Below are 72,089 nucleotides of genomic sequence, written 5' to 3' on the forward strand. Positions count from 1 at the left end.
TGAGTTGGGGGTGGGGAGGAAGGGCGTCAGCCTGGCTTGAACTATTTGGACTAGGAATGAGGAAAATCCAGAGGATTAGCAGAGAAAGGGGAAATGGATTCTGGACAGGCTAAAATGATACATCCACATCATCACAAAGAACAGAAACAAGGAGCATGGGTGATGAACTTGCCTCGGGTTTCTGGGGCAGCTCCGTTGGAGGCACCCTAGAGGCCTGGAAAACTAGGTTTGCCGTCTTTGTACAGGTCCAAATTTGAAGAAAATGGAGCTCTAAGGTTTCTAAAGTAAGCTTTTGTCAGATCATAGATTTCCCTAAGTGTGGCCCTTGACCATCTCATTCAGCATAGCTGGGGGGTACTTGATGACACTGTAGCTTCCTGGGCACGCCCAGACACACGGAACAACTATCTTTTGAGGGAGGTCCCTGGAATCTGCATCTTAAAGAAGTAGCCTAAATGATCGGGTACACTAAGATTTGATAGACTGCCCTGGCATCTTCCGAGGAAGTCTGCATTAGTTTAGCTTGAAGACTGTGGTTGGTGCGGCCACTATGGGAAACAGTACGGAGGTGCCTCAAAATTTTAAAAATAAATACACCACGTAATCCAATAATTCCACTGCTAGGCATTTACCCAAAGAAAATGAAAACATTAATTTGAAAAGATATATGCACTTCTCTGTTTATTGCCCCATTATTTCTAATAGCCAAGATACGGAAGCAGCCCATGTGTCTGTGGATAAACGAATTAATTTAAAAAATGCACACACACACACACACACACACACACACACACAAAATGTAATAATACTCAGCCATAATAAAGGATGAGACCTTGCCATCTGCAACAACACAGATGGACCCAGAGGGTCCATCTTATGCTAAGTGAAATAAGTCAGACAGAGGCTGTCCGCCATTCCATATGATTTCACTTATACGTGGAATCTAAAAAACACAACAAATGAATAAACAAACAAACAAAAAAGCACAATCAGATCTACACATACAGAAAGCAAACTGATGGTTGCCAGAAGGGAGAAGGAGGGATGGGCGAAACGGGTGAAGGGGAGTGGGAGATCCAGCCTTCTAGTTATGGAATGAATGAGTCAGGGGAATAACAGGCACAGCATAGGGAAGGTAATAATATTGTAATGGTGTTGCATGATAACAGATGGCAGCTACACTTGTGGTAAGCAGAGCATGTTGTATGGAGTTGTGGAATCCCTATGTTATACACCTGACACTGATGTAACATTGCATGTCATATATATTGAAATTAAATAAATAATACCAGTCAGGGAGTGGGGCTTGAAGACTGTCTAGCAAGAGAGCTGAGATAGGAACATAGTATGTGATACAAAATTAGGAGCTCAAAATACTATAGTAGAGGAGATAATTGAGGGAAAAGGAATTACTATACGCGTGTGCAGTTATTAAATGCCAAGCCTGGAGCAAGGCATCTTGCATCATTTTTTTCAACACTGCCTAGGAAGTAGATACTATTCTTCCCATTCATTGCACAGAGAATAAAATCAAGGTTCGAAGAGGTCATCTGGTCACACCAAATGCACTCCGATTCTATTCAACATTGTACTGTGGGTTCCTAGCCAGAGCAATTAGATAAGAAAAACAAATAAAAGGCATCTGGATTGGAAAGGAAGAAGTAAAACTCTCTTGGCAAATGACATGTTCCTGTATGTAGAAACTCCTAAAGATCCGAAAGTCTATTAGAATAAGCAAGTTTAGCAAGAATGTAGGATTTGACTCAACATACAAAATTCAAAAAGAATGAATTACTTGTATATAAATTTGATAAAAGAAGTGTAAGACTTGTACAATGAAAATTGCAAAACCTCGTTAAAAGGAATTATAATGTTAAATAAATGGAATGACAGCCCATGTTTATGGACTGGAAGACGATATTATTAAGACATTAATATTTCCCCAAATGATCTGTAGATTGAATGAAATCCCTGTCAGAATCCTAGGTGCCTTTTTTTACTGAGGTGGGCAAGCTGTTCCTAAAGTTTATATTGAAATCCAAGGGACACAGACTAGCCGAAACAATCTTGAAAAGAAGAACAAAGGTGGAGGGCTTATACTTTCTAATTTCAAAACTTACTACAAAGTTACAATATTCAAAACAATGTGGCAACTTGCATTAGGATACAGATCAATAGGATAGAATTGAGAGTACAGAAATAAATATGAGTTTATTTATTTATGTTGAGTTGATTTTCAACAAGGGTACCAGACCATCCAAAGGAGAAAGAATAGTATCTTCAATAAATGGTGCTGGGACAATTGAATATCCACATGCAAAAAGAATGAGGCAGGACCCATACCTTACACCACTCACAAATATTCATTCAAAATGAATCAAAGACCTAAATGTAAGAGCTAAAACTATAAAACTATTAGAAGGAAACATAAGTATAAATTTCTGTGACCTTGGATTAGGCCATGATTTCATAGATATGACACCAAAAGAACAAGCAACCCAAAAAATGAGATAAATTGGATTTCTTCAAAATTAAAAAAATTTGTTTTTCAAAGGACACCCAAGAAAGTGAAAAGATAACCTACAGAGTGGAGAAAAATATTTGTAAATCAAATATTTGAGAAGGGACCTGATTTTAGAATATATAAAGAACTCTTACAACTCAACAATGAAAAAAAAACTCATTAAAAAAATTGGCAAAGCATTTGAATAGACATTTCTCCAAAGGTGATATACGAATGGGCAAAAAACACAAGAAAATATGTTCAACATCGTTAATCAACAGGGAAATACAAATCAAAACTACTAGGAGATACCATTTTACACACACTAAGACTGCTATATAAAAGACAAGAACAAGTGTTGGTGAGGATGTGGGGAGGTTGGAAGGCTCACACACTGCTGGTGGGAACGAAAATGGCACAACGGCTATGAAAAACAGTTTGGCAATTCCTCATAAGTTAAACATAGAGTTACCATATGACCTAGCAATTCCACTTCTAGGTGTGTACTCAACAAAGTTGATAGTATACACACACACGAAAACCTGCACATGAATGTTCATAGCGGCGTTATTCTTGAGAGCTAAAACGCAGAAACACCCAGATGTCCACAAACTGATGAATGGATGACAAAATGTAGTGTATCACACAATGGAATATTATTTGGCCATAAAATGGAGTAAAGTTATGATACATGCTACAATACAGATGAAACTTGAAAACATGTTCAGAGAAAGAAGCCAGCCAAAAAGGGCTACCTATTGAATCATTCCATCTGTCTGAAATGTCCAGAATTGGCAAATCCATAGAGTTCAGAAGTGAGTGGTTTCCAGGAGCTGGGGGGACTGGGGAATGGGAACTACCAATGGGTATGGAGGTATGGAGGGTATTTTTTGCTTTTTTGTATTTTTTTAGGTCTTGAATATGTTCTGGAATTAGATAATGGGGTTGATCATACAACTTTGTGAATCTACTAAAAGCCATGGAAGTATAAAACAAAATTGGGATAAGGATATCTATTCTGCCTTCACAAAATCATCTTATATAAATGAATATGTTCTGCAAATTCTAAAAAAAAAAAAAAAAGAAAGAAATAAAAAAAAGAAAACCCTTTCCACAGAAGCCAGGTGAATCCAGTTCTTGTAATTTTGCTTTCGAAACCTTATCTCTTCAAAACTTGTGAGTTAATGGGAGTAGAATATCTTTGTCCAATGCCATTAACCACTGGTCTAGAGCCAAGGGTGATCCTGACTCTTGTGGGGAGGACAACTTGCTAACCTGTAACCACAAACCAACCAGGAAGTACATATTTTTATGATCTGCTCCTTACCTAGGTGTGGTATGCCATGGTATTCAGTGGCGCTCTACTAACAATCTGACTATGTGCAATTATTCTTACAAACAGGTAAACTTGAAGGGAAGGAGACTGATCACATAAAAGAGTTTTACATGGTTGGATCTTCACACATAAAGAAGTGTTCAATCAAAATATGTGGTTGTAAAGGATGTCAAATCCTAGAACCATTTAGACATCATTTGAATACAAAGAAGTAATTAAGTGGTCCAATAAGCACATTCAAGATTATTCTGATATGGCAATTTTGAGGGTATGGTCAAAGTATCACAAGTCAAGACATGAACACATTATCAGTCAGATTGTTACATGATCTTGGCCTTTACCTTCTGTTTATCATTGTAACTTGGTACACGTTTGTGAAGCATGGTCTATCATGACTCTCCTCCTAGGGAAGCAGGGGTAAGTCCTTGGATTAGAGTCTCTACCAGAAATAAAGGGGAATTGAAGAGACAATAAAACTTAAAAATGTATCATTGTAAGTAAATGTACACCAGATGTGACGTGATCCTTATTTTGCACATAAAGGATAACTTTACTCCAATAGACCACGTGGAATTTCTTCATTTCTCCTTCTGCTGCTACCCTCCTGGTTCCGACCACTCCATCCCTTACCTGGACCACAGCCGTGTCCTCGTAACCTATCTCCCGTCCACCATTCTTGCTCCCTATACTCCATGCTTCACACCCCAGTATGTAAATCTGAGCGTGTCGCTCCACTTGACACCCTTCAATGATCTTTTCATCGCTCGTTGAATAAAACACAAAAGCTGACTATGGCCACAGGATCATGCTTCCCTCACTTCCTCTCCCCAAAATGTTCCCACATTGGGACCAGCACCAAACTCATGAACGAAGTCACAGGAGTCAGACCCACAAAGATCAAAACATCAGCTTTATTCCTAAAAACGCTGGATTGGAAAACAGATGTGCACCTATAATCAGACCTTCTTGGGAGACAAAATTTCCTTGCAGAAATACAAGGACTGAGGTATAGGGGTTTCATCTCCACTTACTTCAGGGCCCTATCTGTCTTATTTCTTGATAATGCTAGAAACCAGCAAATACTTTGTCTAATACTAAACTGGCATGTTTATGGCATTGTTACCATGTTAACACAATTCTTAAAACACCTGTAGAGACACTGAGCTTTCTCTCCCCTTTGATTTATCACTTTTCTGATTTACAGGACATTGACTGTAGTGTCACTCACACTTAGTCCTTTTCTCAGGAACACATTTAGAAAACTATGAGAAATCTGATAACTGAACCAGATTGTAATCTAGCACTGTCCCACCTCTGCCCGAACCACGCAAACAAACCAGTGAGTCGTTTCCATGTAATCCTGAGCTGAGGGCAGGGTTTTGTGAAATAACACGTATTGAATGTTAGTATCAAAATTATCTGTAGACCCCAAATAGATACAATCTCATTGAACTTTTAACCATTCCCACCTAAAGCCAAGCCATGAGCTTGTGGAAAGTAGAAAACATGGTCTAGACCGCCAAACATGTAATGAAACCAAACATGACCTGCAAGGCAGCTGAATTAAAAGGTAATTTATCGTGTAAAACTCTCTGGTTTTGGAACACATCATGCCCTTCAGGAAAAAACCAAAACAATAAAGTGTGGTCCCAGAGTTGCTTTTTTGGGTGAAGCTCCCCAGACTGCTTGGAAAGCAAGTAGACGACCGCTATGTTATTACAGAATTACATTGTAGCAACTGCTTTGCCCTATCAGTTCCTTCCGTATTGCTATCCCCACGATGGCGATGGGAGTCTCTAGGGCAGGTAGGGATATTCTTTCGATGGGGAGGAGATGGAGACACCCAAGTGAGATGATCTACCTGAAATTCCGTGGTCTATAGCAGGAGATGCCGGAGGAGACTTTGCCTGATAGTGACCCAGAAGTCCCAGGCTTGGCTGCGAGCGTTGTTCATTCTGGACCCTCTCACTCACATTTGCGAGTGCAGGGGGGCCAGACCCCACTGTATCAGTTACAACTCCGTCTATTCCAACTGACAGAAACCAAACGGACCCAGAATGAGGACTTTGACAATTCTAGCGGTAGGTCTGGCATGGAAACTTGATGAAGGAGGTCCAGTGATGTCACCAGGACCTAGTTTCTCTTTAATCTTCGGTTCTACAAGCTCTGCTTCACCTTATTTTCAGGCAAGCCTCTTTACTATGGTAGCAGTTTGGTGGCTGCAGTTCCAAACCTAAATTCCTATCACTTCAAATCCAGGGAAAAAGGGCAAATATTTTCCTTCTTCAGGAGCCCTAGTCCAGGTCTTATTGTGTCCTGTTGGTTGTGGTTGAGAAGACCAGTCATTATGGTCACATATGGGACCCGGCCAAGGTCACATGCTCCACCACTTTGGCTAGACGGGGACATTGAGAAATAGGATCTTGTAGAAGGAACCTTCAGGGACCACTAAGCTTCTTTAGGATGGCAGGCTGTGATTTTATTATCCCTCTAAGATTTCCTATCGGCTATACTTCACTATGCAGAAAAGAGGGATGAATGCTGGGTAAAAAATTAAAATAAAATAAAAAATCCACCACCCGTTTTTGTAGTCTGTGCATGTTTAAAATTATCAATTGTTAAGAGAATCTTTGCTTCAGATTTGGCTTCTAGAGCCATGTCAGCAGCTCCAGCTGTGAAAGAATAAGCTGGAAAAGCCTGGAGAGGCTGTGTTCAGCATCTAAGCACCAAGTTCAACAACCTTTATCATCACTTAATAAGCCAGTAGCCCAAGAGACCCAGTATGCCCTGGCGTGTGTGCAGGATACAAATTTCATGATCTGGAACCAAGATGCTTCTTTCATATCTAGAGAAGAAAGAAGGGCTGTGTTTCAGGCCTATAACCATTAGTGCAATTAAATTGCTTTATTATATGACCCAATGACAAGGAGCAAATTAGCATCAGCCCCTGATCCCCAAGAAGAAACATATTATTCTGGAAAAGTAAGAAAGTTCAAAGGAATACAATAGCATGTAGGAGCCCAAAAGTAATAATAATGCTTTTCATGTTACAGGTTTTCAATGTATCCATATTATTAAACTTAGTAATAGGTTGATTATTTAAATGAGAAGAATTTAGTTTTATCAGTCACGATAGGCTAAAGGAAAGGAAGTGTCCTAACAAGGGAAAGATGATGTGTATGCCAGAATTTTGTAATCCTTAATTTTTAATTCATCTAACATTCCAGGATTGTTTACATTTCACACTTAGGTCAGTTGAAGCAGGAGGCATTTTGTGAAATTCCTTAAGCCACTGATAAAGCAGAAGCTTATAAAAAACCCTCGTTCCCTAGGGGCCAGAATTCAGAAGGCAGCACCATCCTGCTTCTGCTTTAAAAATGTCCCTTGTCCTCTGTCTCTCGTCCTGTTATCAATGCTAAAGGACAGGTTCAAATTTTTGTAATGGACGTTGAGGTTTGTGTGATACTAGTTCACAGCTGCAAGCAACTGAGGTTTGTGCTGCATGATTGAGTCTCACAGAATTTCTGGTAATGATGCAGAAAGAGGCTTGGAAACTGAGCAGGAGCAAGGGAGGGGGGGTAGCAGCATGGACCACAATGAAAAACCAGCCACAAACCCAGTCTGGTTGAGGACCCTCTTGCCATTGCCACTGAATACTCTAATGCCACTGGATTATAGTTGGATAAAACAGGATGCCTAGTTAAGTTTGAATTTTAAGTACACAATGCATGAGTTTTTAAAAGTATAAGTATATCCCATTCAGTATTTGAGATATACTTATACTGAAAAAATTATACTAAATATTATTTGTTTTTTATCTGAAATTCAAAGTTAACTGTACTTTCATTTGCTGAACCTGGCAACCCTCCACTAGATGTACCTGTTGTTGCCACCGCTGTCCCTGGAACCAGCTACCATGACGTTCAAACAGATTTTTCAGGCCATTTCTGGCTCTCGGCATCATGGGTTCCAAAAAGAACCTCACTGAAGCAGTTACGTGTGATCGGTGGAGTCTCTCGTCCGTGCCCCTGCTCTGGCTGTGAGAAAGGTCAGAGAGCTGATGGTGTCTCCATTGTTCTTGGAAAGTGGCCTCTGTCTTCCACTAAATCTTAAATTCCTCAGACCCGGGGTGGGGCAGTAGTGAGGTTCAGATATCGGGGAAGAAAAAAGATCAATGCCTACTCTGTTTTCTTTTAACATAAATTCTTCCTCTTTCTCATTGTCTAACAGCCAGTGAGCTGGGGGCCAGGCAGGATAATGTAATTCTCTTTGCCAGTGACTGGTTCAAGAACCCAGATCTAAGCCAGTTAGCATATGGCATCCTCCTGGCCATGAGGACTGTTGCCGGATTGGCCACATGATCCAGCCTGGACCAAGGAGTTGAGAGGAAAGCATCAGAAGATTCTAGGGAAAGTTACCTTATTCCTGAGAATTACATTAAAAAATGATCTCCTCTTCCTCCGGTTATTGTTTTGGGTACTCAAAAGGCCTGGAAATCCTGCGCCATCTTGCTTCCAGCCTGAGATAAAGAACAGAGAGAAAACAAAGGCAGAAAGCATCATGGTACTCACAGAGAAATAGAGCTGCAACCACTGGATTAAGTCCCCTGACGCCTGTCCTACATCTGGACATTCAGTTCTGTGCACCAATACATTTTTGTTTGGCTTAAGCAACATCAAGTTGGGTGTTCTCGTACTTATAGCCAAAAACAACCCAACTGAAAAAGGAGGATTCATGAATATGCGAGCCAGTGTTGGAGCTTGTCATTTGTTGAATTCTCAAAGCTCAGCATAATGTGTTTTGATTGAACTAGAGATTATTGCTATTATGAAATTGTGAGGCAAAGATTAGTATTTAAATTAATGCAATACAAACAACTAGAGAACAGCTTCATTAAGCCGGGGAGAGAGGCGGTGTATGATTAGTGCCAGATTTTTGCATGAATGCCCTCAGGATGAGCCAGCCTCTCTGGGAGCACCCTCTGAGGAGAGAAACATTTAAATTCCTGGAAGGGCCGGCAGTACAAACATAAGCAAGATTTTGGAAAACATTTCCCACCCTCTTTCTTTCTTCGTGAGGTAGATGGCTGCTTCTTTGGCCTGCCTAGCAACCCTCCCCCCTTCTTTGGGTGATAACACCCGGCTTTTCCTTGGGGTACCCTCTCTCCTCCATTTCTTGTTGTCCTGTTGGGACCACCCATCCTGCTCCTACCACGAGGCCCAAGGATGGGCATGTGACTTCAGACCAAACTCTCTCAAAGAAGGTAGCTCTCTAGGGAGTGATGCAAGAGGGAGACTCACTGAACTCATTCCTAAAGGGAATTCCTCATGGGTCCCTGCTCTTGACATCCCTGGAAATGCCTGATTCCAGTCCTTTCTGAGACTTGGTTCTGGAGGCCTCCCCAGTGGCTTTGTATCAGGTAATCAGAGGGAATTTCTCTTGCATGCTGCCAAAAGCTTTAGCTGACATGCTCCACTGAAACAATCCTTGAACACACCACACCTTTATATAGGGGCTACCTTCTTAATTTTTGTGAGGCACATATATAAATATTTTTATAACAACTCCCATCATATGCCCAAATTATCATACAATCAATTATTGCCAAAAATTTTCTTGGGACCTAACATATAGGGAATGACAGTTAATTTAAAGGATTTATTTGAAAAACACTTATCTAGCACTTATCATGTCCAAGGCATTGCTTATTTGCTTAATCCTCATAAACTAGTAATGTAAATAGTATCGTTATCCCCATTTTACAGATTTTGAAACTGGAGCACAGAAAGGTGAAGTAACGTGCTCAAGGTCACACAGCTAGTGAATGGCCGAGTTGCAACCTGACCCATGACAGCCTGACTCCAGGTCATGCTCTGATGCACTGTGTAAGACCTGGCATCATCAGAAGGCTGAGACGAACTTTAACATTGACTTCTAATGCATGAGATTAAGCCCGTGTAAAAGCATCTTGATGATAGAATGTCCTCTAGTCCAGAAGCAAGAAAGATAAACAGTTGGCTGAGGCCCCGGGGGTTCCAACTTTCAATTTTTGAACCGAGTGAAAACTGCTTAGGATTTCCAGGGGCAAAATCCTCATCTAATTAGTTAGCAAGCACGAGCTAAGTCCGAACACCTGCTGCTGTTTTTCTTTCACTATTGCCAGGTGCTCCACGAGCAGCCTCGGATCAGTAAGTAATTACAATGGAGGCTGAATAGAATTAATTATGTAACTTTCACTTATTAGGTTTATTTCCATTAAAATTGCCCCATAAATCTGGGATATTTTAAAGGCTGCCATAGAAAAGGGGAGAGCAGAGGACTAAAGCCTTTTTTACATTTGACTCAGCTCTGAGTCATATCCTGCACAGCGTGAATTCTCGTATCACCACAGTTAACTCTAGTTATATCCATGGAGTTATTCGCCCATTCAATCCACTAAACATATTAAGTTCCTGCTAAGTGCCAAGCGCCATCCTGGGTTCTGGGATTATGGCAGGGAACAAGCAGACGAAAATCCTGGCCATTATGGCCCTTACTTACAGTTTTTGTGCGGGAACTGTAATTCCACTGCCACAAAATTGAAAAAGCCTGCATTTCTCCCAGCTCTTGATGGTTTCCATTGCTACAATGAATGAAAGGATGGGTTGCCTGAAGGCTGTGCTGAGTCTGTGAGTCTGTGCGAGGTTAGGTGGCCCGGTACTTCCCAAGGTGCCCAAGGGAAGAACACCGTGGCACAGACTGCCTGGCAGAGGCCATAATATCACAATTCATTATTGCGTGCCCAGGATTTCGTACAAATATGCCATGCGCTTCATACAGTCTAACACACTTACTTCTCAACCCAAGATCTAAAAGCAGTTTCACTGCATCTCCTCAGACTGCTGCCTCGGGCCTTGTCCTTTCTTCTCTCGACCCCGTTCCCAAAGGCATATCTTTCCCCGCACCCCACACCTTGGGCATGAACTTCTTACCTGAAGCCCATAAAGAGTAACTGGTGTGAAAATGAAAAGCCAAGAACTAATGGCTTGGTCTCAACGTACCCAACAGTCTATTATTTCAGGGGAGTTCATTTCAGAAGGAAAATGGGTCAAGCTTGGAAAAAAAAAACTCACATGGATCCTACCAGTACAGCAAGAGGTTGGGACAGCGTGAAACACACACCAGGAGAGGACGGTCAGCTGGTGGCGTGGCGGCGGTTCCATGGCTGCAAGGAGCTAACTCTTCACGATGAATGTATCTGGCGAGGCAGTTCCAGCCATCAGTCCGGAGGCCGATGCCTAGAACTCCCCGCAGGGGTTGTCGCTGACAATGGAAGCCCAGAAGCAGCTGCTCTTCAGGAGCCTGAGGAAGAAATGGGCTGTGAAGGTGACCTTGCTGAATGGCTGGACCCAGGTTTGTCTCACTGTACCTACCACATGTGGCGACAGCAACTACTAACGGAGATGAGGCTGAAAACCTAAGTCCTAAGCCAAAACCAGAGGATGGAGCACTTGTGGAAGTGCTTTCTTGATCAAGGAATGACCTGCTGAAGAGACCTGACACTCTGGTGGCTGAAGAACGTCCAACAGTGGACGCCAGCCCCTATTCCTGGGCTCTGGCGCCAAACCGTGCAAATGTGAAGCTGTTTGAGGCACCTTTCCTGGAATTTGAAGGCCAAAGGACAGAGGCCATGTGTTTTTGTAAATGAGACCACCAGGCCTCCTTCACTAAGACTTTGTGTTCTGCGTAGTTTCATGTAGATTTGAAACGAACTTTTCCATAAAATAAAAGTAACCCAGGATGCAATCAATCAACAATTTGCTGATGTACCTGTTTTCACATCATAATTTCTCTGGAATTGAGGGTGTCTTAGAAGCCATGGCCTCTCCTAGGTGTGGTCCGCAGGGTACAGTAGTGATGTGAACTTGGGCATGGCTGTTTGTTTTCAGCATTTCAGTTGAATTACAAGCATTGCTACTGCATGTGTTGAGTTATTTGTTATTTTTAACAGTTTCCTGGTTCTTGCTTGAAACCTTCTGTTGACACCTGCTGCTAAGATTATCTTACAGAATGGGCTGGTTTTGTTTGGAAAAAGCCTCAGTGATAAGAAAACATTGAGTTCTAGCTTGATTGGTAGGTTTTTCTTTAATAGTATATGAGGTGTCTTACAATCAAGGGCAACTTGGAGTCAATAAAATACAAAATTATTATGCTCACTTTATAGATGAGAAAGCTGAGACACAATCATGTGAATTAAGTTGCCTCAAACCCCACAGCTAGTAAGTGGCAGAGCCAGGATTTTATCCTGAACTGTGCAGTTGATTTAAGGTCTAAACACTCAGTTAACCATTGTACTATACTATTCCTTGGTACTTATGCAGCTGATCAAGGAAGGCTATTGTGACCTGACTTTCTCAATTGGCCAACCAAGTCATTGGGTGCCCCATATACTGGGGACAGGTCCAGCAGTGAGCAAGGACTTGGAGCTACCCTCACGGAGTGCATAACTTAATAAGGGTATAGGTCTTAATTACATAACAGGAACAAATGGAAAGTTGCAACATGTGGCAACAGAAAGGAGAACCATACAGTGCTATTCAATTGTAAAATGAGGGCATCCCTTTTTTTCTTTTTTTTTTTTTAAAGATTTTATTTATTAGAGAGAGAGAGACCATGCACGTGAGTGAGCATGAGTGGGGGGTAGGGGCAGAGGGACAATCAGACTCCATGCTGGGTTCAGAGCCTGACTCAGGCTTGACCCAATGACTCTGAGATCAAGACTTGAGCCAAAATCAAGAGTCAGTTGCTCAACTGACTGAGCCACCCAAGCACCCCAAGGGACCCCCTTTTCAATCTGTGAAATCAGAGAGGGCTTCCTGGAAGAAGACTCCTTTGAGTAAAGGTAAATAGGCAAAGAGGTGGGAGGGAAGAGCATCCCAACAAGAGGAAACCACATGTAATAAAGGGCCTTGTGGTGGGAAAGAGGTTAGCACCTTCTCAAACTGCAAAGAAGCCAGAGTGGCTATAGCGAGTGTGTGGACACGCACACACAGATGGGGGCCAGAGTATTCTGAGATGAGGGTAGAGAAGTAGGTTGGGGTAAGATCACACAGAGCCCCGTAGCCATGATAAGGATTCTAGTCCTCATCCTGAAAGCAGTGATGCTCTCCCAGATTGTTCCCTAGCTCTATTTCAGTAAATCTGAAATTGTCCCAAAGTCTGATTCATTCTCTATGGCTGAGAATAATTTTTCTGGAAGCCCTTGATAAGCAGCTATCCTGTATAACATACAATTATTTCCCTTACTATTTAAAACAGTTCTCATCACTTGCATATGATGAAACTTAGCCATAAATAAGAGAAATTTAAAACTGAATTTAGATATGGTACTATAATTGTCTCAGTCTGTTTGGGCTGCTATCACAAAATTCCCTAGATGGGGTGGCTTGTAAACAACAGAAATTTATTGCTCACAGTTCTGGATGCTGGAAGTTGGAGATCAGAGCACAGGCATGGCTGGGTGAAGGCCCTCTTTTGGGTTGCAGACTTCTATTCTCACATGGTGGAAGGAGCTAGGAGCTCTGTGAGGCCCCTTTTATGAGGGCTTTACACTCAGGACCTAGTCACTTCCTGAAGGACCCACCATTGGTAATGGTATTTCAAAACATGAATTTGGAAGGGAACACCAACACTTGGACCATAGCAATGGTTCTCCAGACTTGTAAACTAGTATGTATAGAAAGATAGTTGAAACAAAGTTTGTTTGCCTATGTGTGAACACGTGGCATAGAGAGATGTATGCAATGTACTGAGATCATATATATTAAACATACCATATTTAATTCACTCAAAGATGCCCATTTTTTTCATTGAAATTATGACGTGTCTTACAACTAAATACACATCTTGTGTATCACATCTGAATTGTCAGCATCTAGTCTTTCTTGGTGATATATAACATAATTGTGTTACGGTTGGTAGTGTCTCAGATACAATAAAGTAGAATGTCTAAGAGTCAAGTTCATAGAAGCAGAGCCAAAGACAGGTATTGGGGTTTACATCATTCACCGAGAAGTGCTCTTTCAAAAAAGCCTGTAAAGGCGGGAGTGAAGCAGGAGGGGGAAGGAACAGAGCTAAGCAGGGTCTCAAGTCAAGACTAGCCTTTGACTGATCCAAAGGAAGTAGGTTCTGAAGCATATAGCCCATCACGGTTTTACTCTCTTGGGGCAAGTGGTCTTTTGTGCCACCCAATTAGCTAGTCATTGACTATGGGCTGCTTTTAGAGAGGTCATAAGCTCTTGGGCAAGGGGCTCCCATCAGCCAAGGGTAATCCTCAGAAGAAGGAAGGCAGCTGGAAGACATTATCAGCCAACAGTCACAACAACTGAAGGTTGGGGACCTCCACTTGGGGGAGGGGATCTGAGGGGCACACCACCACCCACTAGAGGAATCCCGCTCAGCTTCAAGATTCATAGTGCCCACAAAGTAGAAGCCAGCTCCTCTCAAGAATCATCATTATCTTGTCATGGTGTGATTCGCAATGTCCTCAATAATATCCTCAGAGTAGACTCATCACCAAGTATCCTAGAGCTGTTTCTTCCAGGTCTCCTGAGGACAAGGCAATGAGGTGCTGTCAGAAGTCCCAACTGCCACAGGCATAGATAGAGCCACTCTGATCTGCATGTGGCCAGACTGGCTCCCAAAGGAATTCCCAGACTCTTCACATCCCAGGAGGGGCAGGAGGTGGGTGGGCGGTGGTTAACCCAGAGATGAAAGCATAAAGCAAGTGGGACTGTGTGTTCTGTCCCCTGCCCCACCTTTCTAGAGTCTTGTTCTCGCTCCTAGCATCCATTTCTCTACCCACATCACCACCACTCTCTGTCTGCCTGATCTCTAACTTTGAACTGTTCTCAGAATGTTTCTTTCTTTCCTTTTTCCCCCAAGGAACTTACTTTAAAAAAAAAGTGTTACTTAGGAATTTTATGTGCTACCACCTGGGTATATTTGCATTTTAAAGACCACTGGCAGAGGATACTGTTTACCGTAAGGAAATGAATAACTATTGGTGTAATTCAAGGCATCTGGAGTCCTTTAAATTATTCAACACGGACAAGCTCCCCATACAAACTACCAACCTGGGGTGAGTGAGTTAAGGAAACAGCAGAGAAAAGTTGGAAAGATCTAACTCTGCTCTTTCATTTTGGCACATAGACCATTCCATGCCGCTAGCCTTAGGTAATTCTTTCTCTCCCTGTATCTTGACTTTTTTTGCACAAAAGAGTGGCCAGATGGATGGCATTCCCAGGTGCAATCAAGGGCATATGCAAGGATGGGATAATTCCAGTATATTAATTTTCCCCAACAACAGTAGCAGCAATGACACAATCAACAATCACTGAATGTTTTCTAGGTGTCAGGTCCCTTTTGGTCCCCAAGCCTTGTAAAAGAGTGGTCAGTGGACTTTCTGGTTAATTAGAGCTAAACCTTCATCTTTGGATCCTTTTCACCTGAATCAGTTTGAGTACACATTTGAGCCTACCTAGAAATGAACATGAAAATGATGAGAAAAAAAAATACTTTGACCAATGTAGTCTTTCCTAGATTGAGACTTAGCATGGGGAAGATTCTGGCTCAATTAAAAAGATGTAATAAGGCAGAGAGGGATGGGGTCCTTAGGATACAGAACTGTAAGGGAGCTTAGAGTTCCAACTTTCTCATTGGGCAGATGAAAAAATTACATAGCAGGTAAATTGTCTAAAGCCGCAGAGCTCCAAGAAGACTTGGTGGTGGTGGTGGGGGGAGTCAGGAAGATGACATGGTTATAAAAGCAGGTGCCAATAAGGACTTTGCTACATTTAAGTCAAAGTATTTTAATAAGTAGAAGTTTGAGAAGTTTGAGAATGGCTGCAGTTAAATTAAGCTAGGAACAAATAAGAACGAAGACTAGGGAATGGCTTCTATCTGATGTGTATTCATTTGCTGAGAGGACATTAGCAATCATTCCAAATGCTTTTCCTGAGCAAGTGGTGACAAGGGCAACCACCACCTCATGGAGAGATGTGCCCCACGGTGGGTGCCTGTGATTAGGGCACATAGCCAATAGAACATCTTGGTGAAAAATGTGGGAAGAACAGTATTTATGCCAAAACTGCTCTTTAATATTTTAAGAAGGAAGTGGCTAGTGTTTCTTATCTGCCCAGATTTAGTCTATCAATGATTTATGAAAGATAGTGTGCAGTCTACCAGTCACCTCCAAAGGCTAATTTTTGGTCTTATCTAACCAAGGGTGGTTAAATGTCATCAGCTTTATAAAAGGCATTGAAGTACTGAACATTTCCAATACCTCAATCTCTTTGGAAGTCTAGAAGACGACTACTCTTTATTGTACATTTTACTAGAGCCCCTTGGAGGATAAAAAAAGAAGTCAAAAGGGGCGCTTGGGTGGCTCAGTCGTTAAGCGTCTGCCTTTGGCTCAGGGCGTGATCCCAGAGTCCTGGGATCGAGCCCCACATCGGGCTCCTTCGCTACTAGCCTGCTTCCTTCTCTCCCACTCCCCCTGCTTGTGTTCCCTCTCTCGCTGGCTGTCTCTATCTCTGTCAAATAAATAAATAAAATCTTTAAAAAAAGTCAAAAATTAAAAATAAATAAAGCATGTGTTCACATGTTCGAAGAGATTTTGATCTGGTTGAAATAGAAGGAAAAGCATAATTTTCCTTACCACCACCGTTAACATGCTTGAATACTACTCTGGATAGGTACCATACAAAACACTTCAGTACATTATTCCACTTAATACCCGCATTGACCTTTAGGATATTCCATTATAACCCCATTTACCGATGAGAAAACTGAGCCCCAGAGAGGCTTCCAGCTTCTCAGTGGCTGAGTCATAACTGCAAACCCAAGTCTGTCTGACTTTAGAGCTTGTGATCCTTCCATCACTGCACACTGCCCTCCTAGGAAAGCTTTCTTGCAAAGCATGGTGATTAATTGCTAACCTGATTAATAGACACAGAACTGGCCCCAACATAGAGTAGAGTGGTTCTTGGCTGCTGCTACTATTTATTCTGCCCAGTTTTGGATTCAGTACACTAACTTCTCACCCTCATAATGTGATTTGTGTGGGAGCTGATTATAGACTTATAAAGTATATAGAAGCTGTGCAGTGTGTGACTTGTTATTATATGTGTTAAAGACAAGATAGAGAATGACGCAGACACCTTTTGCTCCTTCTGACAGGTCTAGTTTATAGATTATGAATTAAATGTGAGCACATTGTCTTTCCTCCTTCCAAACCTGCACTTCTACATAGAAATAGAAATGTATTCCCGATCTTAACTGAAATCCTAGGGTTTCCTGTGTGTGTCTGGGTAGCAGTCATCCATCCAATAGTTACCAAGCCTCTACTAAGTGCCTGGTGATGTCCTCAGTACTGAACGCACAAGGACGGAAGACCACAGCCTTTGTCCTTAGGAAGCGGAGTCTCATTGGAGACAGACATAGAGTTGCCAAATTTAGCAAATAAAAAATACAGGCTACCCTGTTAAATATCGCATGAAACATAATTACACTAAAAATTGTTCTGTTTATCTGGATAATTTAACTAGGTGCCATGTGTTTTTAGCTGGTAACCCTAGGCAGACATAAAAATCCACCACATGTAACAGAAAGATGGCAGTTCTAATGGTTGTGTACACACAGCTCTGTAGGCACCCAAGAGAAGGACACCCAAGGGAGCCCTCACATGACTGTGCGGGCCAACTTAAAGGAATGGAGCCTTTGCAGGGTGATCTTGAATAAGATTTGACAGGCAAAGATGAGGGGAAGGAAATTCCAGATACAGGAAGAGCACAGAGTTTGACATAATGCCTGGAGTGTGTGTGGTCAATGGGAGAAGGGCAGAGATGAACGTGAGGGGCAGAGATGAACGAAAGGGGCAGGTCACGAAGGGCTTTGGCAGAAAGGTGAATGATTGAGACCTCATTCTGCCATCAGTAGGAAACCACCCAACCAAATACTTTTTCTTAGTTTTTCATACAATCAGACTTTGACTAAGAAGTGTTTTATTACAAAATGTGGGCCATGGACAAATGTTACTGTGAAAGGTAATTTAAGGCAATCATTTCTGATGATTTGGCATAGTTTGGGGAATGCAGCATTAAGTAACTTGACTCGTGTGGGGTAAATGTTAATCTGCCTTTTTTTTTCAGTTTAAAGCTTTTATTTTTATGTGTACATCTAAAAAATTTAAGTAGACGTTATTTTTTAGAAGAGTTTGGGGTATAAGAGACATTGAGCAGAAAGTACAGAGTTCCCATATATCCCCTCTTGGTTCCTTTTTATTGTCTTTCAATCACTTCTTGTTATACAAGATGAAAATCTTCATTTGGTGTTATTCTACCCTGTTTTTTTGTTGTTGTTGTTGTTTTTTTTTTAAGTAACCTCTACCCCCAACATGGGGCTCAAACTCATGACACTGAAATCACTTGCTCTATTGACTGAGCCAACCAGATGCCCGGTGCTGTCCTATATTTAACACCTTTCTAGTAGTTGTTCTTTGTATTGGAAGAGAGGGTGGGAGACAAGTGGGAAAGGGAGAGAAAGGGAGGGAGGGGGAAGAGAGCATTCAGGCTTTGACTCAGCCACAAAAATCAGTTGTTTTCAATGTTTTTGTTTATGAAGGTTTTCTTCCACTTCTGAGAACAATATTCATCTTCCACTTAAGGTTGGTGATAAAAAGTTTTGTTGCAAAATACGTTTATTCCTGTATAAGAAGTAAATAGATAAAGTAGATAATAAAAGTGACATGTGAATGACTAAAGCTTGGAAAATTCAGGGCTAAGGCTGAAGTTGCCTTCTCACATGGTGGGTTCCCACTAAGCCTTTTCAGCATTATGGGGTTTTCTGGGGAAAAGCTCCATCTTTTTGGGAGAATGAAAAAGGATTGCCTGGGAAAGCAGTGGCTTTACAGGAATCCAGTATATTGCTCAAACTCTTTCCCCGGCTGCTCTTCTCTGACCTTTCATTCCCATCTGGTCACATGTTCCTTTTCTTAAAAGCCCTGACTATGAGGAACAGTCAAATGAATGCTTCCTTTTAAGAGGATACCAACATGAAAACCCTAAATATTTGCCTTTAAAAACTCGATGAAAAAAAAAAGACTCAAGATTTTTAAAAATACTGAGTACCCATGCCACATCTGCAACTTTGTGGTGATTTTCAGGAACATTCGGGGAGAGAAGACTATTTATAAATTTATGGAAAAATTCTCTGAAACCCGTTTTCTGGATCAGGGTACAGGGGCCTGCATGATATCCATAAAGGGACTGGCCAAGGCAGTGGATTTTACTTGCTTTGAGAGAATCGTTTATTCATTCATCTTCCGTTTCATTTTCTCTAGCACACCTGGGTTCCCATCTGGGCTCGGCCAGTTATTAGCAGTGTGACCCTGAGCAAAGAACTTCATCTCCCTGCACTTCCTGTCTGTAAACTGAGAACAGTAATACTGTGAGAATGAAATGAAATAGCGTGTGGACTTCTCGAGCCCCACTGTTTATCAAGAGTTGCAACCCGGGTTCACCATGTCCTCTTTGATTCTACTGCCTCACGGATGATTGCGATCAGTGCTCCGAAGCGCTCTAACAGTCGTGCTCCGTACGAGTGTAGACCAGAACAATCTGGATTCCTCTCACGATCCTCCACCCAGCTTTGAATTCAGGGTGTGGGTTATGTGTACTGTGAGAATGTGCATTGTTAACAAACTCCCAGGGGATGCTGCTGGCCCCAGACCCCAGTGCTAGGTCATCCCCAACAAAGACGAAACCCTCAGGCAATGGCTTTCAGCTGTGAGTCACCAGAACCTACCTGGAGAAGCATACTGTACATTGTGACCCTCGTATAAACATACATATAATTGAACAAGTTTCATGAAATGATAGCTGTCATTGTGACCGTAAGTGCACTCTGATATTTCTTGTTTTAAGGGAATGCTGAGCCATAACTTGCATTTTATGAACCGTAATTGGGTCGTGCCTCAGTTAGAAAATACTGTTAGAGCTTGATAAACAAATGCTGCATTGGTAAAACAGTGCAACTCAGCATTAAACCACAAGGCAAAAATCAAGTCTCATTCTCTTTTCCTATCAAAATAGAAATCTGGTCTCATTCTCTTTTCCTATCAAAATAGAAAGGACATTACAAAGCTTGGACTCTTTCTATTCCTAGGCAAGAGAAATCACCCTGGGAGCTTGGCTGCGGAAAGCGGGACGGAGAAGATCACAGTCCGGTGAATTCTCTTGAACGCTGACGTGTGTCCTGTTTGTTAAGATGGGTGGCAGGCCTGAAGGAACAATAAAGGAAATGAAACATCTCTGCTCCAACATGTACAGAGACACAACACAATGCAGAAGCCCGAGGGGGCTGTCATGATGCCACCCACATCTGGGCATGGAACTCATTCCCCACCCTGTCCTCCCCTCTTCACACATTTTTCAGGCTGCTCTTTCCAGAGGCCTGTGATGAGTGTGAGATGGCTTTGGTGTCCAGGTGGCCCTTGACTTTCATTCATCGAACTTGCCCATATTACCCATTCATGCAGAGAAGTGGACGCTTCCATTGTCACCAGCTGTGTAATGATTTCCCAGCCATCTTCCCCACAGCGCCCTGTGCTCTGGGGATGGGCAAAGGCCTTAGTCAAGATCATAGGCATTTTCACCCACTCATACTAGTGTCAGTGCTGGTCTGGTCCCAGGGGCCTCAACCTGGCCAACAGCTTCCTCCCCATCTCCTCTGTCCTTCCAGCAGCCCGGCCCTCCAGAGCCAGCTAGCTCCAGGCTCCAGTCCTCACACCTCTGTCTCAGCCTCACTCAGAGATCCCGGGGCTTGGGAGAGTGGCATGTCTGGGAATGGCAGAGGAGTGGCAGGGTCAGGCCCCCTGGGCTCTTGTTTTGGTGCAGGGAGGAACACCTCTGCTCTGTCCTGCCTGATGTACTAAGCACATCTGGGCCCAAAGATTTAAAGATTAGGGGCCCCAGAACCTTCCATCCTTGCCCCTGTAGTAAGGGCAGGCTTGATTTGGGTTCCAGGCAGAGACAAGCAGTTGGACCCTATGGATACAGTATGCAGCCTCCTCATCACATGAAAGTTCCCTCTGTCCCCCACCCGCCCCCAACCCCGGTGGTGGGGGTTTGGGCTAGAAACAAGCAAAGCATCGCTGACCATACTGAAGATCTTTATGAAAAAAGGGACAAAAACTTTTTTGGAACCAAAATGCTCTTGTACTCATCACATCTCCGTCTGTTTGACTTTGAGACCTACAATTTTCATAACACTTTTCCAGTCACCACTGCACTGGGAGGCTGCATTCCAGAACGGCGACCAGGCAATCAAGAAGGATGAGCTACAGCAATGGAAAGATGATTCAGATGAAAGCAGAGAAGCAGAGGGCAGCAGCACACAGAAAAACCCTGGGTTCCCCCTCTCTCTATTCTTCCTGTTTCTGGTCGCACATGAAGGCTGGCTGGCTCTGTGTCTTGGGATTCTATGAACCAGGTGTCACTCTGTGTGCCTCTAACAGTGCTTGCCACAGAGTAGGTGACCAATTAAGATTTCCTGAATGATAAAAAGCTGCCCCTTTTCTCTTATGCTAGCATCTGTTGGCTTCTGGTACTCCACGTTTCAATGAGTCCTAAGATGCTGTCAAAATCTTAGTCATTAATAGCTAGGGAAAGCTGGCTCCACTCTGTGACTTCAGATCCCCAGCCTTCATCTGATGGCAGTCCCACGTGGGAATAGTTAGTGTGAGAAGAAGCTGTCTTCTCTCAGCCCTGAATGTCTGAGCTGTCTCAGTTAACAACAACAACATTATAGGTAGTAAGAGGGCTTTCCAGCTTTTGTGTGTGCGTTTGGATTTTTTTTTTTAATTTATAAAAGAATTTTAGAAAGGCACTGGGAGAGAGAAATATGACACCATTCTAATACAAACTGATGCATCAGAGAAGAATTTTGTGCCACAAACAATGGCTCAATTAGCACTGGCTTCTATGTACTGGGAGTACACCAGGGAAATACGGCCTTTGTGTGTTTCTTGGTCACTGTGAAGAATTCCATCTTTGGCAATTTCTGGAAAACCTTCTTAATGGCATGGTATTACTTAGCTATGCAGGGCCTCTGTTGTGGAGGTCATAAAAACATTGCCCAAGAAATGTGCACAAAAAGTGGAAAAAAGGCTAAGTCAGAGAATGGGAGCGATACATTCTCTGATACTACAAGAGTTTTAGGCAATTTTGCAGTGAGATTGCAAAAAGGTGGAATCAACCTGTAAAGCACGAGGAGAAAGACCAATGAAGGGAGCGTTACAATATTGGCTGCAAATAAAAACAAACACATGAGCTGCGGCCTTTTAAAATGTTGCAAATGTATTTTATCTTGGAGATCAGCTTACATTAGTTCTCGAATCTTCGCTTCCAGTTTTTGAGCATCAGCTCCACAAAATTCAAAAATCTGTTCACAAATACATAAGGGGAAATATGGATTGGTTCAAATATTGGCAAAGATGTTAAAGCTTTGAGGAGTTCTGTTCCTGTTAAATTATCCTCTACTCATTTCCATTGTCCGAAATATACTTAAAATATAAATACACATTTAACACATTAAACTCACAATGTTTCAATTATTTGGCACCTTTTCAAGATTGTTTATGCAAACGTTTTGCCAGATTTATATAAGTCCCCGTAATAGTCTTGTACACTGAGATCTAAAACATATAACGTGTTAGAAATGAGAAAACTCACTCACTGAGATCTTTCAGAGCCTTTATACATTGGTCTTAAAGACTTGTTAATTCCTACACATGATTTCCTAAAACCAAATGAGACGTGATTTCCCATGCCCTGACTTTTGCACAAGTAACAGTATTATAACCAAATGATTCTAAGCAGCACATGTTCTTTTCAAATTGTCACATCTCTGACTGGCATATTTTATTTGGAACACTTTCCAGTGGTATGTCACATAATGGTGCATGTCAATGGGCATCTTATATTTGATGAAATACAGAAGTTTAAGACTTTTACCATGCATTATCACTTTAGTACCAATTGTATGGTGTGATTGTAGAGAAGGCAGAATGTGGGTAAACTGAGGATGGGATTAGCTGAAGATTTGAGTTTCCAGTGAGGGAGGTTTTGGCAGCCAGAAATGGTGTTAGGACTTTGGGACAGGGGTTGGAAAGTTCTAGAACAACTTCAATGCTCAGTGTATAGCAGAGAAGAAACTATCCTTGCTTCTAATGATTCTGCTTCCCCAGGCAGCAGCAGTCTATCTGGGTGCTGCCTGCGGGAATTGTGGTTCATTCCATTTCTTGAAAGTATACCCCAGACGGGTGACTCCATCTTGATCCCATTTCACTTACCGGCTCGCCCATGAATCCACTTCTATAACAGCAAATTGCTCTTTTGAGTCTTGAGAATAGGGTTACCTAAGTGTGGGTGCAGAATTTCATGATTTGTCTGGGTTGCCTGGTTTGTACCCATTTCCTCTATAAACAGTTCTTGTGGCATTGGTTGCTGGGGAGGAAGGTGTCAGAAAGGATCTACAAAGTGTTTCATTTCTAAGAGTCAGGTGGCAGCTGGATGGTGTCTATAGGCATGAAGGGCATTTCATTATCCTCTGAGCCCAGGGCAGGTATGAAGACAAGAACCCCTGGCGAGAACACAGGCAGGGCTTGACTACCTGAATGACCAGATTTGGCCAACAGTTTTCCAAAGTGATTTTATTATTATTCCACCTGCAGAGGATGAATGTTCTGGGTGCTCTATAAGTTCCATATCCTTGACAAGACTTGGTATTGCCCATTCTTTTTTGTGTTAGCCATTCTGGTGGCTTTAGGGGACATTCAATTTGTCACTGAATTCCATGGATTTTGCCTCAACTTTCCCTTGAGCTTAAGCCACAGCTTATAACTTGTCTGTCTCCAGTTTTATGTCCCTTAGTTCCCTTCCCCCTTGAAGATCAAATACACAAATCTAGTCTTTGGAAAATTCTTCAATGTTTCTCCACCACCATAAAATCCAAGGTCCTTACAGGGATTCCTTGATTTTGTCCTGTCTACCTCATTGTCATTCTCCACCTGAGACTCGACTTCTAGCAACATATTACAATTGGATTACTTACTTATTTAATTTAATCAATACTTAGTATTTAAGTATTAAATGAGCCAGACATTGTAAACATGCCAGACAAAAGTCCCCTCTGGAGTTCATAGCCTAGTGATAATTTTATACTATCTTATTGTTATCAAAAATTTCCCGATACGTACCCACGCTATTTTGTTAACTCCCACTTCCTCCCTTCTTTCTCACCTGATAGTCATAACCACTCTTCAAGATTTAACTCACGAAGCCTCTGTGATCTCATAGAACCGGGGCATTCCACTACTCAAGAGTTGATTTTGTTATGTCTTCTTCTGCAGTTGACCAAAGATGGGGACTCTGACTCATTTTTTCCCTCCATACTTTCAGTACTTAGCTAGGAACCTTATACCGAGTAGGTGCTCTGTTCCTGGTTTTAGGCCTGAAGTGAGAGGAGCTAAGCTGATTTCTGGTCACTTGAAGTACAGGTCCAGGACTCTGGGTAGTGTTACGTTGCAGAGACCAGGTGTTATCTGTTTAATTCTTTTTCCAGTTTGCCAAAAGCCAATGTTATGCGTCTCCCTGTCTGCTAGACAGGGAGGGGCTTTGTACACGGGATCTTCATATTTGTAGTTAATCGATGAGGAGCAGCTTAGTGATAAGAGCTTATGTAATAAGTTGCTTTCTTTTGAAGAGAGATATACGCAAGGAAACTGGCATATAATTTCTGCTCCAAATGTTTTCTCATTTTAACCTGAATGTTTCGCTCTGTCTCTCAAAGGCATGTTCCGCTATGAGGGATTAGGAAGCAATGTTTACTTCTCTCTCTGCAATGCCTTCTGTTTATAAGCACTGCTGACACCCCAGTAATGACTGCTAATGAAAATGATGAGCTCCAGTTTGCGGAGCCCAAAGGGGTATGGGGGGCTCTCCACACATTACAGAACCACCTATGTCCAACAGACACTTAAAAAATCTTTCATCATGGGGGCGCCTGGGTGGCTCAGTCGTTAAGCAACTGCCTTCAGCTCAGGGCGTGATCCCAGCGTTCTGGGATCGAGCCCCACATCAGGCTTCTCTGATGGGAGCCTGCTTCTTCCTCTCCCACTCCCTCTGCTTGTGTTCCCTCTCTCGCTGGCTGTCTCTCTCTCTTTCAAAGAAATAAATAAAACATTTATAAAAAAAATCTTTCATCATGAACTTTTTTTTTTTAAAGATTTTATTTTTAAGTAATCTCCACACCCAACATGGGGCTCGAACTCACAACCCCAAGACCAGGAGTCACACGCTCCACCGACTGAGCCAGCCAGGCTCCCCTCATTATGAACATTTTCAAATACACACACGAAAAGAGAATAATAAAGTGATTTCCTACCCCCAATTTACCCATCGCCCAGGTCCAACTAGAGGCTTTTTTTTTTTTTAATGCCAAAGACATTCAATTACCTGAAAAAAAGTATATCGCTGTTACCAAGAAAATGCAAAAGGTCCAGAGACAGGGGTCCCTTCCTAACAAATGGACTTGTGAGAGTATCAGTTCAGGGGTCTAATGATGCGTCCATAGAATAATTATAATAAAATACCTGGGCCGTGACAGGCAATCTGGTTAAGTGAATAGTGAAATTAGGTTTGGACCAGCTGAATGAAAGCTTGCCAATTTTCCAGACTTCTTTACTGAGTTAAAAACAACAAAATCCTCAAAGCAACAATAACAACGCCAACAAAAGAGCCCAAACAGCCAATCAACACAAGACGCTTTTTTGGGAGAAGACTGTAGCAATGTTTATACTACAATATAATACTATAGGCTGGAATAGTGTGGTGTTCCTTTTCTTCTTTACAAAGGGTTTGCTAAGGCATTAAATCTTATTAATGAAATGGGAGGAATATGTCTAACAAGAGAACGTGGAAAAGTACCTCCCCCTCCAGCTGAGGGCTGGACAGTGTTCGTTACTTTTTGATCCCATCTTGGCTTCTTTCTCTCATTCAACCAGACCCATGCCTTGCCTGTAACTATCTGCATCACAGTGCAGGTGTTTGCACACTTCCCCCTGGACTTTCACAACATGCTGCAGGGCAGGCCTTGCAAATGCAAGCAGCTCGACTGTGGTTTTTGGAGTTTAACAAAATCAAACCAAGAAGGCAGGGCCTCTTAGAAATAGTCTGTTTCGAATAGCTTGAATTTACATGCATTTGGATTCAAGAAAAAAGCGTATGAAAGAAATCTATTATCTCTTTTTTTCTAAGCTACACTGGCCTTCTTCTCAATTTGTTCCAATAGTGAGATTTCAGTAAAGCCCTAATTTGCTTTCATTTTCTTATAGCTGGCTTAGAAACTCTGGCTCCGTACCTGTTTCTTAAGCACTAGTGGCAATAAATAATGACTTAAGTACTTCTCTCCTTCTATGTTAGGGGTTGACAAACTTTTTTCTGGAAAGGGCCCGATACCTGTGAGAGTATCACTTTGCAAGCGATATGCTGTGTGTTGAAACCACTCAGACCTGCTACAGTAATGTGATAGCAGCCAAAGACAATATTTAAACAAATGGACGTGACTGTGTTCCAGTGAAACTTTATTTACAAAAACTGGTGGAGGGTCACATTTGACCCGGGAGCCACAGTTTGCCAATCCTTAGTCTACTGCCATCAGTTGAAGGTGTTGGACAGACACGTGAAGCTGCCTAAGAGCTCATCACTCAGTACAATGTGGTTTTCTGTTGAAGGGGAAAAGGAGCATGAGTCTAACGTTGTGGGAATTTATCCTAAGCCACACTGAGAACGAGGAAAAGTGGTTTTGGACTCTGGCTGGAGGAGATGTCATTCTGCCCCTTACTAGAAGTATGGGATGAAGATGTGCTCATGGGGATAATAACGGTTTCAGAGCCATTCCCTTCAATGACCTATACTCCTGCTCTCATGTTCCCATTGGAAAATCTGCTCAACTGTCCAATACTGGGAAACCCCTTCACTGACTTCTGCCCAGGTCGAGGTGAGCATACCAGACAAAGGAATGAGTTCATGATTATTGTCTCCCTTTTTGGGGGCGTTCTGCCCAAGAGACAGGTCTGTTCTCCACCCAAAGTCTTTCTTTTTTCTGGAAAACCCATCTGAAGCAGGCCTCAGGTAGGTCTGGAAGGCTATCACCACCCTGTGTCCTCACTTCTGGAGCATGGCAGTTGTGAAAAGCAGCAATATCTCCTTCACCTAGGTGGGTAAGTTTTTCCTCTGCAGCCCAAGATTCTCCCTTAGGTGGGTCATCTCGAAGTCTAGACTTCAAGGGAACAGTAGGAAGTCTGTTGACATGAGTCCAAGCCATGTTCTGTAATTAGCACAATTTAGGGCTACAGCTACTTACGGTATAGGTGATATTCTGATTTTCCATATGACTCTGCGTGAGAGGAATTAACACAGCACGTCTGGTTCCTTACTTCTTTTCTTTTTCTTTTTCTTTTTTTAAAAAGATTTTATTTATTTATTCGACAGAGATAGAGACAGCCAGCGAGAGAGGGAACACAAGCAGGGGGAGTGGGAGAGGAAGAAGCAGGCTCATAATGGAGGAGCCTGATGTGGGGCTCAATCCCATAACGCCGGGATCACGCCCTAAGCCGAAGGCAGATGCTAAACCGCTGTGCCACCCAGGCGCCCCTGGTTCCTTATTTCTTGCTTCTTTCCAAGGGAACTGTGATTGATCCTTCATCAACCCCCAGAGAATGTGTCTCCTCCCCCACCAAAGTGTTCTTTGTATTAATGATTGATGGTTTTGTTATATATACCTGGAGTGATGGGCCAAGCCACACTGGCTTGCTTGGCATAAGCATCACTATTGGTGATGTGCACCTGGTTTTACTGTTGGGGTCCTAGTCTCCATTGTCATAAGCTTGTTGTGTAGCAATGGTTGCCTAGCAAGGGACGGCTGTGTGACCAGCCCCCACATAAAGGCCTCATATCCTGAGCATCGAAAGAGCATCCCGAGGCTCAGGGATGTCCTCAGATGTCCTTGAAGTTCACTCCTAGAGAGAGAGTCAGAGCACTCCTATCTGTCTCCAGCCAAGGAAGAACATCGAAGCTTGTGCTGGACCTTTCTGGACTCTACCAATGCCTATCTTTTTCCTGATGCTTTTGCTCTGTATTTTCTGTTGTAATAAATCTTAGCTATAAGTATAACCTGCTAAGTCTTTCTAGCCAGACACTGAATGAAGTAATCCTATATTTCAATGATTTAAAATTTAGAGGGCAGGGCTAGGAGGAGGATGTAAAATTTAAGGGGTTCCCAAAACTCAGTAATCAAGATAAATAATATTTCAATAAATATTTTAAAAGTTAAACATTAATGCTAAAAAATCCATCATGAACAAAATATCAAAAATTCAAGAAAAGACAGTATTCCACCGGATATTTGCAATCTCCTGCCCTACTTGCCTCACCCTAATCCCTGCCCTGGAGAAAACAGGAATACAAGTAATTACTGCCTTTGAATTGCTAACTCCTAGAGCAGTATCTTTAGCAATGGTGCTAAATGGTGCTAAATGCTTGCTGCCCATCTCTCTCTCTCTTTCCCTCCATCTCACTTAATTCTTGACCCTTCCAGTCAATTAATCTCTGCCGATGTATCAGCTGCTTATGGGGCTGACATGTAATTCCTTTTTGGACCTAAACACTATGGGAGAGTGATTTTCCCTCAGGTAGAACCCCTCTGTGTCTAACACCATCCTTAACAGTTTGAATATCCCTGGGTAGGTAACTCTTGAATGCTAAAATGGCTTAGTTTAAGTGGATATTATAGTTATTCAAAGAGTTTTAGAGGTCTCTCCTAACCACTGTTTCCCAATTTCTATTTATTCATAGATTTTCAGGAAGATAGGTGCACAGACAGATTCTGGGGCTCCAGCAATAACCTTATTTTATAATATGTACCAAGTCCCCTGCTAAAGCACTTTATATCCATTATCACAAGTTTTTATGACAACAGTTCAAAGATACATGATACAGACCCTATTTCATAGAGAAGGAACTGAACTCCAGGTGGGTGGTGAGGTCACCCACTAATAAAAGGCGGACCTGGGGTTCAACCTGCAACTGTCTGACTCCAGAGACAGCAAAAACTAGCCACAGACATTCTTTTGGGTGGTGGGTGGGTCAAGCACTGTTTTCTATGAACTTGAACAGTGAGCATTTGGGAGGGTGATTCTCCTATTGTCTCATTTATTGTCCCTGCCTGGCTCTTGAAGACACCAATCCTGTCCTCTCTTGAGCACTCCTTGGTGCTGCCCCTTGGGGATTCCTTTCATCTCTATACCTACTGGAAGGAGGGAGCTTGTTGGAAATGACTTCTATGACCTCAGCAGGAGCCCCACTGTTCACAAGCAACGGGGCAGGAACTTCCTCCCACTGGATGTGAACATAGGAGCTCTCCGTTCTTCTGAATTATTCATTTGTAAATAACTCACTTATTAGCATCTATGCACCTATATCCCATTGCTCTTATGAGTAAAGTGCTTTGAGAAGCCAATTACTCTCATATCAAAGAATGAAAGATGGAACCAATTTCTGACGTTGGCCCATGTTTAAGCAGTTGGCCAAGAGTTGCTAAATCTCTGTTACTCTTCCTTTCTGCTATTCCACTGACATGTCATCTTTGGTCTGGAATCAATGCTATTAACCCAGGGGATCTACTGATGGGCTTCAGAGGCTCAATGAATAGTACTATATGCACACTGCAGTTTATGTATTTTTCTACTTATAATAGAATACAGTATAATTTCCAATTAAAAAAATCAGCCAAGGTTTTGGATAGCCCATCTGAAAGACACCGCAGTTTTGTTTTGTTTTTTTTTAAACCACAGTTGATCTTACTGGAACAGGATGTGATGTCCCAGGTGAAAACACTAAAGGAATGCAGCAGAAAGAAACACTACCACCTTATTTATTACCTAGAATTTGCTTTCATTGTCTTTTGCCCCAAAACTATGAAATAATTACAACTGTTGTTTATAGTGCATCCCTGCTAGGTGGCCATCCAAATCTGCATGAAAACTTCCAGCACTATGTAATGCCCATTATCTACCATGACCCTGAGTCTTTGTTATATAGCTTTATCTGTTTCAGTTTTTTTAAAGTTTTATTTGTTTATATTTTTTATATTTTGAAAACATTTGAGATGAGCTAGAATCAAAGGCAAGATAAAGTAACAAAACCATTCAAGTATGACTCAGTATGGAGATGGCAATTAGGGAATGCCAGGAAACTACAGATGAGGGAGGCTATTGTATTTGAGTAAAGGAAGTAATCTTGAGATTGTTGGCAGCAATGGAAAAAGAGAAACCCAAGGGATTCCCTAAGCCTTTTGATCTAATGCAAGGGAGTAGATCATATTTTTAAGGGCGGGAAATATTCTCCTAACTCTGTTTTATGAGGAATTATCACAAGGCTTTTTATATAATGTACATTTTAAAAGGCATAATGGATATGGTTCTTTGCCAGATGTTTTACCAGAAATGTGAGAACATTTCTTATAACATCCCTTAATAGAAATTGGATTCTAGGTTGTTTTCTTTTTTTAAATACTAGATAAATACTACTTAACTGCTTTCCTAAGTCAATTTTCAGTTGTGTTGTCCCAGATAAAAGAGAGATGGAAGAGGTCTCAAAGAAGTGAATTCAATTTTCTTCTACCCAAAGGAGAACAATGAATGTCACTGGCAGGTTTCCTAGTCAATTCTATTGAGAGAGGAGGGGAATTCATATAGACTGGTCCTTTTGTACAGTTATGCCAATTTTCTGTGGTTCCAGTGATTTTCCTGTGCAGACCACTGCAAGGTAGAACCTGGGGGGCATTTCAGAGGTCTCAGGTTTTGTTTGTAGCTCTGGATGCAATGGTAGAGGTGGGAACCCTCCAGAAGCCCTATACGGATGCTCAGATACCAAATGTTGGGGATTGTGTGAAAGAGGTAAAGAGATTTGTAATACCGTCTCTTTAGGATCTCTTGCCCCCATTTTTTTTGTTGTTGTCTTTTGCACAGAATATTAATATTCTTTGTCAAATGGAAGCCAGCCTTGCAAATCTTCTCCGCAGGTTTTCAAATTATATCTAAATTGATCCAAATATAACTCTTCCTGGGGATATGATTACACATAAAAAGTTTAGAAGTAGACTTATTTGTGTATTATGACATAAGTGATCTCAAGTTGTTGTTTTTTAAATAACTTCATAAGCAGGATGACAATTTGGTAATATTCAATGAGACACTCAATTCTCAGGGACATTTCTCGGACATGGGTAGCCATGTTATAATCAGAGGCTGGCTGGCTGACTCTGGAATAGGGAGGTGGACCAGCTTAATGATAATGTCATCAATTCAGTTAATTTTATTTTCCATTAGATAACTGGCATCAAATTCAAATTTGAGATCCTTCATGATGCCTAGATTACAGGCATTTTGTTCCATCCATTCCAAAGGGATCTATACCCTGTAAAAGCCCGTTCAGAAATAATTGAATGTAAGAGGTCACTCCAGCCCCAACTGAGAGTTCTTCCACCTCCATATAGAACTGAGACCAAGCAGGGGCAAGCCTTTCCTCAGAAGCATAGCTATGGATTTGCTCAAGAGCCTAGACACATCGTGGGTGAGCACCCAAAGTTTGGTTTCAGAAAATGGAGAACAAACTTGAGTTGCAGCAGAACTTAAGCAAGACTATCTGCAGAAGAGATGAAAACAGAAAGCTGTTCTGAGCTGACGAGAAACCCTCCCTGAGTCAGACTGGTCTGAGGACAGAATGAGGAAGGGGAGGCAGAGCTGGCAGTGGGATGTGGGGCAAAGACAGCAGCTTTCATTTACTCTTTCATTTGTTCACCTGCTCATGAATCAAACGCGAAATGAGTATTTTCTACCCAGGGGGATTCTTCTAGACACTGACAGGAACTCCTCCAAGTGCTTGGAATAGTATGAGAAAAATACACGGAGTTAAGGTCTGAGTCACACAGAAATGGGCTTGGAAAAGTAGACTGGGTCAAAATTGTGGAGAAATTTGAATGCCAGACTTGAATACAAGGGTTTGGTCTTGAATTTGCAGACAATGGAGGGGAAGGGGGATCCAATTTTAAATAAGGGAATGACATACATGGAGCTGTGCCAGGATCTATTTAGAAAAGAGAACAGAGTGGTGGTGTGAACTTGGGGGTGAGGAGGGCTATCACACTTGTTTACATTAAAGGTAGCTACAGCTGGAATTACACGTAGGGATGAAATTACTAAAGGAGAAGAAGTAGAATGGGAAAAAGAACCTTGGGAATCACTTATATTTTAGGATAGTAGGAGGCAAGCCAGAGGAGAGCTAGGGGGAAGGATCAGGGATAGATGCCAAAAGAGGAGGAAGTTTCTAGAATATAGAACCTAATTAGTTATTGGTGGTTTTGTGTAATCAAGGAATACAAGGATTGAGAAATGGCTATTTTGAATGAGGTGCTGGAAGATCCTTGGTGACTTTTAAAAGAGCAGATGAAGGAATAAGTGGAAAACGAGAATTGAAGGCAGTAGGTATAGTCTACTTTCTCAAGAGTTAGGTCATGAAATGAAGGAGAGTAGTCTGAGAGAGCATTAAATTTGTCATTAGAAACTTTTTGGTTGTAAGTAACAGCAAAAGCAACCCCAGGTTCACATAACTAAAGAATCTGCAGGGGTAGTTCAGGCTTCGGGCATGGATAGATTCAGGGTTCAATCAATGCCACTGGTATTTCCTGGTTTGACTTTGCTTTTTTGCTGTATGGCGGCTTCTTTTTCAGGATCCCTGTGGTGGCAAGCTACTTGTAGCACCATCAGCCTCATATCTTCCCAAGTTCAAATCCAGTGAAATCAAAAGAGAAGGCGCTTTTACCTAGTTGCTTAAGCCAGGTCTTAGAATTAGCTCTGGTTGGGCTTGGATTGGCTTGAGTGGAGTCAAGGGTCCATTCTTGATGGGGATGGAGTTCTCTCATAGGTCCAGGCCTAGAGATGGAGCCCTAAGGAAGTACATGAACCAAGAATGGGAAAGGGCATGGTTCCCTGGAGGAAAATCAAAGAACTCTTGATAGAGAGTGAAGAATGGCAAATGGTAGCAAAAGTGAGTGTGCAAACACCAGGTCAGAAAGAAGATAGCTGATTGATCGAGGACTGGAGCACAAGGGAGGGAATGCAATCAAGGTATGATGGATGAAATCCATTTCAAAAGAAGGAAGCATTCTCATTTCTGAGATGGAAGAGAAGAAGATAAAAAAAATGACACATAAACAATTTGGTATGTGGGGGGCGGGGAGTTGAGGATGCATATGCTCGACAGTTTCAGGTAGTATTAATTCTTTTTGAAGAATTATTTATATCTATTGCGCCAATTATGTTACAGCAAATACCCAACAAATAGACGCTGAAAATGAAATACTATAGCTAGCTTATCAACTGCTTTCATTTTTTATGTTGTAGACACAATCTTCACAAAGCTTAAGCCTGAATATTTTTGCTTTACATATGTTCTTCCTAACACTTTTAATTGCACACTATTTCATATGGTAGATGTATCACAAATCACTTAGCAGTTCTACTAGAAAAGACATTTAGCTTGCTTTCGTATTTTATTAGAAGTAATGCTGCAATTACTATACGCTTAGCTGCTTATTTTTCCTTGAGGTATTTCTGTAGCAAAAGTTTCCAAAAATGGGTAATTGTGTGAGAAGGAATAAACAGTTTGTTCCTCTTAGGTATGTTGCAAAGGCACTTTTCATAAGGTATGTACAATTTTCAGTGCTCCCAGCCATATGTGGAATTCCTAGTTTCATCACACACAACGTATTTTAAACATTTTATTTCATTAATATTTTCCTGATAACAACTACATAATGGGCTCAGCACTTAATGTGTGTCAGGATGGGTCTACAGACTTGAGTCATGTTAATTCATTTAATTCTCCCAACACCTTGTGGGGGGAAAACTTATGACCTTCGTTTTTACAGATAAGGAAACTAAGATCAAAGAGGTTTTTAAGCAAAGGGCTGGGAAGTGGTAGAACAGGTATTTGAACCACGAAACCCTCATCCAGGGCCTCATGCTCAACTCCTAGGCTCACAGCCTTGTGATTGGTTTTGATTAATATTTCCCCAACTGTTGCTCACAATTTGTATACATTTGTGTGAGAATTTCATCATGTCCTTTTCTGTAAGATTCTTTTTTGATGGTTCTGCCCCATCAAAAGGGATAACACAGGTTCAGTAGTGAGATATTTCTTATGGATTTGGATATCTCAGACGGTCGGAGTGAGGAGGTTTATTATAATTCATGCATTTTTTTGTACTCCTTGCCAATATGGAAAGTTCAGAAACTAAGAATTCCATTGCTAAATATTAAAAATAAATGCAGTTGTTTCATCCATCCTGGATACCCCAGGCCTTTTTTTAGATTCTGATGAGTCTATAATTCAACTCTGCCAGTTACCATAGAAACATACCTTATGGGCCTGCTTGAACATCTGAAATGTGGGGACTGCTTTGATATGATAAGTTTGGGCCAACTCCTGCGAAAGGAAAGAAATGGCATGAAGTCACAATTTTGGTGTCATCTCTCTACAACGAGCCTGGAAAGGCCACTTCTTAGGAGGCAGGTCTGTCTGAAAGCCCAGGGACAGCTAAGACTTGATGGATTCTCTTGCTAAGCAATGTCAAAGCTTCCAGGAATGTTACAATAGAAAATGGTGGCTCTCTCAATTCCTGAGCTTTCTCCGCCCAGAGCCCTAGGAGAAGGCTGAAAGATGGAGGCCAAAATAGAACAGATGTGGAAGAACTAAAAGAGCTCTATTTAAAAGAACTTGTGAAAGATGGCAGAGGGACCCCAGTGGAACCCCATATGGAGACAGGACATTGCAAACATAAGGAAGAGTAAAGGTATCTCTATAACGCACACTTAGACAGGGGCTGATAATACTGGTCTTGCATTTTCAGTAAGGTTTTCATGCCTCTTTCTTTTAAGCCCTACTTCCTCCTTCACTGCCCGTGTTTATGAAAGATGAAGCGAAAGACAAGAAAATATGTCAGAATTCCAATTGTTTTAATCGATTACAATCTGTTTTCAAATGCCAGTTTTTGTTTATTTTGTTCAAGAGTTGAAAGAAAATTAGCCACCCACAGGGTCAACAGAACTGGACTTTTCTCTCTAATATATGGGGTGAATCTCTCCCCTGCCACCTATAACACACACACACACACATGCACGCACAAACACATTAAATTATAATTTTCATGACCACAGCAATGACAACTAATAAATAAGTTACTGTTAAAGAAAATTGTGGATTTTGTTTCACCTTAAAAGGGAAAGAGCTACAATAAAAAAAGGCAGACAATAATATGTATTGGTGAGGATGTGGAGAAATCAGAACCCTCACACACTGCTGGTGGAAATGTAAAATGGCACAGCTGCGTTAGAAAACATTTTGCCAGCTTCTCAAAAAGTTAAACATAGAGTTACAGTATAACTCAACAATTCTACCCCTAGATAAGTACTCGAGAGAAATGAAAATACATACATACAAGTTTATACCAGCATTACTCATAAAAGTCAAAAGGTGCAAACAACCCAAATGTCCACCAACAGCTGAATGGCTAAATAAAAGGTGGTGTAGCCATACAATGGAATATTATTCAGCAATAAAAGGAATAAAATATTGATACGTGCTCTAACATGGACGAACCTTGAAAACTCATGCTAAGTAAACGTCACAAATGACCACCTATTTGATGATTCCATTTATATGAAACGTTCAGAATAGGTAAATCTATAGACAGAATGTAGACTTCTGGTTGCCCAGAGTTGGGATAGAAGGAACTGGGGGTGACCGCTAGAACTCCAAAAGTGGGTTTTGTTTGTTTGTTTTTGGGAGTGGTGAAATGTTCTAAAATTGATGATAATGATGGTTGCACAACTCTGTGAATATAAAAAAGGACAAAGAGATAATGTTCTTAGGTGTATTTCTGAATGAATCNTTGTTTGTTTGTTTTTGGGAGTGGTGAAATGTTCTAAAATTGATGATAATGATGGTTGCACAACTCTGTGAATATAAAAAAGGACAAAGAGATAATGTTCTTAGGTGTATTTCTGAATGCACAATATAGGATTCAGCTTAAAGGGCAATTAAACACTGTCACACTTTGATGAAGCTTGAAGGAAATGGAGAAATGGAACTTCTATTAGCTTCTGGGCACTATGTCATATATCTTATGTATTTTATCTCATTTTATATTCTGTTAAATATTATTTGCCCTGCTTTACAGATGAAGAAACGGAAGTTCATAGGTGATAAGAAGTCACAAAACTATTAAAGAAAAGGATGGGTGGATAACAGATTTTTTGTTATTCTAAACCTCAGATTCAATCCAATATGTGCAAAGATCACTTGTTACTACTTATTTCTGGGTTATAAATGGACAAATGTTAGGAAGAATAATTTTCAGATACTTTGTGCATATTAATAAGGCACATTTTGACTGAGGACATGAGGCTGATTATTTTGGGAGCTTGAGGAAAGAAGGCTCGAGGGAGGCAAATGAGGGAAGGATTTCTTGGAATTCCTTGTGATGTTTAAAAAAACCCACAAAAAGCATAAGATACAGCAAGAGAGAAGCAAGGTATATTAAAATGTCTGTAATGCATTGAGTTAGGTTTTAGAAATTGATTAATAATTTAGTACAAGGGTGAAAACCACTTTTCACCGTGAGCCCAAAATCACCCAACTGGTGTTGTCTGCATAGGGCAATTCTGCTCAGTGGGATTCTGGGGCAGAGCTCAGAGCAAGCGGAGAAAAATGTTGGGAAGTCTGCCATAGTATGGGAGGGGAGGGGGCAGCAAGAGAGTCACGTCCCTGCTCACATACTTTAAAATTAACATAAAACATACAAGAACATTATGAGGAAGTTTACTATCAATTATCAGAAAAAAATCATGAAGTTATCCTTGCCGTAAAATTGATTATATAATCAGTGAGGCAGGGCTATCAATGACACTGCATTCGGATTTTATGCATCCCCACGGAAGGATTTAAGATTCTTACCTGAGAATCATCCACATCCACATTCGCAAACATTACATTTCGGTACTGCAGAGACATTGCCTTCAAAATAAAGGAATAAAAATTCCCTATTAGCTTAGCATTCATTCTAAATCACACACTGGAATTACACACTTGGCTCTTGGCAACAACGAACGATGAACTAAAAGGTCGTTCAAGAGAGCTAAGCATCACTGTCGCATTTCACTGCTGCCTGCAACTTGAAGCACCAAAGTCAAATATGAGATGATACCAAGGTCAAGCAAAGATCAGTGCCAGAACCAGACTCTAAAGAACCAGACTGAACATCAGAGTTTCAAAGCTGGGAAAGGACAGGAAGCAAAGAAACCAGGACATGTGTGGGTGGTGGGTCCAGATTTACTCTGCAGGATGAAGGGACAGATAGTAGCTTTGTCCTGGAGTGGCCGGAGGTGGGGGACTGCCTTCAATGGTCTTTAAAATATACATATCTGAACCAAATACCCAAACTCTGCTTTGACTTTCACCTCTTTCCAGGCTTTTTGAGAGGCTCTTATGGCTGAGATGATAGAAAATATGTGTGCTGACCCTTGGCCCAATTGCTTTTTGCTTCCATTGACGTCTTCCATGCTCTACGACGTTTTGAAACTGTACTTTCCAGGATCCTTTGCCAGCTGTCTTCCCTGTAGGTTCTGCTAACGGGAAGCATTTGCAGGAAAACAGAAGGTGGGAGGAGGAAAGAAGCAGCCCTCTTCTGCTTCTGTTTTGTTCTGAAAGCATCTATGGCAGCAGTGGTGACAAAGATGTTGGTAATGGGGCTGGTAGTAGTAGGTGCAGCAGCAGCCTGTAAATGTCAGCTCTTGGGGGTTTTGCAGACAGCTGCATTCATACTTTAAGGACACTTAATAGCATCTTGATTTGTGGGCGTTAACATCATATCTCAGGCATTTCCAGTGACCTATTTCAAATGGGATCTCTTTCTGATGGTAGGAGGTGTCCAGAGACAGTGGAGACAGAAACAGATGGGGCTGGCACTGGGAGCTGCTCCCACGGAGAGGCAGGGAGAGGCATGACATGGGGCCATTAGGGGAATACGTGCAGAGTTCTATCGCAGGGATTCTCTCCAGTTGTTTGTCTGTGGATTGCGACCAAAGTGGGAGTTTTTTCTTCAGTGGCCCATCAAGGTTGTGAAAATGGGGGAAAACTCTTAGATAATAAACCCCCAAACCCCTGGGACTTCAGAGTATTTTTCAGACAGAACAAAAGCTGATTTTGGTTGACAGCATCTCTATGCCTGGCAGGAAAATGGTATCGCCCATGAGCTCTAGGGCAATTGACTTGTACTTTTTGAGTTTGAAGATATGTGGATATTCTCCAGTAGGAGTTAGCTGGCTAACTTCCATCCTACCTTCCTGCAGAGCCTGGAAAGGAAAAGAGGTAGAGATTCCTTGAACTCCCTTGCAGCTAGCGTTCTGGATGCAAATTGGTTTTACCCATGAGATACATGCAGGAAGGACATGAAAGGCAGAAATGAGACAGCAGCTACTTTCTTCTTGTCTTTGGATGGTCCTGCTGGAAAACAGGACTGTGGGTAACAGAAGTGGTTGTGCTGGAGGCAGCAGCAGCAGCCGGACTCAGGCTCTGGGGTCCAGACATCAGTGTCCTGGATGTGCAGAGGCACGTGTAACAGCAGGAACGTCATGATTCTGGCTGATTCCCAACTGCTGCTCTGTTGTCGGTTTGTTTTTTCCTCCTGGAGGGTGGCCTCCCATCCCGCCTCACTTTTAATTATGGCAAAGTTAGGATCCCCAAAGGTGGATATGTAGTGTTCTGAGAGAGTCATTCATGGAACCTATTCATCTAGTCTTCCAATAATTTTAAAAGCAATTAATTCCTTGTATTAAAATTCTTTCCTGTTGAATTTGGTTTCTGTTGCCTGCTTTGATTTCCGACTAATAAAGTGACCTAGAGTAAGTAAAGCCTTTTCTTCACCCCCTTATGTACTAGGAGTTAAAAAAATTACACACATGGTACTTGAATACATTATCACGCAAAAGTTCAAACATTACAAGAAAAATAAAGGAATCCAAATTTAACACCCTTTCGCTGAAAAAAAAACCCTTCTTTGATATGCATCCTTCTGTTCCCCTTTTCTCTACATATGTGTTTATATATATACATATATGTATGTGTCTGTTTTACATAAATGGGACCATACTATATACATTTTTCTACATTGTACTCTTTTTTTACTCAATACTACATTGTCTTGGAGACAATGCCCACCATTCCATATGGGTCTACTTGATTGATTCTTTTTAACATCTGGATAGTATTTCAGTATGAATGCGCCAAAATTTATTCTAAAACTATATTTGCATTAATCTGGATTCTAACAGGAAACAGATGGCACATTCGAATTAGGATCATTTGGGGAGGTTTATTTCCAAAGGGCTAACTATCTCTATAAAGGTAGGAATGGGTATAGGAAGAGCTGCAGGAGCCTGGACAAAACTGTGGCGGAGCTGTTACCGCCCTTAGGGCAAAGGTATGAAGGGAGGAGTTACTAAGCCTTAGATTTCATTGCACTGTTTGAAAATGTTACATGTTGGCTGTTGGAATTTGATCAGCTTTGACTTTGTGGCATGTGAGTATATTTATACTCTGGAAGCTGAACACTGACACTCTTTTTCTTCAAGTTTTGAGTGTCAGAATAAAGGTGCCCATAAGATAATAAAATGTTTCTTCTGGATATTCCAAGTATTTTAGCCATAGAACAGATGTTGAAATGTCATGTAGCCAATTTATATACTTGGATATAGGTTTGTTTTTAATTCTATGTCAAAGGTTGTAACTGTGGTTAGAATGAATTCAGGTAGATTCAAGAGTTCAAGCTGAAATGCTAGAAACCTTGCTAAAAAGAAACTGGAGTATTTTCAGTTGTGTAGAAAAATCAAAACTTCTTTAAAATTGAAGAAAACAGATTTCACAAAATTGACCATAAATGTGAAACTTCTTCGTGATAAGGAGAAATGAAAATGCCCTGAGGTTCTTTCTGTAGCATGTGATACCAAAAATAAAAAAAAGAGTAAAAACTTTTAAATGGAGCAATAAGGAAATTAACTAGATGAACCACTGTATAGACATTAAAGTTATAAGCTGGAGACCCTACAAAAAGATGAATGAATGTGTACATGGAAAAAAGACCCAAATAAAATTATATGATTACAGCTACTTAGAATATTTTACTAAAATATTTTATAAAGTAGAAAAGACATGAAAGAATATGTAAGACATAAGTTCTGATAATAGGGTTGAAGGATGGGAGAAATTTATTCTTTTATATTATAGTTAAAAGCAAGTGTCATCTTTTTCTATAAACTATTCCAATATTTGGAAGTTCTGAACTCTGGAACTTTGGTAAAATGTCATTATTATGAGTAATCCATTCATTTGTATAATTGTACTCTTTTGCACATCTTTTTTTTTTTATTATGATATGTTAGTGTCTTTTGCACATCTTGGTGCTCCTTGCAGAATTATCCATAGACAAGTAGTATTAATCTTCTGGTGTGTGTACTAATGATCTAATTAGATCTTGGTATATTATCATCAGGATAATAAGGACGCTTCAAAAAACTATGATTCCATATGGCTCACAAGTGCAAACTTTTAAGATTGAGAAAATTATTAGGGGATTTAAAATTCCTTCTAAGACTGGGAAATATACAAAGGTGATACTTACATGAACAAGAGGATAAATCTTTTGGCAAGGACCACACCATTTTGCTGAGAATTCAACCACCACAAGTTTACATCCAGCAGCTTTCAAAAATGTTTTTAATTCATCCTGAGACCAGAGCATAAATGAAGAAATACACATAATCACTGCATCTCATAAAACCTTACAGGGAATAAATGACACCTTAATGAGATACCCCACCCTATCATTCTCCACGAGATACACCTTTCCTAGAAGTCCCTCAGGTCACATATATTTATCTTTCTAAGTATACATAAGTGACCCATAAATCTGCAAAAAGTGATTAGGAGTGTACTTACCAACTGGTGGTTTGTAATGGTCTGGGGAGAAGTGAGATTGGCCAATGAAAGATAAGGGATGGAGGGTAGTGGTGGATAGTTGTTCAAGGTGGAGATCTATATTTGACTTTTTTTTTTTAAGATTTTATTTATTTATTGGACAGAGAGAGACACAGCGAGAGAGGAAACACAAGCAGGGGGAGTGGGAGAGGGAGAAGCAGGCTTCACGCCTAGCAGGGAGCCCGATGTGGGGCTTGATCCCAGGACCCCGGGATCATGACCTGAGCCGAAGGCAGATGCCTAATGACTGAGCCACCCAGGTGCCCCTATATTTGACTTTTTTAACAAGGACCTAAACATGCATTAATAGTGAAATTTAAAAGAAGAAGTAATCTAACACCTTGAATCCATTTCTTGTTTTTGTTTTGTTTTAGGAGGTAATCATTACCAAAGCTGTAGTCAAACCATGCATTTAAGGATTTGACATGCTTCTCACAGAATATCTTCAGTGAATTTTCCATCAGCTGTCCAGATCATCTAAGTAAAGGTTTCCCTTTCTAGAGCCTCAGATCATTTTATCACAACTTCCTTGCTTTGTGGACAATGACTGTCCACACTAGGTATTTCACACGCGGCTTCTCTCCCTGACAAGTCCCTACAGAAATTAATCCTGGTTTGCTTCTGAACTTCCATGGCCTCTGACCGGGCACATGGTAAGTGCTCATGGAGTGTTTAGTTGATGAATGATTTGCTAATATATAGTGTTCTGTTCAAGATTTATTTTTCCTTTTCTCACTGGAATTGGGATGATAGTAGCTAATTTACTCTACACCCTGGTGTTCTCTCCCTTAATCTTTACAACCACCCCCTGAAGTGGGTATTAGTTTTATCTCCATTTTGCAGATGAAAAAAACAAAATGTTATTAACTTTCTCCCGGTCAACTAGCTGGTTGGGACTCTAACCTAGGCAGCCTAGTCCAGAGTCCCTTTCCTTAAGCACTATACAAAATCATCTCTTGAGTTCTTCCTAGTAATGGGGTTCACTCTCTTTCTCACTGGCCCTAATTCTATCATGTGCTCATCCCTGGACCAGTCCAGATGGGGAGTGGATGGGATCATTAATTAGGTCAAGTCAAGCAGGGCCTATCACTGGAATTAGGGATGGGGTTAATTCCATACAAATGGCATAATGCTCTGTAATAGGGGAATCTTGATAATTATGTTGCCATTTGATTTAGTTTCAAGCAGATGAAACAGATGACTTAAGGAAGATATGCTCTCTTTCTTTACCCGTATTCCTCTAGGATCGGGGTTACTTAACTCCTCAGAGAGCTATGCCAAGCTTCCATTTCTCACTTGCTTCTGAAATTATACAGTAGGTGTCATCCTCACAAGCCCTCAACACCCTCAGTTCTCAGCATTTGCTAGGGTGTAAACTGGCCTAGCTGGATCCATGAATTTGACTTGGCTAAGTCCTCTGAAGGGAATACCCCCATAGGATATATATTGATTCTACAAGTACCTATTAAGACCGATTCTATTCCAAGTAATGGACACACTGCTAGGATACAGCTGTGTACAAAAAAACCAGACAAACATTTCCTTGTATTCATGGAGCTTATGTTTTGTTTTGTTTTTTAGAAGCTGGNACACTGCTAGGATACAGCTGTGTACAAAAAAACCAGACAAACATTTCCTTGTATTCATGGAGCTTATGTTTTATTTTGTTTTTTAGAAGCTGGGTGTTTTTTTTTTTTTTTAAAGATTTTATTTATTTATGTGACAGAGAGACAGCCAGCGAGAGAGGGAACACAGCAGGGGGAGTGGGAGAGGAAGAAGCAGGCTCCCAGTGGAGGAGCCTGATGTGGGGCTCGATCCCGGAACGCCGGGATCACGCCCTGAGCCGAAGGCAGACACTTAACGACTGCGCTACCCAGGCGCCCCTGTTTTTTTTTTTTTTTAAAGATTTTATTTATTTGATAGACAGCAAGAGCCAGAGAGCACAAGCAAAGGAAATGGCAGAGGAAGTGGCAGAAGTAGGTCCCCCACTGAGCAGAGAGCCCAATGAGGGGCTCGATCCCAGGATCCTGGGAACATGACCCGAGCTGAAGGCAGATGCTTAACCATCTGAGCCACCCAGGCGCCCCTGGAGCTTATGTTTAAAGGCAGAAGCTGACGGTAAGATCAATAAGTAAAATATGAAGTGTGTTAGTGATCATTGCTAATAAAGAAAAAGAGGAGAAAGATGAAGCCGAAAGGAAGGAAATGAACTGGATTAGAGTTGTAGTCTGGGTGGTCAAGGTCCACCTCGACTAGAAGGTGACATTTGGGTACAGACATGAAGGAGACAACAGGCCCTCAGGAGAGGTCTCTGAGGAGGAGATGGAGAGGGTGTCTTAGGGGACTAGCAAGACCCTGGGTTATTCTGTGAGATTCCCAGAAAATTAAAAAAAAAAAAAAAGAAGTAACAAATGCATTAGCAAATATGTGCTATTTTAAAACATTTTCTTATAGCAAATCTACACGGCAATGCCTCCTTTCAATCTGGTCAGCCTCATTTTTGTGACCTTATATATAGTTGCATTTGGGGAAAATGTCAAAAGTATAAGTTGGAGGGTGCTGATGGATGGCAGGCCCAAGCCCAATGCCTTCCCCCTTCCCTCCAGGTCTGCATCTCCTATAACAGGGCCTGGCATCAGAATGTCTGGGTTCTAATGCCCACTTCCCTCCTAAATGGTGTAGAACTTTAACCACTCTTAAATTTATTCTTTATAAATAAAGAACTCTTCCTGGCCTATCTATACATTTAGATTTTTTTGTGGCAGTAACACTGGGTTAGAAACTGGCTTTATAAAATACCACCTAAGGAATTGTTGATACCGTTGGCTGTCATTTTTCTTACCCTATTCCATAGGCATGTCTGAGATTTCTGTTTTCTAGAATAAGAGAAATATATGAACTTTTACTTTCATAGAATGTTCCAGGTACAATTAAGGTGGAATCAGTGGGGTCAGGTACAGGACAGGATGTGTCAGGATTTGGCCTGGATTCAGCTAGAGGAAGAAATGAGAAGCAGGGAGGAACAAAACCCTTTCGATTGATTTGTCCCTTGGCTACTCTCTAGATAGTGGCTTCTCTCGAGCAACAAAAAGGAGAGCAAGACTTAAAAAATCTCCCCTTGCTACAGAGCAGTGAAGGAATACTAATAGAGGAAATCATTCTTAAAGTTTATCAAATCTGTTCTCAAGTGGTCTCTTTTGAAATATCAGTGAAGCCAAATAAATACTTGCCATGTCTTTAATAATCTGAACCATGATTTACTGGGAATTGCTGACGAAACCTGCCTGTTGGTTCAGTTGGCTCACCGAAGTGCTCTCTCATTAAAGGCTCCTAGCAGGAATAGAAGAGTAACTTCTCTATGACATCATTAAACGTGACATCTCAGAACCTAGAACTCTGGCAGACTTGAAGCAAATTTCACTTTTACATCATGACTAGGTAGTCAATGAGTGGTCAGCCAAGAGCCAGCCAACTGCAGGCCTGTGTGCAGACTCAATAATGAGTCCGTCTACTTTTGATCTTCTGTCATCTATTTCATGACCCCTCTTCCTTTTCCACCCCCTGCAACCATCAAATGAGAAATAAGCAAGCTAATATTAAATAGATGAAGATTATTTTCATTTAGGAGTTTGAAGGGATTATTTTGCAGTTGAGAAAAATATGAAAGCCTTAATCCTATCTATAATTATAAGCTTCGTATAAATTAGGTTTTATGAGTCATAGATTCCCTAAACTTTGTTATTTTGCTCTAATTATTTAGGAGGTAATGAAATTTCACTTTTATGGACTAGATCACAGGTTGGCAAACTTTTTCTCTAAAGAACCAGATAATTTGGGCTTTCTGGACCACATGCACATGGACTTTGTTGCCTATTCTTTGTTTTCATAATCTTTAAAGAATGCAAAAACCATTCTTAGCCGGTGGGCCACACAAAAACAGCATTTTGCCAAATCCTACACATGGTGATTCATTTTTCAGAATTTAATGTTAGAAAATAACCCAAACATGGCCATGACCAATATTCCCCAAATCTTCTTCAGAGCAATAACGAGAAAAATGAAAGAAGTTGCAGAATTCTAGAATAACAAAAAACAGAAAAATCCTCCTTTCTGGCTTTTCCATACATCCCAGTGAGGTCTTTCAGGAATGAGTTGCCCGGCTTTCCTTTTTTGTATGGATTAGATGAAGTATGAAGTACGCGTATTTCCTGTATGGCCACAGGCCAACTTGGCTTTTGTTGCGGTTATCAACGTCACCTCTCAGTACCCGCTTCTTCCACTTTCCCCCAAAAATACTGTGACTGATTTTCCTGTGGGTAAATTTATCCCTCCTCCCTTTTATAGCAGCTTGTGTGGGATTAATCTAACCCTAAATCCAGGGTTAGACCCTTATTATCTTAATCCAACCAACAATTTTATCTTTCCATCAAGAGTTAATGAAGAGGGAAGAAGAAAGCAAGAGAATGCCATTTCTAGCACGCGTGACAGAGTCAGTAAAACTTTCTCTTTCCTCATCCAGATATAAACAAGACGCTGGCTGGCTGTTCTTACAAAACACACAGGAACCCAGTCTCTGTGTAAGGCCAATATTCCACAGAGATGTGAGGAGGCATTGAAGAAAGCTGGGGTTTTGGGGATACTTTGACCCCCTGGATTAAGCGTGGCCTGAGGATCAAGCTAAGTCTGAAACGTTCATTTCCACAGTAAATTCCTTTATAGTTCAAACTGGGTTAAGGTGGGATTGCTGATAGTTATCTGGAAAGTTTCAGATATAATATTATAGAAATTTCTCCACTGAGTCAAACTGCCAGCCCTATGACTAACATCATCATGGGTGTTTTAAAATTTCTCACATAAGGAAGGCAGCAATAGAGCAAAATCTACCATGAGGGTCAGGGAATTTAATTTCTTGTTTCCGATATAACCAGGCTCAAAATACTCATTAATCTCTGCAATATCCAGGGAGAACGTGGAAGAACATGGGCTTTGGACTCAGACACGTTATTTTTCCACTTCATGGTATATGGCAGGTGCTAAACTTGGATAAAATAACTTGGTTTCAAATCTAAGTGCTGCTTTTCTGAGATCTTGAGCAAATTATTGCTTATTTCCTCATCTGTGAAATGGGGATAATGTCTACCTCATAGGGATATGGTGAGAATGAAGAGATATGAAAAAAAATTCTGGTCAAATGTGTACAATTCCTAGCCCAAGCCAGCAGAGACATGCATTCCCTTCTGGATTCCCAAGTTTATACTTCAGAAAGGGCTTTCTTACCTCTTAGAGAATAGAAAGCAAACAGAAAATCAAGGTGTTCCCTTTTGAGCTGGCAGAACTCTAAAAAGAGAAACAACACTTAGCTGTCCACAAGCCTTTGATGGCATGCTAGGTTGGCCATACCATCGTGTTGGCCAACATTTACAAACTAAATATTTTAGGAATAAACAAAGTCTCTTATTGATCTTGACAAGGGTCAGGAGCTCTGGCAGCACTCGGCCTGTGGTCTTGGACTGCATGATAACTGTCCGGTGGAGAGCAGTGGCTGCCCCTCTGGAGGGGGCATACTCTTTCCAGTCAGCCACTATCCCACCATCTTCTACCACTTTAAGAACTCAGGGTGGAGTGGCAAGCTGCCTTTCTGTTGTGAGTGTGCAGCTATCTGACTTCTACTATGATAGGTATTTGAAGTATTGCTAATGTCATTCCTTTCTCTTTGCCTCTAGGGTGTCCCTACGTATTTATACTACTTGGCTGGCTTCTGTTGGCATTTGAGTTTAAGACCCCTGGTGCTGATGTTTCTACCCTCACAGCCAGGAATTTTTTTTCCTGGTCATCTGTTGAAGATCTTATCATTTCCTTCTCCTTTTCTCTCTTTTCCATCCAAGAGGGAAAGACGGATGTTGACACACATGGAACATCCTCCAAGCCCCCAGTAGGAACCACTGCTTTGAAGTGTGGGCTCGGTTCTAGGCATCACTTTACCTTGCAAGTACCCAGTCAGTTAAGGTGACCGCGTCCGCTCTACAGGTGAGGTGATCAAGGTACAGTACTGCAAGTTTAAACAAGTTCTCCTAGGCAGAATTCAGAATTCAAGTCGGGTCACCTGTCATTGTCACACCTGGAGGAACATGGGGTCAGCTAAAATATGCAGGTCTCTTAGAAAGGCCTTTAGCAACGGACGAACTCAACTTGGGGAGTGAATTTCTTTTTTCTCTGCATTAAGACCAATCTATCATTTCTACTTTCCTTTTCCTCATAGAATTAGCTCTTCCTGAACTTTCCTCCACTGCATTTGTAAAGAAAGTAGTACCGAATTAACCCTCATGCTGCTGTTCCCACAAACTCCCGCCACATCCTGGGGTTCCTGGAAGTGGAGCAAGGCGGGGTCAGTAATTCTGCCTTTTCAGCACTTGCAGACTTTTCCTAAGAATTCGCTCTCGCACTGTCAGAGTACATGTTGACAGCTCACAGAAATCTGTTTATTCTTAACTGGAATTAAGCACTATTGAAACCCAGAAAACGGCCAGTGTCAGAAAAATGGACATTGTTTTTTATGGTTTGCAGAGAAAGTGCTCAGTTGGTAAACGGCATATTTCAAGTCCTGGAAAAAAGCTCTTGGTCAAGTCTTTTCTAGAAAAGAGCAACCAGCCTTCCCCTTTGCACTTGACTGCCTTCTTTGTTTCCCTGACATGCACTCACATGTATTTTCCTAGACTCATTTCTGACCTCACTGTTGGAAGAAGGAACTTGACAGTAGGCTGGGTGGAGTCTGTTTGAGAAGTCAGGGGTGTGTGTGTGTACGTGTGTGTGCCTGTGTGCTTCAGTTTATCCAGGGTGGAATCCTGAGAGTGGGCTGGGAATTTTAAACCTTCAAAAACTTGACAAGAAAAAACAGAGTGGGCAGAAGAGAAGTAGAGAAAAGAGGAAAAAAGCTGATGAGAGGAAAAGGGAGAAAGGAAGGACCAAAGAGGAGAAAGTGAAAACAAAATTTTTTTAAAGAATAAAAAATAAATAGATAAATCGTTCCTATCCATTACATGTAATCCACCTCAGAATTTACAGGGGCACATCAGGATGGTAAGCGCCATGGGGGCGCCTGGTGGCTCAGTCGGTTAAGCATCTGACTTTGATTTCACCTTAGGTCATGATCTCGGGGTCATGAGACAGAGCCCCACATCGGGCTCTGTGCTGGATGTGGAGTGGAGCCTGCTTGAGATTCTCTCTCTCCCTCCGTGCCCCCCCATCGCGAAGAATGTTAATTATCACGGAAGTAGGTAGATAACTAACAGAAAACTCAGATCATTATTAGCCGTATCCTAAGGAAAAAAGTCAGTTTTGTGCTCTCTTACCAGAAGCCCTGGTGAAATCTTCCTCTTCGTGGAGGTTTAGGCTTCGGGTGAGTGCTGAGAGGAAGCAGCTCAAGGACGTACGCCAGGGAAGGACAGGAGGGGCTTCTCGAAATGCTTTTCAGGAGCGGCAGAGAACGGGACCCAGTACTAGAGTCTTGACCACTCCGGATGCTCCCCGTTTGTTAGGGGCAACAAAAGGAGCTACTGGAACAACAGAAAGAAAAATAAATGCAAGAAGGAGGATGAAAAGGGAATTGTACACAGAAAAGATGAAGGACTTATAACCAGGACTTTCTTTACGTTCGGAGAAGGGTGAATTCTCTTGAATGCTGTAAGAGCTGGCTCGTAGGGCGTTTGTAAACACGGCCTCACCTGGGAGCTTGGTGGACATGGAGAACTTCGGCTCCATCCCATATTCACGGCGTAGCAATCTGCATTATAAGGTTCCCCAGGGGATTCTGTGCACACTGATCTTGAGAAGCAGGGCTCTAGAGGCGTGCTTCTGTCCCCGATGCACAGACGACCAGCAGCACTAGCGTTAGCGCTGCCTGAGAATCTGAGAAATGCAACTTCTCAGACCCCACCCGGGACCTACTGAATCAGACTCTCTGAGGGCAGGGCCCAGATGGGTAGGTTTTAACAAGCCGTGCAGGCGATTCTGCTGCATGCTCCAGTTTGAGAACCACTGGGCTAGAAGGGTTTTTAAACAATGGAATTGACTTATGTTGGTCTGGTGTAGCACGTCTTCGACACCGTAATGATGCAGGAGTATCGTTCAAAATAGCACGCTGAGCGACTTGGGGGCTGATCAGTCAGAATGGACAACAGCTGCGCATCTGCTGGGGGGAGGGTATGAGGGCTGCTCTGCCAGGTATTAACACCTTCAGTTGCTGGATTTGAGGGAGATCCAGAATGTCCTAGGGGAGGGAATTAGTCAGCCTCAATGGGTTGGGACGTGAGGGTGGGACTGGGGGGGCCGAGGCTACTTATCAGCCATTATATATTTCAATAATTTAACAACTGGTTAAACTGGCCATTCCTGCCTGTATTGACCGAAGATCAGCCTTATGATAATGATGGGAAATGTTAACAACTCTTCCCAGAGAGCAGATGGGCAACTGCAACATTCAGACCTAAGTTCTTTACCAGACCAAAAAAAAATTTGTATTGGAGTTTCAGCACTAAAATGGGAATTTATAACCTTCAGTGATCCCTTGACCACTTAGGAAGCAAAACTGTGCTTGGCCCCTGAGCCAATGGCCAGTCTCAGGAACAGAGCAGGAGGGAACTCTAGGATTCGAAGGCTCCTGGGCACCTGCTCACAGCGACGGTGCAGGAGTCACAATGGTGGATAGCACGAGGAGTACACATCTTCCTCATGTGGAGAGAAAGAGAGACCCAGATGGAAAAGGACTGTTCTCACTCCTCACTGAAGCCCTGCACTGTGCCTTCAGGGAAGTGAACGAAAGGAGAAGTGCTGGAAACTGTGCCAAGGCCCAGTGTTCCCAGAAGTGCGTCACTTAACGTAATGGCCATAGTTACCGCAGAGCGGATCCTGCCAGCGTGGGGCCGACCCACGCCCTGGCTTCTGTGGGCAGTCTGTGGGGCTGCAACGTGAGATGCGAAAACCGTGGTAACACTTCTTTTTCTTTATATCCCCCAACCCCGGAAATCTTCCTTTACTCTCTGTGTCACCCCCATTTCCACAGGAGGCTTACAATATAATAGACTCGATGCACCTTATAAAAATCTATACTTAACTATGCATTTCTGATTACTTTTATTACAAAAACTTTGGAAAATACTGAAAACTAGAAAGTCGAAGAGCAACTGGGGTACACTAAGACTGTATTATCGCCACTGAGTTTTGATGTCATACACATTTATATGCAATAGGTGTGTTTGGGGGGGGTTCCCACACCAATAAGCAATTCTGGGCACACCGACAGAGTGTCCCACAACTCAACTCAATTCTGGCACTATCTACCCAGAGATAGTGTCAGATCCCACAGGTTGAGGTTCAGTCCCAAAAGACCCTGCCCCTTGAGAACCTAGTCCCAAGCCCAGGTGGTTTACCTGTGCTTCTGACTGGCTATGAGCGAGAAATTCCCATGACCCTCTCCTCGGGTTCGATGAATTTGCTAGAGCGGCTCACAGAGTAGAGAAACATTTGACTTACTAGATTACCAGTTTGTTGTAGAAGGAGATAACTCGGGAACAGCCAGACAGAAGAGATGCACAGGGCAAGAAATGGAGAAAGGGCTTGGAACTCCCATGCCATCTCCAGGCAGGCCATTCTTCCTAAATGTCCACTTGGTCACCAACCCGGAAGCTCTCTGAACCTGGTCCTTTTGGGGTTTTTGTGGAGGCTCATTACATAGTTATGGTTGCTTAAAGCATTGGCCACTGGTGATCCAAGTCAACTTCCAGTCCCTCTCCCTTCCCCGAGTTTGAGGAGGGAGGTGGTGCTGAAAATTCCAACCCTCCTACTACAAGGTTGGTTTCCCTAGCAATCAGCCACCCGCCCCCCCACACGTTAGGTTACCTCAAGGCTTTCCAAAAGTCACCTCATTAGCACAACAAAAGCACCTTTACCGCTCTTCCCAGGGGTCATTACAGGGTTTCAGGAACCAGTAGAAGAGCAACTATTTATTTCTTATTATATATCACAGTATCACAAAATGTGTAATTCAGTTTCACTGAATTGCCATTATGTTATTATATGAATTTGTATTTCTTCTACTCCTTAATGTTTAATGTTATGCCGGGGTCATTTTCCCATTATCTAATGAGTCGGACCACATGATTTTTTTTTTTTTTTAAGTGGAGCCCAACACAGGGCTTGAACCCATGACCCTGAGATCAAGACCTGAGCTGAGATCAAGGGCTGGAGGCTTAACCAACTGAGTCACCCGGGTGCCCCAACACCACATGAATTTTAATTGTTGCATACCACTTTATCATTTGGGTGCATCATGTTTTAATTAACTTTTTTTCTTATTAAGTCTTTTACAACCTTATGATCATAGAACAACACTGTGATGAGTGTCTAATAAACCACTGTGGAAACTCTCATTTCTCTTAGAGTGATTTCCTAGGAATATAACTATTTTTAGAGATTTTAATGTGTAATGTCAAATTTCCATCTGGAGTGCTTATACCGATTTCCTAGGAATATAACTATTTTTAGAGATTTTAATATGTAATGTCAAACTTTCATCTGGAGTGCTTATACCAATTTTCACATACTAGCAGTCCATGAACTTGTTATTATAGTTTTAGTTTGTATTTCCTTGATTACTAATATGGTTAAACACATTTCTATTTTTTAATATAAAAGTATTTAGTGTTTGCCAAGTTTTTTTTTTACTAGGTCTGTTTAAATTTTTTTTTAAAGATTTTTTATTTATTTATGTGACAGAGAGACAGCCAGCAAGAGAGGGAACACAGCAGGGGAGTGGGAGAGGAAGAAGCAGGCTCCCAGCGGAGGAGCCCGATGTGGGACTTGATTCTGGAATGCCGGGATCACGCCCTGAGCCGAAGGCAGACGCCCAATGACTGTGCTACCCAGGCGCCCCAGGTCTGTTTAATTTTTAATTTGTAAGAGGATCTTTATATTTTAAGTGTTTTAGTAATTAACGTTTCTTTTTTAGAACAGAAATTAAATTTTTTCTATTGATTGAGTCTTTTGACATTTTTGCATTGGTTATATGACTGGCAAGATACTCTGAATTTGTGGTTATTTATGTGCATCATATTTTTCCCAATAACAAAAAGTAATTCTAGTTTTTACATTAAATCTTTTAAATGAAAACACAGTATAAAAACCTAAGACAATCGGGGCGCCTGGGTGGCAGAGCGGTTAAGCGTCTGCCTTCAGCTCAGGGCGTGATCCCGGCGTTCTGGGATCGAGCCCCACGTCAGGCTCTTCCGCTGTGAGCCTGCTTCTTCCTCTCCCACTCCCCCTGCTTGTGTTCCCTCTCTCGCTAGCTGTCTCTATCTCTGTCAAATAAATAAATAAAATCTTTAAAAAAAAAAAAAAAAAAAAAAAAAACCTAAGACAATCAAAATACATTGTTAAAAAACAAAATTCAACGGAGTAAATTTGAAGACCTAATTGGCTTTATTAAATGATTCATGACTCTGGCAGCGTCTCATCTACCAGGTAGAGGGGAACTCTAAAGGGCTACAGAAAGTGAAAGGTTTTTAAAGCCAGGCCCAGGAAGTCATAAACAGAAGGATTATTATAGGTGAAGTAAGGTTCATTTGGGGACAAAAGGGTTTTGGTAGGTGAATTACCTTATCCTCCTTTGAGGGGGTGAAGAGGGCCCAGGTGATGGACTGCCTTATTGGTACTGACTAGAAAATTCCTAACTGACTGGTTAAAGGTTACATTTCTGGGGGGTTGAAACTGCAGTTAGGTTAGGTATTAAATCTTGGTTTACTGACTTCGGGTCTTAACCTAAGGGACCCAATTTTGGGCATATGGTTTTCTTTTTAACAACATAAAGGATAAAAGGTGTACCTAACTCTCAACAAATAAAATACCACATACACTGCTTCCCTGTTGTGTCCATGCTCCTTTTAATCTTTCTTTCACTATTTGTTGTTATGGGAACAGAGGAGAATATACATACATTTCTCTAGAGTCAGTTTACTGCACGTCAATCGATCTTTCTCCATCGCCTTGTGATGTTTCCTGCATAATCTACTGAAGTCCTATCTAACAGAGCATGGTAAGCATTCTTCCCCAGTGGCTTGTGTGTTTACTCTGACCTCAGACTCATATTTATTACACATTTCATGAAAAGTTGAAAGCTAATATGATTTCTTGTTCATTGCAAACCTTTCTTAGCTCTGGAAAAAAAAGTTCTGAAGAAATATCCATGCTGGTAATATAAATAAAAAATAGTTTTGCACATGAAAGACAACAGAGTGTTAGTATATGACATGTGGAGATTTGAGCTGTATGAAAGTGAAACATTTGAACATTGAATCCCCCTCTGCAGGGCAGGTTTGAGGTGATGTATAAGAAAACTCAGGTTGGATGATAAGTGAACTGGGGTCAGACTATGGAGGGACTTCAAGAAGAGAACTTTGAGCTTAATAAGCAACCACGAAGGAGCCTTAAGTGTTCTTGAGGGGGGACAACGATGAGGAAAAGCCATTAGTATGATAATACCCTACAGGCTAGAGGCAGGGACACTGCATTCAGAAAAGCATACTGGGAATTATAGAAATTCACTTGTGATAGAAGGAGGAATTTTACAAGAGTGGCAGTGCGGCAGAAGGCGATGTTTTCTTCTTGTGTAAGATAGACATAAGGCGCCCACTCAGTGAATACTTGTCAAGTTTGCATATACTCTAGATATATAAAGGACAGAAAAGAGTCAGAGAATGCCACTGTTATGAGCCTTATACGTTGAAGAAGCAGTAATACCACGGATCAAAATGGAACATTTTCTCCTATTGTGTGGACTGCTACATATCCTTTTCCCACTCAACTCACCATAACTAACCCCCAAAAAACTCTGTCCTTGTCATTTTTCTCTACACTGACTTCTGAGGGGAATCCAAACATTCCTGTAGGTTTTTGTTTGTTTGTTTGTTTGTTTGTTTTGGCCCATCAATCCTTGGACGAGGAGTCCAATTGTGATCACTGTTCATGTGCTCTGACTTAGTGGTGGTCTTAGCTTCCCTCTACTCTCCCCAGATCCCATGCAGGACAAGCTCTAATGCAGGCCCTTCACACCAGAGGTCTCTACTGATGTGGGAAACAAAGGCAGAAGAAAAATTATTAAATTTACTTACTATTTATAGCCCATTGAGAAGTACTTGAAACAGGCACAGTGACATTCCTCTAGGGACTCAATTGCCTCGATGTTAATACTTCGCTAAGGGCAAAAGGCAATTTTAGCCCAACCCGAGGATCCTTTAAGCCGACTTCAACACATAAAAATTCCTTTGAAAACTTCCTTTATCTCCACCCCCCAAGATACATGTTGGCAATCATCCTCCAGGCATATGACTCACTGATATACATTTGAAGGGTCTCATGACTCAGGTTTTATTAGACAGTAATAAATGACCTTTTCCCAACAATAGCTAGCCCACTCAAGGTCCTGGATACCTTGCTTCCAAATTCCTTAAGACTTACGCTATCCCTAACCCCCTCCCAACTTGAAAGTATATAATGGGCCACTCCTCATGACCACGGTGCAGCTCTTTCTGCCCATGGATCCTGTCCCCGTGCTTTAATAAAACTACCTTTTTGCATCAAAAATGTCTCAAGAATTCTCTCTTGGCCATTGGCTTCGCACCCTAACATCTTTTCCTACATCATCTATCATCAATTTATGTAGAAGGAGGACAATGATCAAACTTCTCTTATACTGCACCTAGGTCTTAGAGAAGAGTCCTCAAGGATGAGTCCAGCCCATCTCATCAGGGTAAAAGATAATTAACGCTGACCTTACTTCAGCATTTTGGTTCCAAATTTTTGGCTAAGTTTCCCACTTGACCACCATGAAATCAGCAGGAACCCAGGGACCCCAACCCTGTTCACAGTCCAACTCTCTGGCCTTCTGACCCCTTTCTCTGCATTATCATGTCTGTTACTCTGAGCCTCTAGCTTTGTCTAGTTTAGCCTGCTAACTTAGTCCTTGAATTTGGGCTCTAAAAGGCATTCAAATCACCTCTTGAGAAAACTCTGCTTCTCTCCAGGGCTCTGCTTCTACCCTCACCGAAACCAGGTCCCGACTCCAATCACCTCCTCCCCCAGAGCCCACATGGCTTCTGCCTGACCTATAGCTGGACACGGCCTGCCCCAGAATCTACAATTAGTTGCTGTGTAATTTCAAGTGACAGTAGTTCACACTGTCCCTCGAAGAGTACCACGACCTCTGATTGCTCCAAACCTAAATAGTTTGAGAACTGCTGATCTAGAAAATGGGGCTAAGACGACCTGGCCTCTCTACTCTCAATCAGTCGTTTTGAGGCTCAAGTGAGATTATATATGGAAATTGCCTTTGAAGGCTTTTAAATGCTCCACAAATCCATGGGATTACTATTGCCATCCTTCTGACACTGAGCAAATAGTCACTGGGCACCTGGACTGAGACGTACAGATGAATGACCTAGTGAAGAGGTTCTATTTAAGCGGTAATAGAACCTAGGTCTTAAATTGACTGAAGTGGAGCTTCTCCTCGGCCTGCTTGGGCAAAATCCTCTTTTGGATTTTGATAATGCAATTTCATTATAGAAACAAAACAACTCAAGTACCGGATTCAGAGTATATAGCTCTGTAATTAGACTACCTACTCTTTCTCTTTTCTTCCCTCCCTCCCTTTCTTCTTCCCTTTCCCGTCTTTTTAAAAATCTCAAACCATGCTTTTATACATGCAATATGGCCTGTATATGTTTGGGAACATGGAAGTGGTAGATTTCAGTGTATTAGTCAATTTCTTAGAAGCTGTTGGATGACCAGGCAGTAGCTCAATCACTTGTAACTCCCTAGGCCGTTCCCACGGTCATTATTTTCAATAATGTTCTTTGGGATATATGCCAGCATCTAATCTGAGAACTCTACTACAATATTCTGTACGTGCTGCATGATGTAGAAAAGGCACACAGTCTGCAATTCCCACCTCGCCTAAATGAACAATTTGAGGACAAAAACACCTTGTAAGAGCCTTCCCTTGGCACTGGAGCTGGTAGTGAGTCAGCCCGTACTGGTACTTGAAAACAGTTTGGTGCTTGATCAAAACATGGTGCTCTCCCTTCCCCCTATCCCTTCCTTGAGTGCCTTCCTTCCTTTCTTTCCTCCAACCTCCTCCCCCAAGAGATAAAGACAAAACATGAGCAAAACCAATGCAGGCACATTTAGGAGATTATATTACCATCTTCAAAAATGTAAAACTACATGAATTGAAGGTTTCAAAGATAAAACACAAGGCTTTACTTAATTGGCTAATTGGGGGAGGGCATGGAAGCAGGTCAGGAGTAACTGGAAATAGAGAGAGAGAAAGATTTGTGGAGCAGAGTCTCAGAGAAGTGTCCTCTGGCCCACCCTGGGGAACTCTGTCTCAAAAAAGACTGGAGTTCACAGACAGTCTTCATCGGATGTTGGGAATGTGAGCAGTGCTACTTGCCATCACTATGCTCGGTTGTTGCTACAATGGGTGTGGGGGAAAAGAGACTTTTCCTCTTTAGTAGAGTATTACAAGTCAGTGTGATGGACACAGGTCAACTTTAGGGGCATGATTACCTTGTGGTGGGAAGGGAAATAAATGGTGGCAAGTTCCAAAAAGAACTTCACAATGTACATTCCAGAGATGTCTCGTTTTAAGGAACCAGAGCCAAAGAGAAAAAGAATGGCAGATGTTACATATTTGGGAAAACTGTGAGACATTTTCAGGCGCTCCAGAAATGGTTGAGAACACAGTGAGGACAGGTGGGCTTGAAGTTCTACAACAGCAATAGATGCTTAGTAGGAAACATATCTACAACATACATGTGCCACGGTCAAGTCCAGATTTCATGTGCTTCCAAAAACAGAGAAGGTGGACCCAGTGCACCTCTGAGGAGGTGTCCGTGCTTAATGCCACACATTAATTCCTTCTTTTATGCTGGCTGGACTAGATTTATCACCTTTTTTTCTGAGTCAGCATGACTGGCAGGGAATTAACACTTGCAGGTAGTCAGGGGCAATCCAAAGAGAAAGAAAATGTAAAGGAAATTGTGCCTTTAGTCCACATGTCCTCCCCTTCTACTTGGGAACTAAAAGCCTCCCCCTTCTGCTATATGCAGCAGTTTTAAAAGATGGAAGAGAAAACAGCTAAGCTGGAGACTGAAAATTCACAATAGGTTTGAAGCGTCTTGGGACTTCTGGGGAAGAGGTAGCGTCTGGTAAAGGGGACAGGGAGGTGGGACTTCTGGAGGAAAAATAATGGTAAAGGAGAATGGTGAGAGGAGAGAAGGGAAGGTTTAGATTGGACCTCTCTTCACTGTGTTGGGAAACATCTAAGCGAGGACATCATGAAGATCTCGGCATGAAGGCCTCACACTTCTACAGAGAGCAAAGGACCAGATAGCTAGATTAAGAGGCACCCTCACCTCTCACCACTAAGTCTGTTAAGTTTTGATTTTATTGCCTTTATTTGAGACAAAATTATTGTATCCGTGTGTGTATGCTTTTGCTCAAGAAAGAACATAGCCAAGATGTTCAATATCATGGGGAAGAGAATACATCCTCAAGTCAATGTCATATAATTTTACTGTAAAAAACAGATGAAGAATGAATCCAGCCAGGAAAGATCCCCCAAATGGAGAAAGCATTTAAAGGGTCAAAGGTGAAGAACGTATCACGCAGTTGAGTGAGGATGCCGAGGATATAGCTCGGGGCATGCTTTGACCTCTTCCATACATCCTCCACTCTTTGATGTGGACAACTGATTCCTTCTTGATCTTAAATAAAGTCATTTGCAGGTGTGCCGTCAAGCCCCATTTCCCAACCACATTGCTGTACCTATAAAGCCACCATTCTCTGGGTTATAACAGTGACATCCAGCACATTCTCATACCCTTTTATTATAATCCAGAAAGGTTACAAAGAGGATGACAGCTGCCCAGTGTTGCAATTCATCCGCTCTTCTTGACACTGCAGTTGGAGACAATCTAAACTGAGGGAAGAGGGATACGCTCCCTGGAGGAAGGATTAGTGGTAGTGGCCAAGGCCGTGTTCTTCATGGTATTCCCAATGGTGTCACTTTGGGTAAGTCCCTCACCCCTGAGTTTCATTTTTAAAATCTGAAAATCAAGAAAGTCCCTGGCCCCTGAGGACCTTAACTTTTCCTAGGCCCTCTTCCCTTCTGGTTATGACAATGTTGCAGAAAGCTGTGCCATCAAGGGGACTGACCAGTTGTGATTGCTACTGCAGAAGCTGATTTGGAAAAAGGCATATTTCCTGGAAGATGGGAATATGAAACTGAAGGTCAGCACACCAGGAGAAAACAGAAATGTGATCATATCAGCAGTGGGAAGTTGGGAGACAAAGTCAGGGTGTAGGGGTGTAGTCCAAATACAACTGCCAAAAAGACAGGCCCTCCAGTGTGTGTTTATGTGACTCACCAGGGAACCCGATGACAAGGCTGATGATGGGTGGAGAAGGTAGTTTACATGTGTAAAAGGGAATGATTCTGTTATGAGACATCTTAGGGGGGGAAAGAAGCTGGATTTAGCCAACTCCATTATTCTCATTGTCTCCACTCACTTACTAGGAAAATCAACAGAATCGAAGGGGAGGGTCAGGATCTGGAGAGGCATTCCACAATGATTCATACAATCAAAAACAATGATGCTTAGGAAAGAGTCTTTTTCAAATCCAAGTTCAGGGGTTCAAAGAACTCATATGTTCTTCCTTTATCTTGATGTTTATTTTCTATTAGCAATAGCAGAATTTAAAAGACACAGAGACTCAAAAGGCTTTCCATAAACCCAGAAAGCATCTCCAGCACCTTGGGCCAGCAATTCACCTAAGGCTGTAAGTTTCCATGTGTCAAATATTATATAGGGTTAGGCACTGAAGATGTCATTTGATCGCTTCTTATTAAATCTAAGATACCATGATGGTAAGATATACCACTAAACTGCCAATTATATTATGCCATGCCGTTGTAAGATGCATTTCCATCTCAGAGATGTTATATTTTGGATGAATGAAGCATGTTAACTATCCTAACTCTACTGAATATTGTGGATTATGTTAAAGTCTAACTTTAATTGCTACCTGGACACTGTTATATCTGGGGATGTGGCCAGGTGACTCTGCCCAAGACTTTATTCATCCTTAAGGCCTTATTCTAATACCTGGATCAGAATGCTGAACGCCAAGCCAGTGGAACTAAGTGGGGGAGGGGCACTTGTGCTGCATTGGTAGCAGGGCCACTGGGCAGTAGGGTACAGGAAAATTGATGGTCTTGGCAACTTGATAGCAAGCCACAACAATGGGCCAAGGATTAGAGTGCTCTTCAGTTCCAGTTCTACTGCTTGACCATGCAGTTATCTCAATGTTGTTTCTTCTTTTGTGGGAGAGGCTTGGGGCCATCAAGGCATTAAATCCATAAGATCCACAGAATGTTTCATTCACCTGTCTAGAGGATGGGCAACACTGCACTGGGGCTAATGTTGCCTGTATTTCCCCTGAAGAGCTGGGTTTTCGGTATTGTAACGTTTCCTCTAGTCTAGCCCGGTTGCCTGGACAGAACGTGCAGTCAGGAAATAAAAGAGCCTGGGTTTCAATCCCATGGATGGTTAGTGTAGTGATGGGACTCACAAGGAAACATACGCAATGGAGAAAAGTTGACAGATTCAGTAAATTGTGGGAGACTTTGTCATCCTCCCAACAAGAGCGATCAGAGTAGGTCCTATTATTGCTTCCGTTATGCAAACGAGGAAAGAGAGGCTCCGGGACCAGGACTTTTTCCAGACAATGTGGTTCGTAACGGGTAGGGCCAGGATTTGAATGTGGGTGGTTGAATTCCAGAGCCCGTGCTTTTCATCACTGCATCCACGGATAAGAAATAACTCTTGTCATTATGGAGAGTCAGACACATAAACCAGTCATGATATAAAGAGAAAATTGCCTTAATAGATACGTGTACAAAGTGCTGTGGAGCTAGAGGATGAAGCTATTAAGTTCAGGGATCTTACATAATGTGAAAAGTGACCATGAGATGAGCCAGTTACATTTGCTTTTTTTTTTTTAATTAATTTATTTTTTTAAAGATTTTATTTCTTTGACAGAGAGAGAGACAGCCAACGAGAGAGGGAACACAAGCAGGGGGAGTGGGAGAGGAAGAAGCAGGCTCATAGTGGAGGAGCCTGACGTGGGGCTCGATCCCAGAATGCCGGGATCACGCCCTGAGCCGAAGGCAGATGCTTAACGACTGAGCCACCCAGGCGCCCCTACATTTGCTTTTTAAGAAGGGACTCCTCTTACTGTTCTATAACCTCACACGATGGGTTTCCTAGATACCATGGATTTGCCTGTTTGTGGATTGAGCAGCAATACCGCCAAGTCTCAGGGATATCAAGCACAAGGTTCATCAGCTAATAGCCGATAAATGTGATGGAAACACATTGTTTGGTTGTGGAAAATTTCAACCACACGTAAAGGTAGAGAGGACAATGTAATGACCCCTGAGTATCCTTCGCTCAGCTTTAGCTGTTAGCAACATTCTGCTGTTCTGGCTTTAGCTGTACCTACCTGACCCCCACTTTTTTTTTTTTCCTGGAGAATTTAAAAGCATATCCAAGCATCCATACAGTTTCATTAGTAAACACTTCAGTATGACTATCTAATATGCCAAGCCTTAAGAAAATAATGAAAATACCATTAACCCAACCAATGAAATCAACAATAATTCCAAATAGTCGTCTGATACTCAGTGTGTGTCTAATTTTTCCTGATTGATAAACACGCTTTTAATAAAAGAACGTTCACTTCTTTTGCATAGAATAGAGATAGACAGTTTCCCCTCTCAGTTCTATCCTGGCATATTTGCAAAGACTCAATCTTTCTGAGGAGCCATTTAGGTTGTTAGAAGTAAAGATAAAGTGAACAGTTTTCATAGATCACATAACGTTATTTATAAGGTTAAAGCCACTATGTAGATTGAAAAACGAATGCCTGGTAATGATGGAAACAAGACAGCATGTGCCAAGGTGAGAACTGCTGAGGAAGTGGCTACAAAAGTCCCACTAAAGCATAAGCAGATTCTTGAGATGCTGAAGTTTCATTTCTGTATTTTTGGATTTACCCAAGGTTTGAGTGTAGCAAGCTGGGCAGTGGTTTAAGACCAGCATCATGCATGGTTTTAATAGGAATAAAAAGGTTTGTGGGGTGTGTGTGTGTATGTGTGTTTGTGTGTAAGAGAGTGTCTGGATATATCTAGTCTGTTGCTTCTCCTTCTGAATCTTACTATCACACACACACAACACACACCGAGTATATTCATTCCATAGTTGGATATCCACATTGGTTTGTCTGTTCTATTCATTGGCATTGTTGACTAAAGGGAATATTGGAATGAGAAAGGGCAGAACTCACTCTCCCTGTGTCCTGTGAAGTTGACCTTGGGAGGAGGCAATGGGGTTTAGAGTGAAGTCAACAGCATCTGAGAACCCAAGAACAAACAGTAGAAAGGACAGTGTGGGAGACGGTGATTACCCTGGTGGGGTTGGGTCAGAACTGGGAGTAGAGAACAATGACACAGGTAAAGGGAATGACTCGTGCGAAGGCCTCGAGATGACAACACAGGCATTCAGAGAACTGAAAGCCATTCATCATGAAGTCTTCTCAATGTGGCAATTATGACTTATGGAACATTTTGGGTTGCCCTTTAAACATAGCCTAGAGTTATTTGGTGGGACTCTCACAAAAACCAAGGCTGCTTTGTGATTAGGAACATTTTCTTTTGCAAACACCAGAAACACAGGCTGTCATAATAAACTACCGGAGTTATAAAGCTTATTTGGGGTTGAAAATGCCAGCCATATTCTAGCTAAGGTTCGTTGTTTAGAAAGCACTATGGCTGAGTACTCCGGAACCTAGGCTTGGACTTCAAGTGTTGCCTAGTCATTTCTAGATCTTGTAGGCATTGCTTCTCTGTACCTCAGTTTTCCTAGGGTTAAGAGGGAGCTTTGCCGAATCAGTCAAGAAGGGTTGGGGAAGGGCTAAGAAGAGGGAGGTACATGAACATTTATTCATCCATTGGCTGATATAAGGCATCCACATGACTTCCAATTCTCACAACGTTTTGAGACGATGCAGGAGAAAATACATTTTAAATGACAAAGCAGCATGCAAACTCTAAGGTGCGCAAAAAAGAGTTTGGAAATATTACCTCTTTGATTATATACTTCACAGAGTCTCAACAGCTCTTCTGAAGAATGTGGTATAATTGAGAAACGCATGCGCCGCGCTTTTGCTTCTTTTTTGTGGTCTTCACCTTAATCCATTCTTTCAGGTTTTTCTAGTTTGTCAGTTCACTCTTTATTGCCTTCGCTGATCGGATACACTTGAACTTAAGAACCAGAAGCTCGCTTGAAGCACTCTGCTGGGAAAGGAAAAGATCCGGCGGACATAATGAAAGGAGGAATCTCAGTGATTCAGAAGGGCGAGGATCAGGTGTGTAATTAGACAGGTCAGGACTCATGAGGGTGGAGGGAACACACCAGAATTCTATGAGGGGTGGGTGTGCTCAGCATCTCTCCCCTGCACGGTATAGGAGAGTAGTCTGGATTGTAACTCTTACAGACACCCAAGCAGCCGAGCTCTGTGTGGGTCTCTTTAAAGTAGCATGGCTTCATTCACAACACCCGACAGCCCAGCGACGTTCCTCTGGAAGAGCAAGTGGCCTTGCCTGCTGATGACTGCAGCTAGAAACACGCAGACACGCAGTCCTTACAACATGTTTGCAGCTTTCCATTACTTTCAAAACAGTCCATTTCATTCAGGTGCTGTGCAAGTCTACATTTTGGGACCGGGTTACCTGGAATGTCTGGTTTGTAAGATCATGAGGGGAAAAAACATGAAAGTCTGAAGTTGCTGTCACTGCCTTAAGGTCAGAGTTAGGAGGGAATCATGAGTAATAAGGTGTAAGCCATAAAAAAAAAATTGCTGTTGCTATGTTGGTTGTTAAGGAAGCATAAGAAAGTAATTCTGATGCAATCTGGCTCGTAAATGTGCAAGCTTGTGCCAGACTCATACATTCACCTGGGGCAGGAAACACAAGGACGTACTGTAAAAATACACGGCCAGTCTCAATAATTGTGAAATCCTTTAATTTGATCATCAGCAAATATTTTTCTCCTGTGTAGAAACATAGCTCCAAATTTATGAATATTGCCTCTTGGTAGCAGTTTCCATCTTTATATTAACCTAATGATCACCTTGATCTGAACTCTCTAAAGATTCCTGAGGAAGTGTTTAAACAAAACTATATGGAGGCAAGATCTTTCAACTTACTGATGCCAATGCATACACCACATTGATTAGGGAAGACAGAAAGATGACCTACTCATTAGTGGGGGGATTTTACTTCCATTAATTTTTATGAATTTAAGATTACTTTTGGTAAATATGAAAGTATACTTATGAATATAAAAGTAATGTATTTTCATTGAAAATAAGTCAGAAACTGTCGCCATCATCCAGGGATAATATATTTCCTCGCTGTTGCTCCTTGAGCCCTACCAATACCTTGTCTGCATTTTTGAGACTCTGTTCTTTAAATATAGAAGTATTAACATATGTAATAAATAAAAATTTTCTGCTTGTTTCAGCAAAAAAAAAAAGTCACAAATAAAGGGGAATTTGGATGAGAGGTAACAGTTTGCCAATGTTCCATGTCTTGGGGGAAATCATTATTAATAAAGTTCGGCAAATCTCTTTCTATGCGTACTGCATATGCACACTCTAGGCAATGGAGAACACACTATAAGCAGTTTTTTAATTGTTTTTAAAGAGTTTTTGTTTTTAAGTAATCTCCACACCCAACGTCAGGCTTGAACTGGCAACCCTGAGATCAAGAGTGGCATGCTCCACTGACTGAGCCAGCCAGGTGCCCCCATAAGCACATTTCATATACTATTTTCCCCTGAATATTATGCCATAATGATTTTTCATGTTAAGACTCTTTGCAAATATAAAATTTAATGGCTTCATAATATTCAGTCCTACAAATATACCATGAATTCCATAACCAATTATAGAGTTTTTAGTCATGAAAGCTGTTGCTTATTTTTAATATTAAAAATGCTGTGAGGTCTTTGTAAATAAATATTCACCTCTAAGTCAGATTTTTAAAAAAAATTTATTTATTTATTTTGGAGAGAGAGAGTGTGTGTGTGAGCAGGGGGAGGGGCAGAAGGAGAGGGAGAGAATCCTCAAGCAGACTCCCTGCTGAGTGAGGAGCCTGACGTGGGGCTCGATCCCAAGACCTTAAGATCATGACCTGAGCTGAAATCAACAGTCGGACACTTAACTGAGCCACCCGGTGCCCCTAAGTCAGATTTTTTTGATGGGATTGCTTCTCAGACTAGGAATTACTGAGGTAAGAAATATGCATGCATATTTTTAAAGCTTTTAATACATGTTGCCCATTGTTTTGGAGAAAGGTTGTACTAGTGTACATTCCCTAGAGAAGTTCAGGGAAATGATTTTATTTAATCGCCAACTGCACCACCACTAAAATCTTTGCCAATGTGGTAGGCAAAAACTGACATCATTTTAATTTGCACTTCTTTTATAATTAGTGAGACTGCTCCTTTTCTATCTGTATTTCTTCTTTAGTGAATTGCTTGGGCATATCTTGGCCCCAAACAAAATGTTTTCTAATGGCTATCTATTAAATCATAATATCTTAGAATATTACTATTTTGTCATGTATGTTTTCCCTTGGTTTCAAAATTCAGTTAATGGTAATTCTTGACTTATGGGGAAGTTTTCACTTTTTGTAGTCAAATCTACTTGTTTCTTTCGGGGGTTCTTTAAAATTTTATTTTCAAATTATTTCTAAACTGTACAATTCAGTGGTTTTTAGTATATTCACAAAATTGGGCAATGAGCATCACTATCAAAGTACAGAACATTTTTTCACCCCCAAAACAATCCTGTACCCATCCGTACTCACTCCTCATTCTCTCCTTGGTTATCTTCTGTCCCTAAAGATTTGCTGATTCTGGGCATTTCATAAAAATGGAATCAAACAACATATGGCCTTTTGCATCAGGCTTCTTTCACTGACCATAATGGTTTCAATGAGGGTTCCCAAGAGTAATGTCCGTCTTTGTTCATTGTCTCTTCCTGACCACGTTTGGTTTGCTACATCCTTTGTCTTTTTTGAGAAGCCACAGGAACTTAAGACTTATTTGGACCTGGCACACCCTCACCCACTGACTTCAGTTAATTTGCTAGTCAGTTTCTACTACGCATGATGGGTATTCGTTTGAAAAGGAAAAGTCTTACTCTGGGAGAGAAGTATCTTTCTTGTATGAGTTTTAGAGATTTTATTGAGAATGCATATTCACTTTGTTGAAAGCTTCTGTTACATCTATTGAAATTATCATATGGCTTTTTGTAATTGACTTCCCTATGATAGAGGGTAGGAATCGCTTTGCTATGATTGGACAAGGTTTTCATTCTTGTGCAAAAGCCATATTGCATTTGACTGTCATGTGTTGTTGAATTTGCTTTTATCTGTTGCTGTTAATTATGTTTGTCATATAAATATTCTCAAGTTAAGAAGTAGTGTATGAATACAATGAAAAAAAAGTACAGATATTTGGGGCCAGACATATATGGGCTTTAATTGAGGTTCTGATGCTGATAATTCTGTGACCTTGGCATTTTTCTTTCTCATCGTCATTATACATTATTTTTGTAGATTTTTAACCATACGAGTACAGAAAATTCTGCCTTTTCCTAACTTAACTTTACACCACATGCATTTTTTCCATGTTATTGCAATATCTTTGAGAGCTGTGTAATACGTGTTTCAAAACGTGCTTAAGGTAGAGGCATTTAGAGTTCCTTATTGTTGGGCTTTTCATCCATGTCCACATTTTTACCAATAATAACGATGCTATGATGAACTTTATTACACCGAAAATTTGCTGTATATTACCTCAGTGTATAAAAACACTTTTAAGGATACATATTGTCAAAGTGCTCTCTATTTTTTTAAATGATTTTTTATTATATTATGTTAGTCACCATACAGTACATCCCCGGCTACCGATGCAAAGTTCGATGATTCATTAGTTGCATATAACACCCAGTGCACCATGCAATACGTGCCCTCCTTACTACCCATCACCAGCCTATCCCATCTCCCCACTCCCCTCCCCTCTGAGGCCCTCAGTTTGTTTCTCATAGTCCATAGTCTCTCATGTTTCATTCCCCCTTCTGATTACCCCCCTTTTCTTTATCCCTTTCTTCCCCTACCGATCATCCTAGTTCTTATGTTCCATAGATGAGAGAAATCATATGATAATTGTCTTTCTCTGCTTGACTTATTTCACTTAGCATTATCTCCTCCAGTGCCGTCCATGTTGCAGCAAATGTTGAGAATTCGTTCTTTCTGATAGCTGAGTAATATTCCATTGTATATATGGACCACAGCTTCTTAATCCAGTCATCTGTTGAAGGGCATCTCGGCTCCTTCCATGATTTGGCTATTGTGGACAATGCAGCTATGAACATTGGGGTGCATATGGCCCTTCTCTTTACTACGTCTGTATCTTTGGGGTAAACACCCAGTAGTGCAATGGCTGGGTCATAGGGTAGTTCAATTTTTAACTTTTTAAGGGACCTCCACACTGTTTTCCAGAGTGGCTGTACCAACTTGCATTCCCACCAACAATGTAGGAGGGATCCCCTTTCTCCACATCCTCTCCAACAATTGTTGTTTCTTGCCTTGTCTATCTTTGCCATTCTAACTGGCGTAAGGTGGTATCTCAGTGTGGTTTTGATTTGAATTTCCCTGATGGCTAATGATTTTGAACATTTTTTCATGTGTCTGTTAGCCATTTGTATGTCTTCATTGGAAAAGTGTCTGTTCATATCTTCTGCCCATTTTATGATTTGTTTATTTGTTTCTCGTGTATTGAGTTTGAGAAGTTCTTTGTAGATCTTGGATACCAGTCCTTTATCTGTGGTGTCCTTTGCAAATATATTCTCCCATTCCGTGGGCTGTCTCTTAGTTTTTTTGACTGTTTCCTTGGCTGTGCAGAAGCTCTTTATCCTGATAAAGTCCCATAAGTTCATTTTATCTTTTATTTCTCTTGCCTTTGGAGATGTGTCGTGAAAAAGGTTGCTCTGGCCGATGTCATAGAAGTTGTTGCCTATGTTCTCCTCTAGAATTTTGATGGATTCCTGTCTCACATTGAGGTCTTTCATCCATTTGGAGTTTATTTTTGTGTATGGTGTGAGAGAGTGGTCAAGTTTCATTCTTTTGCATGTAGCTGTCCAATTTTCCCAGCACCATTTATTGAAGAGACTGTCTTTTTTCCACCGGATGTTTTTTCCTGCTTTATCAAAGATTAGTTGCCCAAAGAGCCGAGGGTCCATTTCTGGGTTCTCTATTCTGTTCCATTGGTCGATGTGTCTGTTTTTGTGCCAGTACCATGCTGTCTTTGTGATCACAGCTTTGTAGTACAGCTCGAAATCCGGCATTGTGATGCCCCCAGCTTTGTTTTTCCTTTTCAACAGTTCCTTGGAGATTCGGGGCCTTTTCTGGTTCCATACAAATTTAAGGACTATTTGTTCCAGTTCTTTGAAAAATGTCCTCGGTATTTTGATCGGGATAGCATTGAAAGTGTAGATTGCTCTGGGTAGTATGGACATTTTAACTATGTTAATTCTTCCAATCCATGAGCATGGAATATTTTTCCATCTTTTTATGTCTTCCTCAATATCTTTCAAAAGTGATCTATAGTTTCTAGCATATAGGTCCTTTACGTCTCTGGTTAAGTTAATTCCAAGGTAACGCATGGTTTTTGGTGTTATTGTAAATGGGATGGATTCCCTAATTTCTCTTTCTTCAGTCTCGTTATTCGTGTATAGAAATGCAACTGATTTCTGGGCATTGATTTTGTATCCTGCCACCTTACTGAATTGTTCTATAACTTCTAATAGTTTGGGAGTGGATTCCTTTGGGTTTTCCATATAGAGTATCATGTCATCTGCAAAGAGAGACAGTTTGACTTCTTCTTTGCCGATTTGGATACCTTTGATCCCTTTTTGTCTTCTGATTGCTGTTGCAAGGACTTCTAGTACTATGTTGAATAATAGTGGCGAGAGTGGGCATCCTTGTCGTGTTCCTGATCTTAAGGGAAAGGCTTCCAGCTTTTCCCCATTGAGAATAATGCTTGCAGTAGGCTTTTCATAGATGGCTTTTATGAGATTGAGAAATGTACCCTCTATTCCTACACTCTGAAGGGTTTTAATCAGGAAAGGATGCTGTATTTTGTCAAATGCTTTTTCTGCATCAATTGAGAGGATCATATGGTTCTTGAGTCTTTTCTTGTTGATATGATGTATCACATTGATTGATTTGCGAGTGTTGAACCATGCTTGCATCCCAGGTATGAATCCCACTTGGTCATGATGGATAATCCTTTTAATGTACTGTTGGATTCTATTAGCAAGGATCTTGTTGAGGATTTTGGCATCCATATTCATTAGAGAAATCGGTCTGTAATTCTCCTTTTTGAGGGGGTCTTTGCCTGGTTTGGGGATCAAGGTAATATTAGCCTCATAGAATGAGTTTGGTAGCTTTCCTTCTGTTTCTATTTTTTGAAATAGCTTTAGGAGAATAGGTATTATTTCTTCTTTGAATGTTTGGTAGAATTCCCCAGGAAAACCGTCTGGGCCTGGAGTTTTATTATTTGGAAGGTTGTTTATCACTGACTCAATTTCTTCATAGTTAATTGGCCTATTTAAGAAATCTATTTCTTCCTGTTTCAGTCTTGGTAGTTTATAGGTTTCCAGGAAGGCCTCCATCTCTTCCAGATTGTTTAGTTTTTTGGCATATAGCTGTTGATAAAAGTTTCTAATAATCCTTGCAATTTCAATGGTGCTGGTCGTGACCTCTCCCTTTTCAGTCATAATTTTAATAATCTCAGTCCTTTCTCTTTGTTTTTGGACAAGTTTTGCCAGTGGTCTATCAATTTTATGGATTCTCTCAAAGAACCAGCTTCTAGTCCTGTTGATCTGCTCTACTGTGGTTCTGGTCTCTAATTCATTGATTTCTGCTCTAATCTTGGTCAACTCCTTCCTTGTCAGTGGGTTAGGCCTGTCCCTCTGTTGCTGTTCCAGTTTCTTGAGGTGAGAATATAGAAACTGCATTTTAGATTTTTCTATTCTTTTGAGTGAGGCTTGGATGGCTATGTATTTCCCCCTTAGGACTGCCTTTGCAGTATCCCATAGGTTTTGGACCGTTGTGTATTCATTCTCGTTGGTCTCCATAAATTGTTTAATTTGTTTTTTGATTTCCTGGTTTATCGAGTCATTCTTGAGCAGGATGGTTCTTAGCCTCCAAGTGTTTGAGTTTCTTCCAGGTTTTTCCTTGTGGTTGAGTTCCAATTTCAGAGCGTTGTGGTCTGAGAATATGCAGGGGATAATTTCAATCTTTTGGTATTGGCTGAGACCTGTTTTGTGTCCCAGAGCATGATCTATTCTTGAGAATGTTCCATGGGCATTTGAATAGAATGAGTATTCTTTGGTTCTGGGGTGTAGTGTTCTATATATATCTATGAGGTCCAACTCGTCGAGTATGGCATTCAAAGCCTTTGATTCTTTGCTTAGTTTTTGCCAGGGTGTTCTGTCTATTTCTGATAGTGGGGTGTTGAGGTCCCCTACTATTACTGTGTTCTTATCTATATGTCTCTTTATTTTGGTTAAGAGTTGGCTTGTGTATCTTGCTGCTCCCCTGTTGGGGGCATATATATTAATAATTGTCATATCCACTTGTTGAATACTTCCTTTAAGAATAATATAGTGCCCTTCTGTATCTCTCTCTATGGCCTCTAGTTTAAAATCCAGTCTATCTGATATGAGAATTGCTACTCCAGCTTTCTTTTGAGGTCCATTTGCGTGGAAGATGGTACTCCATCCCCTTACTCTAAGTCTGAATGCATCTTTGGGTTCAAAATGAGTCTCTTGTAGACAGCAAATGGATGGGTCATGTCTTTTTATCCAATCTGCAACCCTGTGGCGTTTTATGGGAGAGTTTAAGCCATTTAGATTGATAGAGATTATTGACAGATATGATTTTAATGATGCCATTTCTCTTTAAAGTCTTTGTATCGGTTGTGACTTGCTGCTCTGTATCACTCTTGGGGCCTTTTTACCTTTATAGAGCCCCCCTTAATATCTCCTGTAGGGCTGGTTTCGTGGTTACGAAATTGGTTAATGATTGGCGATTTTGGAACGTCTTTATTTCTCCATCAATTCTGAATGACAGCTTTGCTGGATAAAGGATCCTTGGCTGCATGTTTTTCTCTGAAAGAGCTTTAAAAATGCCCCCCCAAGCCTTTCTCTCATTCCAGGTCTCTGTAGACAGGTCTGACGTAATCCTGATACCTTTGCCTTGGTACGTGAGAAATTTCTTTGCCCTGGCCGCTTTCAATACTGTATCCTTGGATCTAATATTTGCGAATTGCACTATGACATGCCGTGGCGTAGGTTTGTCCTGGTTGAGCTTGGATGGGGTCCTCTCTGCCTCTTGGACACGAATGCTTGTTTCCCTTGCTAGATTAGGGAAGTTTTCAGCTACAATTTGTTCAAATATCTCTTCTAGACCTCTGTTTTTCTCCACCCCTTCGGGGATGCCGATGATTCTGACATTGGATAGTTTCATTGAGTCAGTAATCTCCTGTAACCTACATTCGTGGGTGTGGGTTTTTTTAAATACTTTTTTTTAAGATTTTTTTAAAAATTTATTTATTTGACAGAGACAGAGACAGCCAGCGAGAGAGGGAACACAAGCAGGGGGAGTGGGAGAGGAAGAAGCAGGCTCATAGCAGAGGAGCCTGATGTGGGGCTCGATCCCATAACGCCGGGATCACGCCCTGAGCCAAAGGCAGACGTTTAACCGCTGTGCCACCCAGGCGCCCCCATGGGCGTGGATTTTTTTTAAGTCCAGCTTCTATTTTTGTTTTTCTTCTACTAACCCATCCTCCAATTCGCTAATACGTTCCTCTGCCTCGGTGACCCTGGCCATCAGAGCCTCTAGTTTTGACTGCATTTGGCTCATAGAATTTTTAATTTCTGCCATATTCGCTCTCATTTCCACCCTTAGGGATTCTATATTCTCATTAACATTTTCGTTAATACTTTTTTCAAGTCTACTCATCATCTTGACCATGTTACTCTGAATTCCATTTCTGATAATTTGGTTACATCCATATCCATTATTTCTGTGGGAGAGGCCACAGACTCATTGTCTTTTATTTGCTGGGGGGGATTTCTCCTTCTTGTCATTCTGATGAGGAGAGGTTGCGGGGTTGTCCAGAGCCCAAATTATTTACTGGGACCCAGGCCGTGTGCCCTTGTTTTATAGGGATCTTAGGGATGTGGGCTTCTTCTTTAAAGATTTTATTTATTTATGTAGCAGAGAGCCAACCAGCGAGAGAGGGAACACAGCAGGGGAGTGGGAGTGGAAGAAGCAGGCTCCCAGCGGAGGAGCCCGAGGAGGGACTCCTTTCTGGAACGCCGGGATCACGCCCTGAGCCGAAGACAGGCGCTCAATGACTGTGCCACCCAGGCGTCCCGGGATGTGGGCTTCTTGATTTTTCAGCCTGCCTTCGGGGGGAGGGGCCTGCCACGCCAATACTCAGGCAACCCTGTTTGGGTAGAGTCTCTGTGTCCCTTGCGAGGGGGGATGGGGATGGGCACCCTGTGAGCCGGTATTTCCGGGCTTTTGTTCTCTGGCGGCTTTCCCTGGCGGTTTGCTGTGCCTCTTCTGAGAGTCAGAGCAGCAGCGGCCGAATCTCAGCCTATGTCTCAGAACAGAGGGATCGCGGCCCGTTCTCTACTGATGTTCTGGCCACTTTAACTCTGTTTCTGTTGGTGCTGCTCAACCCTG

At 41.6% G+C, this 72,089-nt stretch overlaps 1 protein-coding gene and 1 pseudogene across 6 annotated transcripts; one reads left to right on the forward strand and one right to left on the reverse strand.

Annotated features, from left to right (window-relative positions):
• Nucleotides 1–10,951: 10,951 nt before the first annotated feature.
• LOC100480323 lies at nt 10,952–11,526 on the forward strand (annotated as a pseudogene).
• Nucleotides 11,527–20,063: 8,537 nt separating this feature from the next.
• Nucleotides 20,064–49,023, reverse strand: TXNDC8 (thioredoxin domain containing 8). 6 transcript variants are annotated; one of them, XM_019796726.2, is made up of 8 exons: nt 44,320–44,400; nt 40,734–40,838; nt 37,013–37,072; nt 34,418–34,483; nt 23,230–23,295; nt 22,261–22,319; nt 21,135–21,216; nt 20,064–20,157 (listed from the first exon to the last, which is right to left on the reverse strand). In XM_019796726.2, exons 1-8 carry the CDS (start codon nt 44,341–44,343, stop codon nt 20,140–20,142), a joined length of 480 nt encoding a protein of 159 aa, XP_019652285.1. In that variant the 5' UTR covers nt 44,344–44,400; the 3' UTR covers nt 20,064–20,139. The 6 variants fall into 6 exon arrangements, with proteins under 6 accessions (XP_019652285.1, XP_019652288.1, XP_019652287.1 ...); XM_019796729.2 differs by lacking the exons at nt 20,064–20,157; nt 44,320–44,400 and adding exons at nt 48,439–48,639; nt 48,811–49,023 and having other exon boundaries at nt 21,098–21,216; XM_019796728.2 differs by lacking the exons at nt 20,064–20,157; nt 44,320–44,400 and adding exons at nt 48,439–48,642; nt 48,811–49,023 and having other exon boundaries at nt 21,098–21,216.
• Between the last annotated feature and the right edge of the window lie 23,066 nt (nt 49,024–72,089).

Source organism: Ailuropoda melanoleuca, chromosome 7 (assembly GCF_002007445.2).
Source record: "Ailuropoda melanoleuca isolate Jingjing chromosome 7, ASM200744v2, whole genome shotgun sequence".
In the NCBI taxonomy this organism is placed as follows: domain Eukaryota; kingdom Metazoa; phylum Chordata; class Mammalia; order Carnivora; family Ursidae; genus Ailuropoda; species Ailuropoda melanoleuca.

Excerpts from the sequence above, each read along its gene's own strand:
- TXNDC8 (XM_019796725.2), bottom strand. The coding sequence starts at position 44,343 with ATGGTTCAGATTATTAAAGACATG. Across the intron at positions 40,839-44,319 it reads TTCAGATTATTAAAGACATG|GATGAATTAAAAACATTTTT; the intron begins GCAAGTATTTAT and ends CTCTGGTCTCAG. Across the intron at positions 21,217-22,260 it reads GCGAAGATTCGAGAACTAAT|CTCATCCTTCTTGATTGCCT; the intron begins GTAAGCTGATCT and ends CCATTGCTGTAG.